The sequence below is a fragment of the Salmo salar genome, chromosome 19 (assembly GCF_965601325.2).
Source record: "Salmo salar chromosome 19, fSalSal1, whole genome shotgun sequence".
Taxonomy (NCBI): domain Eukaryota; kingdom Metazoa; phylum Chordata; class Actinopteri; order Salmoniformes; family Salmonidae; genus Salmo; species Salmo salar.
The window spans coordinates 44213349-44285437 of record NC_138309.1 but is presented as its reverse complement, the minus strand read 5'-3'; the positions used below and the strand labels follow the sequence as shown (position 1 = coordinate 44285437).

Genomic DNA, 72089 nt, shown 5'->3' with positions numbered 1-72089 from the left:
GTAAATTGTTAGTAAATTCCCCGGAAGTTTGCGGGGCGTATGCTAGTTCTGAACGTCACATGCTAATGTAAAAAGCTGGTTTTTGATATAAATATGAACTTGATTGAACAAAACATGCATGTATTGTATAACATAATGTCCTAGGGTTGTCATCTGATGAAGATCATCAAAGGTTAGTGCTACATTTAGCTGTGGTTTGGGTTTATGTGACATTATATGCTAGCTTGAAAAATGGGTGTCTGATTATTTCTGGCTGGGTACTCTGCTGACATAATCTAATGTTTTGCTTTTGTTGTAAAGCCTTTTTGAAATCGGACAGTGTGGTTAGATTAACGAGAGTCTTGTCTTTAAATAGCTGTAAAATAGTCATATGTTTGAGAAATTGAAGTAATAGCATTTCTAAGGTATTTGAAAATCGCGCCACAGGATTCAACTGGCTGTTACGTAGGTGGGACGATTTGGTGCCACCTAGCCCAGAGAGGCTAGAGGTGTTGAGTTCAGCAGTATTCTTCAGTCCCCTAGAGGTGTTGAGTTCAGCAGTATTCTTCAGTCCCCTAGAGGTGTTGAGTTCAGCAGTATTCTTCAGTCCCTAGAGGTGTTGAGTTCAGCAGTATTCTTCAGTCCCCTAGAGGTGTTGAGTTCAGCAGTATTCTTCAGTCCCCTAGAGGTGCTGAGTTCAGCAGTATTATTCAGTCCCCTAGAAGTGTTGAGTTCATCAGTATTCTTCAGTCCCCTAGAGGTGTTGAGTTCAGCAGTATTCTTCAGTCCCCTAGAGGTGTTGAGTTCAGCAGTATTCTTCAGTCCCCTAGAGGTGTTGAGTTCATCAGTATTCTTCAGTCCCCTAGAGGTGTTGACTTCAGCAGTATTCTTCAGTCCCCTAGAGGTGTTGAGTTCACCAGTATTCTTCAGTCCCCTAGAGGTGCTGAGTTCACCAGTATTCTTCAGTCCCCTAGAGGTGTTGAGTTCAGCAGTATTCTTCAGTCCCCTAGAGGTGTTGAGTTCAGCAGTATTCTTCAGTCCCTAGAGGTGTTGAGTTCAGCAGTATTCTTCAGTCCCCTAGAGGTGTTGAGTTCATCAGTATTCTTCAGTCCCCTAGAGGTGTTGAGTTCATCAGTATTCTTCAGTCCCCTAGAGGTGTTGAGTTCAGCAGTATTCTTCAGTCCCCTAGAGGTGTTGAGTTCAGCAGTATTCTTCAGTCCCCTAGAGGTGTTGAGTTCAGCAGTATTCTTCAGTCCCCTAGAGGTGTTGAGTTCATCAGTATTCTTCAGTCCCCTAGAGGTGTTGACTTCAGCAGTATTCTTCAGTCCCCTAGAGGTGTTGAGTTCACCAGTATTCTTCAGTCCCCTAGAGGTGCTGAGTTCACCAGTATTCTTCAGTCCCCTAGAGGTGTTGAGTTCAGCAGTATTCTTCAGTCCCCTAGAGGTGTTGAGTTCAGCAGTATTCTTCAGTCCCTAGAGGTGTTGAGTTCAGCAGTATTCTTCAGTCCCCTAGAGGTGTTGAGTTCATCAGTATTCTTCAGTCCCCTAGAGGTGTTGAGTTCATCAGTATTCTTCAGTCCCCTAGAGGTGTTGAGTTCAGCAGTATTCTTCAGTCCCCTAGAGGTGTTGAGTTCAGCAGTATTCTTCAGTCCCCTAGAGGTGTTGAGTTCAGCAGTATTCTTCAGTCCCTAGAGGTGTTGAGTTCATCAGTATTCTTCAGTCCCCTAGAGGTGTTGAGTTCAGCAGTATTCTTCAGTCCCCTAGAGGTGTTGAGTTCAGCAGTATTCTTCAGTCCCTAGAGGTGTTGAGTTCATCAGTATTCTTCAGTCCCCTAGAGGTGTTGAGTTCAGCAGTATTCTTCAGTCCCCTAGAGGTGTTGAGTTCAGCAGTATTCTTCAGTCCCCTAGAGGTGTTGAGTTCAGCAGTATTCTTCAGTCCCCTAGAGGTGTTGAGTTCAGCAGTATTCTTCAGTCCCTAGAGGTGTTGAGTTCATCAGTATTCTTCAGTCCCCTAGAGGTGTTGAGTTCAGCAGTATTCTTCAGTCCCCTAGAGGTGTTGAGTTCATCAGTATTCTTCAGTCCCCTAGAGGTGTTGAGTTCAGCAGTATTCTTCAGTCCCCTAGAGGTGCTGAGTTCATCAGTATTCTTCAGTCCCCTAGAGGTGTTGAGTTCAGCAGTATTCTTCAGTCCCCTAGAGGTGTTGAGTTCAGCAGTATTCTTCAGTCCCCTAGAGGTGTTGAGTTCACCAGTATTCTTCAGTCCCCTAGAGGTGTTGAGTTCATCATAACACTCCAGATAGCGTTTCTCCCCATCTTCCTCTTCACTTCACACAGGTGCAGCTGTGACTGAGTTATTACCGTACAATATGATGTGTGTCTCCTTCCCCAGGAGCTGAGGAGGCTGTCAGACCAGAGCTGGCCCAGTAGAGACCGCCTGGGGGTGTTCAGTGACGTCTTCAACAATGTCTGTGAAGGCTCGCCAGTATTCAGAGACATCCTCAGGGAAATCAAGGTTTTTCCATTTCCTCTCCTCTCCTTTACCTCTCTCCCTTACCTCTCTCCCTCTCCTCCTTTCCCTTACCTCTCTCCCTCTCCTCCTCTCCCTTACCTCTCTCCCTCTCCTCTCCCTTACCTCTCTCCCTCTCCTCCTCTCCCTTACCTCTCTCCCTCTCCTCTCCCTTACCTCTCTCCCTCTCCTCCTTTCCCTTACCTCTCTCCCTCTCCTCCTCTCCCTTACCTCTCTCCCTCTCCTCTACCTTACCTCTCTCCCTCTCCTCTACCTTACCTCCTTCCCTCTCCTCTCTCCCTCTCCTCTACCTTACCTCTCTCCCTCTCCTCTACCTTACCTCCCTCCCTCTCCTCCTCTACCTTACCTCCCTCCCTCTCCTCTCTCCCTCTCCTCCTCTCCCTCTCCTCTCCCTTACCTCTCTCCCTCTCCTCTCCCTTACCTCTCCTCTCCCTTACATCTCCCTCTCCTCTCCCTTACCTCTCTCGCTCCACGGGAGGCTGGGAGCCTGAGAGACTGACAGTCCCCTGAATTAGAGGATAGGGACTGGAAGCCTGAGAGACTGACAGTCCCCTGAATTAGAGGATAGGGACTGGGAGCCTGAGAGACTGACAGTCCCCTGAATTAGAGGATAGGGACTGGGAGACTGAGAGACTGACAGTCCCCTGAATTAGAGGATAGGGACTGGGAGCCTGAGAGACTGACAGTCCCCTGAATTAGAGGATAGGGACTGGGAGACTGAGAGACTGACAGTCCCCTGAATTAGAGGATAGGGACTGGGAGCCTGAGAGACTGACAGTCCCCTGAATTAGAGAATAGGGACTGGGAGCCTGAGAGACTGACAGTCCCCTGAATTAGAGAATAGGGACTGGGAGCCTGAGAGACTGACAGTCCCCTGAATTAGAGAATAGGGACTGGGAGCCTGAGAGACTGACAGTCCCCTGAATTAGAGAATAGGGACTGGGAGACTGAGAGACTGACAGTCCCCTGAATTAGAGGATAGGGACTGGGAGACTGAGAGACTGACAGTCCCCTGAATTAGAGAATAGGGACTGGGAGACTGAGAGACTGACAGTCTCCTGAATTAGAGGATGGTTTCCCTCTTCCCATGTAAAGCACTTTGAGTACTTCAGTTGGTAGAAAGGCGCTCTAAAAATCCAATCCAAAATTATTATTATTGTTATTATTATTGTTCTTATTCTTGTTATTATTATTATTGTTGTTGTTATTATTATTGATATTGTTATTATTGTTACTATTGTTATTATTATTACTATTGTTATTATTGTTGTTGGTATAATTATTATTGTTATTGTTATTATTGTTATTGTTACTATTGTTATTATTATTATTACTATTATTGTTGTTGTTATTATTGTTATTATTATTATTTTGTTGTTGTTGTTATTGTTATTATTATTCTTCAATCTGTGTTTCTCCCTTCTGCTTTCCAGACAGACTATGATCTGTACCTCAACTCTATTCTGGACTCCCAGACATCTCTCGAGGACTTGGTAAATATTACAAACACATTCAGATTTTTTTCAAGTTTATTTGTAGCCTAATTATATGGAAATCTTACTCAATTATTGTGCTTTCACTGCATATGGAGGTCTGTACTGACACTAATTGAGCTTTTGATTGAGTACTGTAACCCTTATTTAAGTCCTCTATATCCTCAAATTCCAATCTGGACCTCGAAGCCAGTTCCACTGCTTTTTGTCATTCCTCCCCTCTTATCGGGGACTGATTTAGACCTGGGACACCAGGTGGGTGATTCACCTCTAATCAGGGACTGATTTAGACCTGGGACAGCAGGTGGGTACAATTAATTATCCGGTGGAATAGGAAACCAGCAGTGCACTATATTGTACTGATCTTCATTGAGTATTCTATCCCTCCTCCTCTCTGTGGTGTGGTCAGTCTGAGCTGGCTCCGCTGGGTGGTCTGGCCCTCGTAGGGGCAGAGGATCTGGAGGAAGCTGGGAAGGAGGTGTCCCGGCTGGGAGAGGAGGCGCAGAGGGCCCTGGAGGAGAATGACAGGTAGGGATGGGTCTCTGAGGGAATGGATATATATATACTGGAATACATTGTACTAGCGTCTAAATTCAATCCATAGCGCAGAAGATCGTCATTGTAGCACAATTTAAATTTAAAGGGTAGGTAGCATAAACGTAACCACATGTAACATCATGGATTTGCATTAGTATACACATAAAAAGTCCCAATGCAAAGTTACACTTCACATCTCTATTTTTCGAGTTATTGCATAAAACCAATCAGAATGCCAAAGTCATGCCGGAAAATGTCTTTGCGGGGTGTGGCGTAATATGGAGGACCTGCAAAGTCAGCCTATTCCCTATAATGTAAACTCCAACAGAAATAACTTCAAATATACAACTTCAAATTAAACCAAATCTTTGCACTCATGACTACTGGTTTCAATAACATTTTTAGACAATGTACAAGCTAATACTTTATGAATTTATTCTTGCAAATCTGCTTGCAAGGTTGCTAGCCAACTAGCCTGCTAAAGTTAGCCATACCAGCCTGCTAAGGTTAGGTTAGCTCTGCATGAGTCAGCCAGTTGCTATCAACACCTAGCTCACAGCTCAATTAAAGTAAACCAACGTTTTGGAAATACATAACACCATCTAACCAGTTATCAAATAATGTTACTGGTATATGCAGTTATCTTAGCCAGCAAGCCAGCCAGCTAAAGTTAGTAAGTTTAGCCAGCTAGCCAACTAGCCCAGCTAGCCCAGCTAGCCAACCACTACGGTCGACATGGCTAAGTAGTAAGCCAGAGAACAACACCAACTAGTCTAGCACAGGCAGGAACCCACAGAACATAACAACAACACAAAGACAACAGATATAAAGTAGAGAGAGCGGAGACTTACCGATTGACGGCTGAGTTAGCTACCAAAGAAGGGCCAAGGAGAGAGAAGCTTCAGAGGCACCGGCCAGGGGAGAGTAAGCAAATCCAATAGCAATAGAGTAGATATATTCCAGAGGCACATTGGGTCAGGAGATGACGGGAAAGAGTTAACGATAAGACAGAGGGGGTTCAGGGTATAGGAGGAGACGACGGGAAAGAGTTAACAATAAGACAGAGGGGGTTCAGGGTATAGGAGGAGACGAGGAGAAGAGTCAACAATAAGACAGAGGGGGTTCAGGGTATAGGAGGAGACGAGGAGAAGAGTCAACAATAAGAGGGTGATTGGAGGAAGGCTCCAGGCAGATGGAAATGATCACAACGGCACAGTGAGTCAGCTACTGTTGCGCACTAGTGCTGAGACAAGGTTGAAAACTCTGGCAGCCTACTTCATGGAGATCATGCGGCCCCCATGTGTGGGGAATCTGATTGGTTGTTTACGTCATACCTCCTTGTGATTGATAGTTGTAGTTTACCACTGCCAACATTCGGTCTGCATGGCTAGTGGCTAACGTTAGCCAGCTTGAGAAAATTAACGCAGAGTAGATTGTCCATATGACTTTGAGAAATAGTGGATTGTGGGTAGTTTAGACATTTCCGGAAATAAGTTAATAAATATGTAAAAAAACGAAACATACTGTAACTGTTTGTAGTTATAGGTAATCAGATAGTGAATACAACTAAGTTACTAAGTCTTTGACCACACTGTGTTGTTACTTTGGTCAGTAAAAACTAATGCTTCCTACCAATGGTCCTTCTAAACGGCGTGCGCAGGCGTGCAGCTCCCACGGTACTGCCGTGCAGAAGAAATATCAGCCCGTGCAGAGAACCACTAGATTGAACTTCACTCAACTATCAGATTTCCCCTTTTTCCCCAGTCTACTTGAATGCGTGAAAATTGCTTTTAAATATCTATCCCTCTAGAACGCGGATCGTCCGCGCTGTGGATTGAATCTAGCTCCTGTAGTTGATGTTATACAAATACTTTGCTTTTGTTCAAAACATAGAATACAAAAACTTTTATTCCAAAAACTTGTATTGAATTCATAGTTTTGAAATGTATTGATTTCCTTTGTAAAGTATTTAGAGAGCTTGTGTGATAATGCACTTTGACAAAAATTTGACTTGACTTATTTTTGATTTGATTGTATTCTCTGTTTCCTATTCTCTGTTTCCCCAGAGTCAGGAATCAGTTTCAGAACGCACGTGACAGAGTCATGGAAATCCCAGAGGATAAAGGTTGATTGATTGATTGTTTAGTTGATGTATTGCTGTGTTTTTTTGATTGTTGATTGATTGATTGAATGGCTTGCTTGATTAATAATGAATTGGCTTGATTGTTTGATGTATTGGAATTGATTGATTGGTTGATTGATTGATGCCAGGGATCCGTAAGGAGGCCACCCGTAAGGAGGCCACCCTGCCAGGTCTGATGAGGCCAGGTGAAGAGGCTGTCTCCTTTATAGATCGTGTCCAGCCTAAGAGACGTCAGGTATGGAACATAACATACATAACATACATAATATATCTTTTTTTTATTTATATATATATATTTATTAATATATATATACACTGCTCAAAAAAATAAAGGGAACACTAAAATAACACATCCTAGATCTGAATGAATGAAATAATCTTATTAAATACTTTTTTCTTTACATAGTTGAATGTGCTGACAACAAAATCACACAAAAATAATCAATGGAAATCCAATTTATCAACCCATGGAGGTCTGGATTTGGAGTCACACTCAAAATTAAAGTGGAAAACCACACTACAGGCTGATCCAACTTTGATGTAATGTCCTTAAAACAAGTCAAAATGAGGCTCAGTAGTGTGTGTGTGGCCTCCACGTGCCTGTATGACCTCCCTACAACGCCTGGGCATGCTCCTGATGAGGTGGCGGATGGTCTCCTGAGGGATCTCCTCCCAGACCTGGACTAAAGCATCCGCCAACTCCTGGACAGTCTGTGGTGCAACGTGGCGTTGGTGGATGGAGCGAGACATGATGTCCAAGATGTTCTCAATTGGATTCAGGTCTGGGGAACGGGCGGGCCAGTCCATAGCATCAATGCCTTCCTCTTGCAGGAACTGCTGACACACTCCAGCCACATGAGGTCTAGCATTGTCTTGCATTAGGAGGAACCCAGGGCCATCCGCACCAGCATATGGTCTCACGAGGGGTCTGAGGATCTCATCTCGGTACCTAATGGCAGTCAGGCTACCTCTGGCGAGCACATGGAGGGCTGTGCGGCCCCCAAAGAAATGCCACCCCACACCATGACTGACCCACCGCCAAACCGGTCATGCTGGAGGATGTTGCAGGCAGCAGAACGTTCTCCACGGCGTCTCCAGACTCTGTCACGTCTGTCACATCTGCTCAGTGTGAACATGCTTTCATCTGTGAAGAGCACAGGGCGCCAGTGGCGAATTTGCCAATCTTGGTGTTCTCTGGCAAATGCCAAACGTCCTGCACGGTGTTGGGCTGTAAGCACAACCCCCACCTGTGGACGTCGGGCCCTCATACCACCCTCATGGAGTCTGTTTCTGACCGTTTGAGCAGACACATGCACATTTGTGGCCTGCTGGAGGTCATTTTGCAGGGCTCTGGCAGTGCTTCTCCTGCTCCTCCTTGCACAAAGGCGGAGGTAGCGGTCCTGCTGCTGGGTTGTTGCCCTCCTACGGCCTCCTCCACATCTCCTGATGTACTGGCCTGTCTCCTGGTAGTGCCTCCATGCTCTGGACACTACGCTGACAGACACAGCAAACCTTCTTGCCACAGCTCGCATTGATGTGCCATCCTGGATGAGCTGCACTACCTGAGCCACTTGTGTGGGTTGTAGACTCCGTCTCATGCTACCACTAGAGTGAAAGCACCGCCAGCATTCAAAAGTGACCAAAACATCAGCCAGGAAGCATAGGAACAGAGAAGTGGTCTGTGGTCCCCACCACTCCTTTATTGGGGGTGTCTTGCTAATTGCCTATAATTTCCACCTGTTGTCTATTCCATTTGCACAACAGCATGTGAAATTTATTGTCAATCAGTGTTGCTTCCTAAGTGGACAGTTTGATTTCACAGAAGTGTGATTGACTTGGAGTTACATTGTGTTGTTTAAGTGTTCCCTTTATTTTTTTGAGCAGTATATATATATATATATATATATATATATATATATATATATATATATATCTTATTTTTTTAAATACATTTTAAGCTCAATTTTGACAGATAACAAATGGCAGGTGGGGATTCAGAGATGGAGAGACGGTGGGGAGTTGCATGTGTGTTGAGAGTGGGGAGCGTTACCACTAAGCCACGGTTCTGTTAACTATCAGGTCCTCTGTAGCTCAGTCTACACACAGGGCTGTAGTGGTACTCTGTAGCTCAGTCTACACACAGGGCTGTAGTGGTCCTCTGTAGCTCAGTCTACACACAGGGCTGTAGTGGTCCTCTGTAGCTCAGTCTACACACAGGACTGTAGTGGTCCTCTGTAGCTCAGTCTACACACAGGGCTGTAGTGGTACTCTGTAGCTCAGTCTACACACAGGGCTGTAGTGGTCCTCTGTAGCTCAGTCTACACACAGGGCTGTAGTGGTCCTCTGTAGCTCAGTCTACACACAGGGCTGTAGTGGTCCTCTGTAGCTCAGTCTACACACAGGGTTGTAGTGGTCCTCTGTAGCTCAGTCTACACACAGGGCTGTAGTGGTCCTCTGTAGCTCAGTCTACACACAGGGCTGTAGTGGTCCTCTGTAGCTCAGTCTACACACAGGGCTGTAGTGGTCCTCTGCAGCTCAGTCTACACACAGGGTTGTAGTGGTCCTCTGTAGCTCAGTCTACACACAGGGCTGTAGTGGTCCTCTGTAGCTCAGTCTACACACAGGGCTGTAGTGGTCCTCTGTAGCTCAGTCTATACACAGGGCTGTAGTGGTCCTCTGTAGCTCAGTCTACACACAGGGCTGTAGTGGTCCTCTGTAGCTCAGTCTATACACAGGGCTGTAGTGGTCCTCTGTAGCTCAGTCTACACACAGGGCTGTAGTGGTCCTGTCTACACACAGGACTGTAGTGGTCCTCTGTAGCTCAGTCTACACACAGGGCTGTAGTGGGCCTCTGTAGCTCAGTCTACACACAGGGCTGTAGTGGTCCTCTGTAGCTCAGTCTACACACAGGGCTGTAGTGGTCCTCTGTAGCTCAGTCTACACACAGGGCTGTAGTGGTCCTCTGCAGCTCAGTCTACACACAGGGTTGTAGTGGTCCTCTGTAGCTCAGTCTACACACAGGGCTGTAGTGGTCCTCTGTAGCTCAGTCTACACACAGGGCTGTAGTGGTCCTCTGTAGCTCAGTCTATACACAGGGCTGTAGTGGTCCTCTGTAGCTCAGTCTACACACAGGGCTGTAGTGGTCCTCTGTAGCTCAGTCTATACACAGGGCTGTAGTGGTCTCAGGTGTGGATCACTGTATGTACTGTACTTTATGTACTGTACTGTATGTACTGTATTATCAGGTGTGGATCACTGTATGTACTGTACTGTATGTACTGTACTGTATGTACTGTATTATCAGGTGTGGATCACTGTATGTAGTGTACTGTATGTACTGTACTGTATGTACTCTTCTGTATGTACTGTACTGTACTGTACTGTATGTACCGTATTATCAGGTGTGGATCACTGTATGTACTGTACTGTATGTATTGTATTGTATGTACTGTTCTGTATGTACTGTATTATCAGGTGTGGATCACTGTATGTACTGTACTGTATGTACTGTACTGTATGTACTCTTCTGTATGTACTGTTCTGTATGTACTGTATTATCAGGTGTGGATCACTGTATGTACTGTGCTGGCTGTACTGTAGTCGTCAGGGGATCCGTAGCTGTCGATGTAGGCTGTACGTAGCTGCGACTGCTGACTGTACTGTATGTACTGTACTGTATGTACTGTGTGTAGTGTACATACTGTATGTACTGTATGTATGTACTTTGTGTGTACGTACTGTATGTACTGTTCTGTATGTATGTACTGTATGTTCTATGTACTGTAGGTACTGTGCTGTATGTACTAAGTACTGTATGTATGAGAACTTGTTCTCAACTAGCCTACCTGGTTAAATAAAGGTGAAATAAATATATACTGTATGTACTATGTACTGTATGTATGTATTATCAGGTGTGGATCATGTGGGAGGAGGTCCAGCTGCTACAGAAGGAACTCAAGGAGAAGATGGTGTCCATCATCACCACGGGAGCTACAGAGAGATGCATCAGAGACTCTAAGGTACATACACAAATCAGAGACGAGTCTTAAGAGATATGCAGCAAAGTCCAGGCCCAGACCAGGTATTTAACCACAACTCCAATAGGGATATCCTACTGGGGGAGCACCAGATGAGGTATTAACCACAGCTCCAATAGGGATATCCTACTGGGGGAGCACCAGATGAGGTATTAACCACAGCTCCAATAGGGATATCCTACTGGGGGAGCACCAGATGAGGTATTAACCACAGCTCCAATAGGGATATCCTACTGGGGGAGCTCCAGATGAGGTATTAACCACAGCTCCAATAGGGATATCCTACTGGGGGAGCACCAGATGAGGTATTAACCACAGCTCCAATAGGGATATCCTACTGGGGGAGCTCCAGATGAGGTATTAACCACAGCTCCAATAGGGATATCCTACTGGGGGAGCACCAGATGAGGTATTAACCACAGCTCCAATAGGGATATCCTACTGGGGAGCACCTTGTGGCTTAACATAGGCGTATGGCTGTTATAGTTCTATGTTGGATGAAGTGGGTAAAATACTACTGTCAACGTATTTTCAAAGTTATTTAATGTGCCCTTCAGAGATTGACATCTCTTTTCCAGTCAGCCCTCCCTGCCCAGTAAAAGCAGCAGACACGTTTACTCACACAGTAGAATGACATATCTCTATGACTCACATTCACAAACACACACGTTGGATAGACTTATGTCCTGCTTTGCTCTCCACGTATGTTATGACCTGCATGCCCTTTACAAACAGCTTATCATCGGTAATGTACAGACTGACTCCCTTTATCGTAGGGCAGTTCACTGGAGTACTGTGTGTGTGTGTGTGTGTGTGTGTGTGTGTGTGTGTGTGTGTGTGTGTGTGTGTGTGTGTGTGTGTGTGTGTGTGTGTGTGTGGGGGGGGGCTGTTATCTCCTGCAGGGAGAGATCATGAGACTACTGGCCTCAAATGAACGCTTCAGAAACACCAACAAGGCAAGTCATTTAGTACTTTGACCCAGTTGAAATATTATCATATTTTTACATGACTGTATGTACTGTATGTATGTATGTATGTACTGTATGTATGTACTGTGCTGTATGTATGTACTGTGCTGTATGTATGTACTGTATGTGCTGTATGTACTGTGTGTACTGCACTGTATGTGCTGTATGTATGTACTGTTCTGTATGTACTGTACTGTATGTACTGTACTGTATGTATTGTGCTGTATGTATGTACTGTATGTGCTGTATGTACTGTACTGTATATGCTGAATGTACTGTGCTGTGTGTGCTGTATGTACTGTTTTGTATGTACTGTGCTGTATGTATGTAATGTATGTACTGTATGTACTGTAATGAATGTATGTGCTGTATGTACTGTACTGTATGTGATGTATGTGCTGTATGTACTGTACTGTATGTATGTATGTATGTATGTATGTATGTATGTAATGTAATGTACTGTACTGTACTGTATGTACTGTGCTGTGTGTGCTGTATGTACTGTGCTGTATGTGCTGTATGTACTGTGCTGTGTGTGCTGTCTGTACTGTACTGTATGTGCTGAATGTACTGTACTGTTTGTGCTGTATGTACTGTGCTGTGTGTGCTGTACTGTGCTGTGCTGTATGTACTGTGCTGTATGTGTTGTATGTACTGTGCTGTGTGTGCTGTACTGTGCTGTGCTGTATGTACTGTGCTGTATGTGCAGTGTGCTGTGCTGTATGTGCTGTATGTACTGTGCTGTGCTGTATGTACTGTGCTGTATGTGCTGTGCTGTGCTGTACTGTGCTGTATGTGCTGTATGTACTGTGCTGCATGTGCTGTATGTACTGTGCTGTGTGTGCTGTACTGTGCTGTGCTGTATGTACTGTGCTGTATGTTTCAGTGTGCTGTGCTGTATGTGCTGTATGTACTGTGCTGTGCTGTATGTACTGTGCTGTATGTGCTGTGCTGTACTGTGCTGTATGTACTGTGCTGTATGTGCTGTCTGTGCTGTATGTGCTGTCTGTACTCTTTGTAGGTGGACCAATAGTCAGAGATGACACTACAATACACTACAATACACTACACTACACTACACTACAATACACTACACTACAATACACTACACTACACTACAATACACTACAATACACTGCACTACACTACTAACACTACAATACACTGCACTACACTACAATACACTACAATACACTACACTACACTACACTACAATACACTGCACTACAATACACTGCACTACACTACACTACACTACACTACACTACACTACAATACAATACACTACAATACACTACACTACAATACACTACAATACAATATACTACACTACACTACTTCAGGTCTGGTTCCACCCCTTCAGGCCTGGTTCCTCCCCTTCAGGCCTGGTTCCACCCCTTCAGGCCTGGTTCCTCCCCTTCAGGCCTGGTTCCTCCCCTCAGGCCTGGTTCCACCCCTCAGGTCTGGTTCCAACAATTCAGGTCTGGTTCCACCAATTCAGGCCTGGTTCCACCCCTTCAGGCCTGGTTCCACCCCTCAGGCCTGGTTCCACCCCTTCAGGCCTGGTTCCTCCCCTTCAGGCCTGGTTCCACCCCTCAGGCCTGGTTCCACCCCTCAGGCCTGGTTCCTCTTTAGGTTTCTAGGGAGTTGTTCCTAGCCACTGTGCTTCTGCCTCTGCATTGCTTGCTCTTTGGGGTTTGAGGATGGGTATCTGTAAAACTCTTTGGGATTTTAGGATGGGTATCTGTAAAGCTCTTTGGGGTTTGAGGATGGGTATCTGTAAAGCTCTTTGGGATTTTAGGATGGGTATCTGTAAAACTCTTTGAGATTTTAGGATGGGTATCTGTAAAACTCTTTGGGATTTTAGGATGGGTATCTGTAAAACTCTGAGATTTTAGGATGGGTATCTGTAAAGCTCTTTGGGATTTTAGGATGGGTATCTGTAAAACTCTTTGGGATTTTAGGATGGGTATCTGTAAAACTCTTTGGATTTTAGGATGGGTATCTGTAAATAAAATACATTTGATTTACATTTTATTTAATATACAATGCATTTTCTATACTCATTGGTCTCTCTGTGTCTTGAAGGATCTGGAAAGCAACCTCAATATGATCCTGAACAGAGTGAAAGCAAGCAAGGATGTGAAAGCGTACGTATCATCCTCATTTTAAGACTGTAACCAATCTCACTATGTATCTTCTGTGTATATCTGTTGTATGGTTGACAACAACATGTCCCAGTTGGGACAGTTAAGATATTGATTGATTGTTCCTCATCCTCCTCATCATCCCAATTACACATTGATTCAGAAATGTTAATGCGTTGGATTCAGCCTGTAGAAACCTATCCCTTAACCCCTAATCCTTAACCCCTAAACCAGAACCCTAAACCTTAACCTTTAACCCCTAAACCAGAACCCTAAACCTTAACCCCTAAACCAGAACCCTAAACCTTAACCCCTAAACCGGAACCCTAAACCTTAACCCCTAAACCAGAACCCTAAACCTTAACCCCTAAACCAGAACCCTAAACCTTAACCCCTAAACCAGAACCCTAAACCTTAACCCCTAAACCAGAACCCTAAACCTTAACCCTTAACCCCTAAACCAGAACCCTAAACCTTAACCCCTAAACCAGAACCCCTAACCCCTAAACCAGAACCCTAAACCTTAACCCCTAACCCAGAACTCCTAACCCTTAATCCCTAACCCAGAACCCCTAACCCCTAAACCAGAACCCTAAACCTTAACCCCTAAACCAGAACCCCTAAACCTTAATCCCTAACCCAGAACCCCTAACCCAGAACCCCTAACCCGGAACCCCTAACTCAGAACCCCTAACCCAGAACCCCTAAACCTTAACCCCTAACCCAGAACCCCTAACCCAGAACCCCTAAACCTTAACCCCTAACCCAGAACCCCTAAACCAGAACCCCTAACCCAGAACTCCTAACCCTTAATCCCTAACCCTTAACCCAGAACCCCTAACCCTTAACCCCTAACCCAGAACCCCTAAACCTTAACCCCTAAACCTTAACCCCTAACCCAGAACCCTTAAACCTTAACCCCTAAACCTTAACCCCTAACCCTTAGCCGCTAACCCCTAAACCTTAACCCCTAACCCTTAACCCCTAACCCTTAACCCCTAAACCTTAACCCATAACCCTTAACCCCTAAACCTTAACCCTTAGCCCCTAACCCTTAATCCTTAGCCCCTAACCCTTAGCCCCTAACCCCTTACCCTTAACCCCTAACCCCTAACCTTACTGTTAGATCTGCCCTGAATATACAGTACACATACCTGTTGCTGGTTTGGTCCAGGGCTTGTAGCCACAAAGCGTCTCATAGTAGAAGTGCAGATCTAGGATCTGCCCATACAATATTTTTCCATTATGATCTAGAAGTCGAAACTGATGCTAGATCAGCACTCCTAATCGATGATGCGTTGTGGATACGGGCCCTGGTCTCTCTTGGGCAAAATATATGACAAAATACAGGTCAAATAAAAACAAGCTAAATTATTAGCAGAGAAATTCTTTCTCTCACCGTTGGCTCTGTGATCTGGTTCTATTCACAGGGAGGTGTGGGACAAAATATGGACCGCCCTGCTACACGAGGAAGCTACAACGCAACCACTAGTAAATTAGTAGCGTTTGGAACAGTACCTCATTCTGTCCACTAGGGGGTAGTCTTTAACAAGCTGATCTGAAGACCATTACTAGACATTCTGGAAGACGGGATATTTACTCATTCGCCAAGCTTCACATCACTTTTCATAATTGTTATTCAAGCTGACATTAAAATATCTCCGATGGTAACAGAAGTACAATGGCATTAGTTACAACAGCAATGACCACACATTGAAATGGAGTCCTTACCAGAGTCAATGGTGCTGTAATGATGCCATTGAAATATCTTATTTGACTTATCAGACTATTTAATAGTGTTTTAACAATAAAGATATAATTGAGGCTTTTGTTAAATGTGGTGATGATTATAGTAAATATGGCTGTGATGTCATACTAGCAAACCATACAACCGCCGGTCCAAATAAATAGTGACGTGATTTTATTTGACTGTTTATCGTTTTACTATATAAATGTGAGTCCACTCCCTTGGTTCCCACCATAGTCTGTCCTTCCAGTCCAGACCTGTCCACATCATCACAACTATCATCACCTGCAGCCTACTGCTGTACACAAACACACACACAGATCCATCTTCTCCACATAGGCAGTATTTTGACATACTGTTCTGTTGCTAAAGGTCTGCTATCTGATATTCTGTCACAAAAGATTGTAGATTCTAGACCAGGGCACTCCGGCACCTGTCCTGTAGGTTTTAACTCCAACCCTGTTCCTGGAGAGAAACCCTCCTGTAGGTTTTAACTCCAACCCTGTTCCTGGAGAGATACCCTCCTGTAGGTTTTAACTCCAACCCTGTTCCTGGAGAGATACCCTCCTGTAGGTTTTAACTCCAACCCTGTTCCTGGAGAGATACCCTCCTGTAGGTTTTAACTCCAACCCTGTTCCTGGAGAGATACCCTCCTGTAGGTTTTAACTCCAACCCTGTTCCTGGAGAGATACCCTCCTGTAGATTTTAACTCCAACCCTGTTCCTGGAGAGATACCCTCCTGTAGGTTTTAACTCCAACCCTGTTCCTGGAGAGATACCCTCCTGTAGGTTTTAACTCCAACCCTGTTCCTGGAGAGATACCCTCCTGTAGGTTTTAACTCCAACCCTGTTCCTGGAGAGAAACCCTCCTGTAGGTTTTAACTCCAACCCTGTTCCTGGAGAGAAACCCTCCTGTAGGTTTTAACTCCAACCCTGTTCCTGGAGAGATACCCTCCTGTAGGTTTTAACTCCAACCCTGTTCCTGGAGAGATACCCTCCTGTAGGATTTCACTCCATGTCATTTTAACAAAATAATAAAATGTGATGTGATGACGTTGAATCAATGTGGGAAACGTTGTATTTTTTTCACCCAACTTTTGACCTAAATGCAATGACATGGTGAGATTGTTTGTTGATTTCAAATTGAATTCACATTAGATGACAAACTCAAGCAAATGTTTTATCTAAACTAGACGTTGAAGTAACATCTGTGCCCAGTGGGCTTTATCTAGACCAAATGAGGTGCTCGTTGGCAGTGATACTAATGACTACACTCACTCAGAGTAACTCATTATATCCGTATCTCCCTATTCCACAATGAGGTCTGTACTGCAAACAAGGGTGATAGATATAGTGCACTACTTTTCATCGGGGCGCATAGGGCTCTGGTCAAAATTAGTGCACTATGTAGGGAATAGGGTACCCTTTGTTACGCAGCAGAGAGTAGCGGTAATGGGGTGCTGTATCAGCAGGAACATGAGCATAACTCTCAACAAACACCAGAGGGCAGCAGAGAGACATGATCTATCACAATGGTGGAATGGGTTAATATTGGATTTTATAAACATGTTGACAAACTCATTTCAGTCATTTGCTCGTTTGAGATATTGTGTTACATGTCATCAGGGATGGAATGTAAGGATTTTGGGCACTGGACTGCTGGGCTAGTAGACTGTGATTTCTACATTTACATTTCAGTTATTTAGCAGACGCTCTTATCCAGAGCGACTTACAGTAGTGAATGCATACATTTCATTTCATGCATTTAAAAAAAAAAATAATTGTACTGGCCCCCCATGGGAATCAAACCCACAACCCTGGCGTTGCACACACCATGCTGGCGTTGCAAACACCATGCTCTACCAGCTGAGCCACAGGGAAGGCTTACCCAGGCTTCTACTAGCCCGGGTAAAATTCGCCCAAAAAAATCTGTGCCTTGCGATGTTTGAAAAGGGCTATCTTATTTTCCATCCCTGCATATAATATTAATTTCCAATATGAATACAAATAATTGATTGAAATAGTACATATGGAATAAAAGACAACTTTACGGAATGCCTGAAACCAATAAAATATAGAAATACAATCTAATCATTCTACCTCTATGTCTCAAATATAGAAATGTAATCTGTTCATTCTACCTCTATGTCGCAAATATAGAAATGTAATCTAGTCATTCTACCTCTATGTCTGAAATATAGAAATGTAATCTAGTCATTCTACCTCTATGTCTGAAATATAGAAATTTAATCTAGTCATTCTACCTCTATGTCTCAAATATAGAAATATAATCTGTTCATTCTACCTCTGTCTCAAATATAGAAATATAATCTGTTCATTCTACCTCTGTCTCAAATATAGAAATACAATCTAGTCATTCTACCTCTATGTCTCAAAGACGTTATATATGATTGGCTAATAAGGGACGTGATTCTGAGATCACCTTATCACAAATGTGATTTTGTCACTTATAAAGCTACACATTGGAGTCAACGTGATCTTAATTAGTTCACACTGATTAAATGTAAGTGATGAGATGACTTAAAACAAACTATAGGGTAGCATGAACTCAACAGGAGATAACGGGATCAACAAACAAAGGTGATATGCACATCCTAAACTTTCTGGGCAAATAAATATACCGAAGCAAAATAATATAAAGATTTGGGATAACCATGGTAACCAATCACCAACGCTTCTCGTCAGTCCTTTTGGCCAGTCCACTATACCTCAGCACACACACATCATTACACTGTGTGCAACCAGATTTCCATCCTCTGTCTATATTAATTACGAGTGAAATGGCGGTGGAAACGACTTCATGCGCAAATATTGATAAAATAACCTTTATATCCGGGTAAACTTGGAATCAGGCGATGATACGGTGTGTGGTCCTCCCACTACGACTCGGGAAAGCTTTCAGTTAGGCTACAAATTAAATAAATTATGAAAAACTTTACAGGGTGGTGAAAGTGCAAGGGGATGCTACTTTCCAATAGAGATCGAGGGTCATATTCTGGTGACGATGATCGATGCTTGACAAACAAATATTCTCGCTCTTATCCATAATAATGTCATTATGCAGTAGACTAGCCTACCTACACTGTATCTGCAAAGTGTTAGCAAGAGCGCACATGCCAAGACCAGAGTAGGCACATATGTTATTTAACGCAACAGTTTGTGACAAAAACTATCGGTAGAGTTGAAAATGTGATGGAAACACATTGAACATTCGATTTTTATTCGGTACATGAACATCTAATTCTTTAATCGGAAATGTTGAATATTTGCCTGAAAATCTGTCACCAATTGGATGGAAACCAACCTTTTGTTGCCATAGAAGTCATTTAACTTTGGTTGAGATGGAGACATGAATCCAAGTTATCAATTACTATTTTGAAGACAACCTGGATATTTCATTTACATGTTTTTTTTTTTAAACATAGGCAAGTCAGTTAAGAACAAATTCTTATTTACGACGGCCAAACACGGACGACGTTGGGCCAATTGTGCGCTGCCCTATGGGACTCCCAATCACGGCCGGATGTGACACAGCCTGGAATTGAACCAAAGTCTGTAACGACACCTCTAGCACTGAGATGCAGTGCCTTCGACCGCTGCGCCACTCGGGAGCCCCCAATATTGAATTGTGTTTGGTTGTCAACACAACCACATAACTACATTTGAATTAGATGTATCTTCTGCTTGGACAAAATCAAATCAAACTTTAAATGCACTTGAGACGGAGACGTGAAGCCAACATATAAATTATTCATTTGTAGACAAACTGGAATTAAAGCCAGTCAGTGGCACAAAAGATACAGCTCCTTCAAATATTGATATTATGTTGCATTGACAACCAAACACAATTCAATATCACTTTCGCAAGACAGTACATAGACTATTAACTTGTTAACAAATTATATGTTGGATTTATGTCTCCAACTAAACCAAAAAATACAAATTCAAGAATAGGATTAAGCAAGTGGCTCAGATTAAACTATCCAAGTCTTAGATATCCTTGATATTTGGTTGCATTGTAAACCAAACACAATCCAATATTACTTTTGTAAAACAGAAAATAGACTAAAGTTATCTTACAAACGAATGTAATATTATTTATTCAACCTTAAAAATGAGCATCATCTATGACCACATTTTGAGGTTAGCCTATTGTAACTATAAATGTTGTTTTATGTAATCATAGAAAGCGTTCATGTTCAAGATGGCGTGCAAAGGTTGCAGGTCTATGTAAATCTTCACAATTTCTATAATGTAATCTGTACAGAATCTCCAACAGCATTGATCACTTGCACAATGTACATTTAATGTAATCTCAACTGTAATCCAGGTCATTTGGTTCTGCTATTAGATTAAGCACAGTGATAACACATTAAGTTGTTGCATAAGTACAAAATACCTGACATTGTTTTTCCATTGTTATTTGGTTGTGCTTTTAGATGGTTGAAAACATAGTGATTTAGGATTTCAACACACTTCTGGCTGTCTTTTTGACTGGGTGAAAAAAGGTTTCAATCCCATGGATCAACGTCTTCATTAAATATTACCCCATTTTCTACGTTGAAATGACGTGGTGTGCCCAGTGGGAAAGGATTATTGACCTTTGAACCCAGCGTTGATTGTTTATGCCTTGCTGTCTCCCTGACCTAATCAGTGGCCAAAGTCCTCTCTGCCTCTCACACAGACACAGTCAGTACTCTCAGAGTCTGTTTAATTGTGGACGTCTTCCTCTCAGACTAACCTGTGCAGTGACTTTCTCTGTCTACCAGGCCACCATGCTTCCCTGTACCCTATCCTTCCTCCTGCTCTTCATCTGCCTCTCCTCTGGGATGTCTGCTTCTCTGGTCAGGAGGACAAGCCGTGAAGAGGACGGCCCTCCTGTTCCGACCACGTTCAGGGTTAACACCTCTGCTGTTGTAGGTGTTCCGTCGGAAGTTGATACCGTGCCGGCAGGTGGCCCGGTCGTTGATACTGCTGAGGCTGAGGCTGTGGCAGAAGCCCTGGTGACACATGAGCCTGTTGCAGATGCCGCTGTAGCTGACGAGGGTGTAGCCGAGGAGCCGGTTGAGGACACCCCAGTTGCTGATGCTCTGGTAGCAGATGCCCCTGTAGACGCCCTTATCAGAACAGAAGAAGAAAAAGAGGCCCTGATAACAGAAGCAATGATTAAAGAGTTGTCTGCACAGGTGGAGAAGGAAGACCTCGCTGAAGAGACAGAGATTCAAGACGCCATCTTGAAAGAGTTGGCTGACCAGGAGACCCTTGGGAAGGCAGTGGAGCCCACTGAAGAGGCAGCAGACGCAGATGCTCCTGCGGAGGACCCAGGCAGCTCTGTGATACCTGTCTTTGAAGCCCAGGAAGAGGACTCTGGATGGGGTTTGGCTTCCGTCAGAGAGAGCCTCCAGGCAGCCAACGGATACTTTGACTCTCTTGTGGAACTGATGGGGGGACGCAATGGAGTGTGTCAATACAAGTGCAAATACGGTAAGGATGAGACAGTGGTTGTGTGTGTCTATGAGTGATTACAGTAACATCTCAGTCTGCCACCCTGCTGTTGCCATGTCAAGCCTGGCTATATACACCTAGGACGCGATTCAATCCGTATCGCAGATGTTCAGGCGCTATAGCACAATCAAAATTTAAAGGTCATTTCAGATTGAGCCGACATATGCTGTCTTTACCAGCGTTTACCGTGTGAATGCAGTCTCCGCAAATGCGGTAACATTGCCTTTAAACGTCAATTGCGCTATAGCGCTGAACTTCCGCGATGAATTCAAGCCCTGAATGTAACTAAAACCTAGATGCTGAATGTAACGAAATCTTGATGCTGACTGCTATCCTTGATCCAGTATAGAGTCAAACTTGATTTCCTAAATAACAGATCACATTGTAGCCATTCAGGCTATTACAAATAAAGACCGCCGGTTAGGCTTCTCTCTGTCTCCCCTCTGTGTTCATCTGTTTATCATACTTATGGTCAATAGTAATTGATTGAACTGTTTGGCTGTTTACCAACATGAGGCCCATTCGTCAATAGATGTATATTCTTATATTATCTATCTGTGATATTGATGAGAGAGGAATAGTTGAGGTCAGTGTTAACATGTTTACATTACATGTTAACTTTACATGAATAATAGATCACTTCAGTGAGTCTCAGTGATATAGATTGACCAGATGACAGAGGTATAGAACACATCAGACCATAGTTAGTACAGCATGACCTACAGGTTCAATTCCAATATCCACACTAGCCTAATACATTTCTCCATATCCTAAAGTTAAGGCTATTATGGATATCAGTAGAGTAGTACCATAAACTAGTATGGACAATGGAATTGGGATAACTAATAGAACTGTAAAATAGATATTTTGCCGAAGTACTTTTAAAAGGTCCCATCAATAAATGTCACCATAGAGTGCAGAACGTTCAATTTGTGATTATTGATAACAACCTCTCTTAATTAATATTTGAATCATCTGTACAAGGGTTGGATTAAAAGTTGTTTATATTTCCTTATCAGGTAAAACACCTGTGCATCGCTATGGTTACGTGACCCCAGAGCCCAACGGTTGCAGCTCCAACCTCCTAGGATTCCAGGTACCTGATAGTGTGTTTCCTGTCACTAACCACAGGCTGTTTATTATACTGTACTAATACGTAAACTGGAGCCTGCTGTTTATTCATACAATATATATTAGACTTTTAGGGCTGTATATAGAACCCTCTGTGGAAAGGGTTCTACATGGAACCCAAAAGGGTTCTACCTGGAGTCAAAAGGGTTCTCCTATGGTGACAGCTGAAGCCTTTTAAATTCTAGATAGCACTTCCTATGTAGAGTATACATCCCTATATAGTGTGTAAATCCCTATGTAGAGTATACATCCCTATATAGTGTGTAAATCCCTATGTAGAGTATACATCCCTATGTAGAGTATACATCCCTATATAGTGTGTAAATCCCTATGTAGAGTATACATCCCTATATAGTGTGTACATCCCTATGTAGAGTATACATCCCTATGTAGAGTATAAATCCCTATATAGTGTGTAAATCCCTATGTAGAGTATACATCCCTATATAGTGTGTACATCCCTATGTAGAGTATACATCCCTATGTAGAGTATACATCCCTATATAGTGTGTAAATCCCTATGTAGAGTATACATCCCTACATACTGTGTAAATCCCTATGTAGAGTGTATAAATCCCTATGTAGATTATACATCCCTACATAGTGTATAAATCCCTATGTAGAGTATACATCCCTACATAGTGTGTAAATCCCTATGTAGAGTGTATAAATCCCTATGTAGAGTATACATCCCTACATAGTGTGTAAATCCCTATCTAGAGTATAAATTCCTATGTAGAGTATACATCCCTATATAGTGTATAAATCCCTATGTAGAGTATACATCCCTATATAGTGTATAAATCCCTATGTAGAGTATACATCCCTATATAGTGTATACATTCCTATGTAGAGTTTACATCCCTATATAGTGTATAAATGTTTACATCCCTATATAGTGTATAAATCCCTATGTAGAGTATACATCCCTACATAGTGTATACATTCCTATGTAGAGTATACATCCCTACATAGTGTATAAATTCCTATGTAGAGTATACATCCCTATATAGTGTATAAATCCCTAATGTAGAGTATACATTCCTACGTAGTGTATAAATCCCTATGTAGAGTATACATCCCTACATTGTGTGTAAATCCCTATATAGTGTATAAATCCCTATGTAGAGTATACATCCCTTAAATAGTATATAAATCCCTATGTAGAGTATACATCCCTATATAGTGTATAAATCCCTATGTAGAGTATACATCTCTACGTAGTGAATAAATCCCTATGTATAGTGTATAAATCCCTATGTAGTGTAAATCCCTATATAGAGTGTATAAATCCCTATGTAGAGTATACATCCCTATAGAGTATAAATCCCTATGTGTAGTGTATAAATCCCTATGTATGTGTATAAATCCCTATATATAGTGTATAAATCCCTATATATAGTGTATAAATCCCTATGTAGAGTGTATAAATCCCTATGTAGAGTATAAATCCCTATGTAGAGTATACATCCCTATATATAGTGTGTAAATCCTTATGTAGAGTATACATCCCTATCTAGTGTATAAATCCATATGTAGAGTATACGTTCCTATGTCGAGTATACATCCCTACATAGTGTGTAAATCCCTATGTATAGTGTATAAATCCCTATGTAGAGTATACATCCCTATATAGTGTATAAATCCCTATGTAGAGTATACATCCCAATGTAGTGTATAAATCCCTATGTAGTGTATACAGCCCTATATAGTGTATACATCCCTATGTAGTGTAAATCCCTATATAGTGTATACATCCCTATATATAGTGTGTAAATCCCTATATAGAGTGTATAAATCCCTATGTAGAGTATACATCCCTACATAGTGTATAAATCCCTATATAGAATGTATAAATCCCTATGTAGAGTATAAATCCCTATATAGTGTATAAATCCCTATATAGAATGTATAAATCCCTATATACTGTATTAATCCCTATATAGAGTGTATAAATCCCTAACCTCCTTTGTTTTACAGAGACTGGACTCTGTTTATCCTTGCTCTTTATTACAAATGCCAAGTCACTCACCCACCATTGCACATTGTACCAAATGGTAGGTTGGCCCTCACTTTATATGCACAGAAAGATACATTTGTATGTGTTCATCTAGAAAGCCCTTTTGGGTAAACTCTCCTTCACCACCAGCAGTTACCATACCTGGTCTGCTAGGTGGTAGCTACTTAAAGTCCCCAGGACATTCACGGTATTAGGCAAGACTGCCTTCTCTTCTTGTGCACCAGACGCATGGAATAGTCTACAATCCATGCTTCATCTAGATATGTTAGTGCCACTGAATGAATTTAAAATATTGATGGGAGACTGTTACTGAGAAGTGTAAATGCTTTTTTTTAGGCTGGATCATGTTGTATTGTATTGTTGTATGTTATAATTATGTAATGTATTGATTGTTGCTGCCTTCTTGGCCAGGTCTCCCTTGAAAAAGAGACTCTGGGTCTCAATGGGCTTTTCCTGGTTAAATAAAGGTTAAATAAAGTATAGAATGTATAAATCCCTATATAGAATGTATAAACCCCTATATATAGAATGTATAAATCCCTATATAGAATGTATAAATCCCTATATATAGAATGTATAAATCCCTATATAGAAGGTATAAATCCCTATATAGAATGTATAAATCCCTATTTAGAAGGTATAAATCCCTATTTAAAGGTATAAATCCCTATATAGAATGTATAAACCCCTATATATAGAATGTATAAATCCCTATATAGTGTATAAATCCCTATATAGAATGTATAAATCCCTATATAGAAGGTATAAATCCCTATATAGAATGTATAAATCCCTATTTAGAAGGTATAAATCCCTATTTAAAGGTATAAATCCCTATATAGAATGTATAAATCCCTATATAGTGTATAAATCCCTATATAGAATGTATAAATCCCTATATAGAATGTATAAATCTCTATATATAGAATGTATAATCCCTATATAGAATGTATAAATCCCTATATAGAATGTATACATCTCTATTTAAATCCTATGTATTATCCCATACAGTTTGACATTGGCATCCCAGCCATGACTCAGTGCTGTAACCAGCTGGACAGTTGTTACGACACCTGTGGCTCCAACAAGTACCGCTGTGACTCCAAGTACCGCTGGTGTCTCCACGCTATCTGCTCTGACCTAAAGAAGAGCTTGGGGTTCGTGTCAAAGGTCAAAGGTGAGTTACTGTAGCCACAGGAGTATATACTCTCCTTCGCTCACTGACGTACGCACTCACTCACTCTCTTGAGCCGTTCTCTGCCGTTCTGCCCTTGAGCAAGGCAGTTGACCCCCAACAACAAATGCTACCCGGGCGCCGATGACATGGACGTCGATTAAGGCAGCCCCCCGCACCTCTGATTCAGAAGGGTTGGGTTAAATGCAGAAGACACATTTCAGTTGAATTCATTCAGTTGTTCAACCTTCATCCAGAAGGTTTCCCCTACCCCTTCTTCTCCCTCAATCAGCCAGTCAGTCAGTCAGCCAGTCAGTCAGTCAGTCAGTAGGGTTATTCCCCATGAAATATGTTACAGTACATATAACTGATGAAAAAAAATATTTAAACTGTAATCCGTTGTTACCAACAAAAATATTGTAATCAGATTACAGATACTTCTTAAAAACAAAATTATTACTTATAGGATTATTTTCCATTTAGAAAGGATGTTGGCGAAAAATCCTTTATCACGCCTTTCTGTTTTCTTAATGAGATCCAATTCAGGATAAAAAAAAGTGCAAGTTGAAGTTTGTTCCCCCCTAAGTGCAGCCAGGTCACCCATGATACAAGTCAGTATTAAACGTCCATCCATGTCTGTGGACGTCGGGAGATGAGGGGGAAACCGGCCACTAGAGGCAATAGTGAGCGCTGTTACCTTCAAGTAGGTTTGGGTAAGCATCTGCCTCTGGTGCCAAAGGTTGCATGTTCGAATCCAGCGACAGAAAGATGTTTTTGAGAATTTTGTTTTAAGCCCGTCTCAACCCTAACCCGTAACCCCTAACCACTAGCCTAGCCACTTAGCTAATGTTAGCAATAGCCACCTAGCTAATGTTAGCCACAACAAATTGGAATTCGTAACATTTCATACGTTTAGCAAATACGTGACATAATGTACGAATTGCAATTTGTAACATATTGTACAAATTGCAATTCGTAACATATCATATGAATTGTAATTGGTAACATATCATCCGAAATGTATGATGAACAGCCACAAATTAATACATACCATATCATACTAATTGGAGTGTCTCGGAGTTATATTTACTATGTTACGTCTACCCCTGAGTCCAGGTTGTTTCAACTCGAAGCAATGAGCCCAATCAGTCCGTGATAACAAAATCATAAACAGAGTAAGCTAATAAATCCTTATATTTGGGGTTATGTTCAGGTAAAACAGTTTGGCTAATCTATATTTCTAAGTCCTATTCTTGAAGATCAAGGGGTATAAAATATTAGAGTAGAAAGCAATGGAGAAAAACTATTAGGCAACAACAAACTTAATCCCCTCTAGACAACTTCCTGGACAAAGCGTTTCACTGTATTAGTGAAGGTGTAAACTTGGCAGTAGAAAAATTAAACAGTATATTTGACCTCTCAGCTTCTCTATAAAATAAAAAAATGTCAGACAACCTAAGAAAATGAACAACAATGACAAATGGTTTGATGAAGAACGCAAAAACCTAAGAAAGTAATTGAGACCTATCTAACCAGAAACATAGAGACCCAGAAAACCTGAGTCTACACCTTCACTATTGTGAATCACTAAAACAATACAGAAATACACTACAGATAATGAAGGAACAGCACATCAGACATCAGCTCAATGTAATTGAAAAATCCATAGAATCTAACCACTTCTGAGAAAATTGGAAAACACTTAACGAACAACAACACAAAGAGTGATCTATCCAAAATGGAAATATATGGATAAACCACTTCTACAATCTTTTTGGCCCTGTAACAAAGAACAAACAGCAAAAACATAGACATGATCAAATACAAATCTCTCTCTCATCATAACCCCTCTCGCTCGCTCTCAATTCAGTTCAAGGGCTTTATTGGCATTGGAAACGCATGTTAACATTGCCAAAGCAAGTGAAGTAGATAAACAAAAGTGAAATATACAATAACAATTCATAGTAAACATTACACTCACATAAGTTCCAAAAGAATAAAGACATTTCAAATGTCATATTATGTCTATATACAGTGTTGTAACAATGTGCAAATAGTTAAAGTACAAAAGGGAAAATAATCTCTCTCAATCCTAACCTTCTGTATCTCTCCCCCGCCCAGCCTGTGAGACTGTAGCAGATGCTCTGTACAACACAGTGTGGACGCTGGGCTGCAGATCCTTCATGAACAGCCAGAGGGAAGCATGCTACTGTGAGGGTGAGGAGAGGGACGAGCTGTAGAGAAGCCCAGCTGGGACACAACACTACTCAACACGAGAGAAAGCTGGGAGGAGAGGGACGAGCTGTAGAGAACATACAGGACAATATCCTCTTGCATGGATCATCATTGGAAAGGGTGCTTGGAACTCAACATGGATTCATACAGTGGGACTTCACACCGCACAAATGAAAATATGACTTTATTATTAACATAGAAAATATAACACTTTTCTATGACAACATGAAAACAGACAGAGGCTTTACGCTTGATGAGGAAATCCCTAACCAGACTTTACCAACCAGTTAATAGTGGTTATTACTGTATGTAGAATAAAATATGAACATTATGTATCTCCACTTCTACCTATTTCTTTTTCTCAAACTGACAGCGGATAAATACTCATATTTATATTTCAAATATATTTTCAGGAAAAGACTATGACTCCGTTAGCATATTACTGTGTTATTATTTTATTAACATACCTCAAACCAAAAAATCCTGATAGAGAGAAGACCTTTCAGTCAGTATCATATCCCACATAAGAATACAAATGTACCTGCTAATGGGGCAATTTGATGCGCACGTTGCACGAAAACAAGCTGATGTCCACAAACGGCAACCTATTCCCTACAAAGTGCACTACTTTTGACCACGGCCCATGAGGCTCTGGTCGAAAATAGTGCACTATGTGGGGAATAGGGTGTCACACACCCAAAATAACCTAGTCTAACACAACACAAACATCAGTTAGTTGGACCTGTGCTGTTACTGACAGGCTACTTCTACAGCGCTGAAATAAGTGTGTTATGTTTTGATGTATGTTATTATGTGTGTTGCTGTCCATTGACTGTTGGGGTTATCAGGCTTTTTTGTTACTTTTCTATGAATAAATTAATAACTAATTATACAATTTTGATGTGTTAAGTTCACTTAAGGTACTGTAGGTTCAATAGTGGTATAGAGTGGTGGTATACAGTAGTGGTATAGAGTGGTGGTATACTGTAGTGGTATAGAGTAGTGGTATACTGTAGTGGTATAGAGTGGTGGTATACAGTGGTGATATACAGTGGTGGTATACTGTAGTGATATACAGTAGTGGTATACAGTAGTGGTATACTGTAGTGATATATAGTGGTAGTATACAGTAGTGGTATACAGTAGTGGTATAGAGTGGTGATATACTGTAGTGGTATAAAGTGGTGGTATACAGTGGTGTTATACAGTAGTGGTATAGAGTGGTGGTATACAGTATGTGGTATACTGTAGTGGTATAGAGTGGTGGTATACAGTGGTGATATACAGTAGTGGTATACAGTAGTGGTATAGAGTAGTGGTATACAGTAGTGGTATACAGTGGTGATATACAGTAGTGGTATACTGTAGTGATATATAGTGGTAGTATACAGTAGTGGTATAGAGTGGTGGTATACAGTAGTGGTATAGAGTGGTGGTATACTGTAGTGGTATACAGTGGTGGTATACAGTGGTGATATACAGTAGTGGTATACTGTAGTGATATATAGTGGTAGTATACAGTAGTGGTATAGAGTGGTGGTATACAGTGGTGATATACAGTAGTGGTATAGAGTGGTGGTATACTGTAGTGGTATAGAGTGGTGATTTCTAGTCACGATACACTACACATGTTTTCAGTTAATACTCTTCAGGGTTTTTCATTTAGCTCCATGTTCTTTATTAACCTGGGTGCCAGTCATTCTGCTCTCTTTATTAACCTGGGTGCCAGTCATTCTGCTCTCTTTATTAACCTGGGTGCCAGTTCTGCTCTCTTTATTAACCTGGGTGCCAGTTCTGCTCTCTTTATTAACCTGGGTGCCAGTCGTTCTGCTCTCTTTATTAACCTGGGTGCCAGTTCTGCTCTCTTTATTAACCTGGGTGCCAGTCGTTCTGCTCTCTTTATTAACCTGGGTGCCAGTTCTGCTCTCTTTATTAACCTGGGTGCCAGTCGTTCTGCTCTCTTTATTAACCTGGGTGCCAGTTCTGCTCTCTTTATTAACCTGGGTGCCAGTTCTGCTCTCTTTATTAACCTGGGTGCCAGTCGTTCTGCTGTCTTTATTAACCTGGGTGCCAGTTCTGCTCTCTTTATTAACCTGGGTGCCAGTTCTGCTCTCTTTATTAACCTGGGTGCCAGTCGTTCTGCTCTCTTTATTAACCTGGGTGCCAGTCGTTCTGCTCTCTTTATTAACCTGGGTGCCAGTTCTGCTCTCTTTATTAACCCGGGTGCCAGTTCTGCTCTCTTTATTAACCTGGGTGCCAGTTGTTCTGCTCTCTTTATTAACCTGGGTGCCAGTTGTTCTGCTCTCTTTATTAACCTGGGTGCCAGTTCTGCTCTCTTTATTAACCTGGGTGCCAGTCGTTCTGCTCTCTTTATTAACCTGGGTGCCAGTTCTGCTCTCTTTATTAACCTGGGTGCCAGTCGTTCTGCTCTCTTTATTAACCTGGGTGCCAGTTGTTCTGCTCTCTTTATTAACCTGGGTGCCAGTTCTGCTCTCTTTATTAACCTGGGTGCCAGTTCTGCTCTCTTTATTAACCTGGGTGCCAGTCGTTCTGCTCTCTTTATTAACCTGGGTGCCAGTTGTTCTGCTCTCTTTATTAACCTGGGTGCCAGTCGTTCTGCTCTCTTTATTAACCTGGGTGCCAGTTGTTCTGCTGTCTTGTCAAGCCAAACAAGACAACTCTATAAGAAGTTGGCAAGAGAGCATAAACAGACTGGCAGTCAGGCTAGCTCTCCATACATCGGTTATATACTGTAAATTAGACTATGTTTATCTATGGATATTACATATGTTTTTACTACACTTACAGTGCATTCGTAAGGTATTCAGACCCCTTGACTTTTTCCATGTTACAGCCTTATTCTAAAATGGATTCAATTGTTTTTTCCCCCTCATCAATTTATACACAATACCCCATAAAAAAAGCAAAAACAGGTTTAGAATGTATTTTAATTTTATTTTTGTACACAGAAATATCAGATTTACATAAGTATTCAGACCCTTTACTCAGCACTTTGTTGAAGCACCTTTGGCAGTGATTACAGCATCGAGTCTTCTTGGGTATGACGCTACAAGCTTGGCACACCTTTATTTGGGGAGTTTCTACCATTCTTCTCCACAGATCCTCTCAAGCTCTGTCAGGTTGGATGGGGAGCGTCGCTGCACAGCTATTTTCAGATCTCTCCAGAGATGTTCGATCGGGTTCAAGTCCAGGCTCTGGCTGGGCTAATCAAGGACATTCAGAGACTTGTTCCGAAGCCACTCCTGCGTTGTCTTGGCTGTGTGCTTAGGTTCGTTTTTCTGTTGGAAGGTGAACCTTCACCCCAGTCTGAGGTTCTGAGTCCTCTGGAGCAGGTTTTCGTCAAGGATCTCTCTGTACTTTGCTCCGTTCATCTTTCCCTCGATCCTGACTAGTCTCCCAGTCCCTGCCACTGAAAAACATCCCCACAGTATGATGCTGCCATCACCATGCTTCAACGTAGGGATGGTGCCAGGTTTCCTCCAGATGTGACGCTTGGCATTCAGGCCAAAGAGTTCAATCTTGGTTTCATCAGACCAGAGAACCTTGTTTCTCTTCTTCTGAGAGTCTTTAGGTGCCTTTTGGCAAACTTCAAGTGGGCTGTCATGTGCCTTTTACTGAGGAGGGGCTTCCATCTGGCCGCTATCATAAAGGTCTGATTGGTGGAGTACTGCAGTGGAAGATTCTCCCATCTCCACAGAGGAACTCTGGAGCTCTGTCAGAGTGACCATCAGGTTCTTGGTCACCTCCCTGACCAAAGCCCTTCTCCCCCGATTGCTCAGTTTGGCCGGGTGGCCAGCTCTAGGAAGAGTCTTGGTGGTTCCAAACTTTTTACATTTAATAATAATGGAGGCCACTGTGTTCTTGGGGACCTTCAATTCTGCAGAAATGTTTTGGTACCTTTCTCCAACTGTGGGACCTTATATAGACAGGTGTGTGCCTTTCCAAATCATTTACCACAGGTGGACTCCAAGTTGTAGAAAAATCTTAAGGATGATCAATGGAAACAGAATTCACCTGACCTCAATGTCCAGTCTCATAGCAAAGGGTCTGAATATTGATGTAAATTAGTTATTTATGTAAATAAGGTATTTATGAAAATAAGGTATTTCTGTTTTCATTATTAATACATTAGCAAAAATGTCTAAAAACCTGTTTTTGTTTTGTCATTATAGGGTAGATTGATGAAAAAAAGGGGAATTTAATACATTTTAGAATAAGGCTGTAACGTAAACAAAATGTGGAAAAAGTCAAAGACACTGGATAAACCAGTATATTGGCATGAAATAAATCTACATTTTCTAACCTTTATATTTAACTAGGCAAGTCAGGCATCTACATACAGGCATGGCCTGTAAACAAGTCATCAGGCTTGAGAAAGGCATCTTGCAAAACTCACTGACCTAGTTAAGGATCTGTCATCTTGTAGCACGACTGACACATTGCAATACCCCAGCTCCTCAAGCCCTTCAAACGATGTCTTATAGAACTGCCAATCACTTTAATGTGAGGAGATTGTGCTAGAGGGCCAAGTGGCTAAGATATAGGAATGCGTTTCAAATGGCACCTATTCCCCTATGGGCCCTGATCAAATGTAGTGCACTATATAGGAAATAGGGTACGATTTGGAACGTAAGCATACATAAACATGGGTGTACTGTATTTACCAGACTGCAGTGTGACAGGGAGACTGACATAAGAGAGTTAGAGGATACAGTGTATTACTGAGGGATGTGTGGCCTGGCCTACATCAATGACTTGAAAGTCTATACTTGATTTGACTATTTGATTTGGTTTAACCAGGAGAATCTCTGAAAGTTCTCTTGACCTTTTGAGTTGTGTGAGTGGTCATGGTAAATTAGTGACAGAGAGAAAGACTGTGGTGGATGTCATCATGTCCTTTCAGACTGAACCACTAGGCCCCTCAAACTCAACTCTGGACCTAGATGCCAGTTCCACTGCTTTCCCCCATAGTTCCCCTCTAATCAGGGACTGATTTAGACCTGGGACACCAAGTGGGTGAGATGAATGATCAGGTAGAACAGAAAACCAGCAGACTCGGGGGCTGAATGGGTCCTCACACATAGCATTATTGATTCTGCAGTCCTTCACGCTATGGTCTGGTGGTGGTGGTGGCCTGGTGGTGGCCTGGTGGTGGTGGTGGTGGTGGCCTGGCGGTGGTGGTGGTGGCCTGGCGGTGGTGGTGGTGGTGGTGGTGGTGGTCTGGTGGTGGTGGTGGTCTGGTGGTGGTGGTGGTCTGGTGGTGGTGGTGGTCTGGTGGTGGTGGTGGCCTGGTGGTGGTGGTGGTCTGGTGGTGGTGGTGGTCTGGTGGTGGTGGTGGCCTGGTGGTGGTGGTGGTCTGGTGGTGGTGGTGGTCTGGTGGTGGTGGTGGTGGTCTGGTGGTGGCCTGGTGGTGGTGGTGGCCTGGTGGTGGTGGTGGTGGTGGTGGCCTGGTGGTGGTGGTCTGGTGGTGGCCTGGTGGTGGTGGTGGTGGTGGTGGTGGTGGTGGTGGCCTGGTGGTGGTGTTCTGGTGGTGGCCTGGTGGTGGTGTTCTGGTGGTGGCCTGGTGGTGGTGGTGGTCTGATGTCTCAGTCTGGCAGAATGTGTATGGGTCCTCCACTCAGGAGACAATGCTGGTCATGCTCCTACAATATCTATTGTATCTATCTCTATATCTATTGTATCCATCTCTATATCTATTGTATCTATATCTATTGTATCTATTTCTATGTTTGCAGTGGTGCAGCGGTGAGATGGCCTGAAGGTGGTATGGGGGTGCCATGGTGGTCTAATGTCTCAGTCTGGCATGATGCGTATGGGTCCTCCACTCAGCACGTGATGCTGGTCCCAGTCCTCCTGTTCCTCCTCAGTCCTCCACAGTTCCCGACGCAGACGCCCTCTACAGCCCTGAGAACAACGGGAGTCTCCTGCCCCACACACCAACACACGACAGTGCAGGAACACCTCCTGTTGACACACACACAGATAGACACATGGATACACACGTAGATGCGAACATAGATACGCACACACATCAGACACACACACATACTGAACTGGCCAGCTGGCTCCCAGGGTGTCTGTTCTAACTGACCTTGTTGTCCTTGCCTACAAACTTGAAGACAGGAACCTGGAAGTGTTTGGATAGCTGGTCCTTAGCAGAGTACTGACGCACCATTTCATCTGAGATACACCTAAACACACATTATAGGAGGAGAGAGGAGGAAATAGGGGAGAGAGGGGAGGAGGGAGAGAGGAGGGGAAGTGGGGAGAGAATAGGAGAAGGGGGGAGGGAGAGGAGAAGGGGAGGAGGGAGAGAGCAGGGGAAGGGGAGGAGGGAAAGAGGAGGAGAAGGGGAGGAGGGAGAGAGGAAGGGGAGGGGAGGAGAAGGGGAGGATGGGAGGAGGGAAAGGAGAAGGGGAGGAGAAGGGGAGGAGGGAGAGAGGAGGGGAGGAGGGAGAGAGGAGAGGAGAAGGGGAGGAGGGAGAGGAGAAGGGGAAGGGGAGGAGGGAGAGGAGAAGGGGAGGAGGGAGAGAGGAGGGGAAGGGGAGGAGGGAGAGGAGAAGGGGAGGAGGGAGAGAGGAGGGGAAGGGGAGAAGGGGAGGAGGGAGAGAGAAGAGGAGAAGGGGAAGGGGAGGAGGGAGAGGAGAAGGGGAGGAGGGAGAGAGGAGGGAGGAGGGAGAGAGGAGGGGAAGGGGAGGAGGAGGGGAAGGGGAGGAGGAGGGGAAGGGGAGGGGAGGAGGGAGAGAAGAGGAGAAGAGAAGGGGAGGAGGGATAGGAGGGGGGAGAAGAGGAGGAGGGGATGAGGAGGGGAGGTGAGAAGAGGAGGTGGTGAGGAGGGAGAGAGGAGGGGAGGAGGGAGAGGAGAAGAGAGGAGGGAGAGGAGAAGAGAGGAGGGAGAGAGGAGGGGAAGGGGAGGAGGGAGGGGAGAAGAGGAGGAGGGAGAGGAGAAGGGGAGGAGGGGGAGAGGAGGGTAAGGGGAGGAGGGGGAGAGGAGGTGAGAGAAGAGGGGAAGGGGAGGAGGGAGAGAGGAGGGGAGAAGGGGAGGAGGGATAGGAGAGGGGAGAAGAGGAGGAGGAGGGGATGAGGGAGAGGAGGGGAGGAGGAAGAAGGAGGGGAAGTGGGGAGAGAATAGGAGAAGGGGAGGAGGGAGAGAGGAGGAGAGGGGCACAATGAGGGCAGGATATTATAGGAGGAGATGATAGTTATGCTGACAACCCATACACTGTTTTAACAAGCTACTCCATCTTAACACAATACCCACTGATCCATACACTGTTTTAACAAGCTACTCCATCTTAACACAATACCCACTGATCCATACACTGTTTTAACAAGCTACTCCATCTTAACACAATACCCACTGATCCATACACTGTTTTAACAAGCTACTCCATCTTAACACAATACCCACTGATCCATACACTGTTTTAACAAGCTACTCCATCACTGTTAGCTATAGCTGCCTTTAGGCTTTAGGCTCCCAAATGGCACCCTATTCCCTATGGGCCCTGGTCAATAGTAGTGCACTATAGAAGGAATAGGAAGCCATTTGGGATGCTAGTGAGTGACCTCACTTTGTCAGCCAATCATGATCTTCTCTTAACAGCCCAAATGGCACCCTATTCCCTATGGGCCCTAGTCTAAAGTAGTGCACTATATAGGGAATAGGGTGCCATTTGGGATGCAGACTTGTCTCTGTAAAGTATGGAGGAGAAGTGTTTTGTTGGAAACATTTTATAGATAGTCCTGATAGAGCAGGGTGTCTGTCTGTCTGTCTGTCTGTCTGTCTGTCTGTCTGTCTGTCTGTCTGTCTGTCTGTCTGTCTGTCTGTCTGTCTGTCTGTCTGTCTGTCTGTCTGTCTGTCTGTCTGTCTGTCTGTCTGTCTGTCTGTCTGTCTGTCTGTCTTTGGAGTAAACACCACTGTCCCCACTCTCATCCTCCCGTCATACTGATAGAGTATATAATGTAAATGGAGGTCTAGTACCCACCCATCTTTGATGAGGTAGTATTTGAGAGCCTGGTCTGCCTTGGCGCTGGGGGTAGCAAAGCAGCTCTCCACCAGAGCTGACAAACCCTCCACCTATAGCAAGTCAAGTACAAGTCAAATGTGTAAAGTGAGTAAACTTAAAGTAAAGTACAAGTCAAATTTGTAGTGAGTAAACTTAAAGTAAAGTACTACATACAAATTTGTAAAGTGAGTAAACTTAAAGTAAAGTACAACATACAAATTTGTAAAGTGAGCAACCTAAAGTAAAGTACAACATACAAATTTGTAAAGTGAGTAAACTTAAAGTAAAGTACAACATACAAATTTGTAAAGTGAGTAAACGTAAAGTAAAGTACAACATACAAATTTGTAAAGTGAGTAAACTTAAAGTAGAGTACAACGTACAAATTTGTAAAGTGAGTAAACTTAAAGTAAAGTACAACGCACAAATGTGACACATAAAATAGCTTATCAAAAGCCTCACCCGAATGGAAATCTTAAATTGTCAAATAAAAGTATCAGTCAATAAAGTATGATCCACAAGTTAACTAGACTAACAAAAACAGAAGATCTTTATTGATCCGTGATATGGAGACAACAGAGATGTGGTCACACTGGTTGTGTCCCAAATGGCACCCTATTCCCTACATAGTGCACTACTTTAAACCAGGGCACTATGGTACCCTATTCCCTGTATAGTGCACTATATACACTCTTAGAAGAAAAAAAACAATTTCCAAAAGGGGTCCTAAAGGCTCCAACATGGAACCCAAAAGGGTTCTATCTGGAATCAAAAATGGGGACATCCGATGAACCCTTTTAGGTTCTAGATAGAACCTATTTTTCTAAGAGTGTATGCTTTGGTTAACAGTAGGGCACTATATAGGGAATAGGGTGCCATTTGGGATTCAGTACAGTACCTTCTCCCTGGGTTCCACCCCGAAGAACAGTGAGTCATGTAGGCGTAGTTGGGGTGGAGCTCGGTAGGGCTCAGAGAATTCAGCACTCTTAAACAGCTCCAGAGAGAAGGGGAACAGGCCCTGGGAGTGGCCTGCTAGCTCTAGGGCGGAGCTACGGAGACTGGCCTGGGATGAGAGAGAGAGAGAAATTAAATTACACCAACTTATTTTAAAAATGCAATTTAAAGTCGCTCAAGCAACCTTTATAAAAAAAAAACAGAACGAAATAGATAAAATCAAACAAATAAAAGAAATAAAACGTATAATCAAAAAGGGATAATGATAATAAAATCGCTGATTAAAATAGCAAGCTAAAAGGTGGGTTTCCAAACATTATTTACATTTTGGGCTGAAGGAAAACCAATTGTTTTATTCCATAGCATTTTGTATGTTGGACTTTTATTTTGAATGTTGGACTTTTATTTTGAAATAAATGAGTAAAAGAGGAAGTGCTAAAAAGAAGCATTCAATCACCCTCTTACCTGGTAACCGTCGGAGACCTCGTAGTGTCGTGGGAATTCACAGGTGACAGGTAACAGCAGTTTGGAGGTTCTGACAATCATATCCCAGTTACTACCGGACCATGGTCCTGGGCTGGACTTAGGAAGACCTGTCACTAAATTGGTACCCACTATCTTGTCATCTGTCACCTGGGATGGGAATCAATCAATCAACCAATCATTTACTCCTGAGGAGGTGAACTATTGCACCCTATACATGTATAACCAATGTGATTACTAATTTGACCCTGCTATTCATCTATGAACGTTTGAAAGTCTTGAAGAATGATCTGGCCTTAGATGGCCAAGTGCTGGTCATCTATGAACATTTGAACATTTTGAAGAACGATCTGGCCTAAATGCCTGTACTCTTAATTTCCACCGGCACAGCCAGAAGAGGACTGGCCATCCCTCAGAGCCTGGCTCCTCTCCAAGTTTCTTCCTAGGTTCCCTGCCTTTCTAGGGAGTTTTTCCTAGCCACCGTGCTTCTACATCTGCATTGCTTGCTCCCTGGTGTTTTAGGCTGGGTTTCTGTAAAGCACTTTGTGACAACTGTTGATGTAAAAAGGGCTTTATAAAATACATGTGATGGAATCAATGGGATGGAATCAACATCCAACATTTTAAGGCCGTAAATCAATTCCGGATTTACCCCTCTTACTGCTTGTATTTCACTTCAGTAGTGTTGTTTCCCAATTACACTACATGATGTCATGAAAACAATAAAAGTAACTCTGTCTGTGGTCCATTGGTTCCAGTCCCCTGTCAGCCCTGAAATTCGACTGCCAACCTCCGGGTACTGGCCTGTGGAATCAGTCAAGACTAATTCATCCAGAGTCGAAGGTGACACAAAGAAGGTAGGTTCTCCACTAGAGTGCCGCAGGTCCTGAGGCTGAAGCTGAACCTGTGTAAGGGATAGGGTCTGGTCTAGTGTGTAAGGGCTAGGGTCTGGTCTAGTGTGTAAGGGCTAGGGTCTGGTCTAGTGTGTAAGGGCTAGGGTCTGGTCTAGTGTGTAAGGGCTAGGGTCTGGTCTAGTGTGTAAGGGCTAGGGTCTGGTCTAGTGTGTAAGGGCTAGGGTCTGGTCTAGTGTGTAAGGGCTAGGGTCTGGTCTAGTGTGTAAGGGCTAGGGTCTGGTCTAGTGTGTAAGGGCTAGGGTCTGGTCTGGTGTGTAAGGGCTAGGGTCTGGTCTGGTGTGTAAGGGCTAGGGTGTAGGATGTAAGGTCTAGGGGCTAGGGCCTAGGCATGGGGCTAGGGTGTAGGGGCTAGGGCTAGTGTCTAAGCTAGGGTGAAGGGGCTAGGGTATAAGGTCTAGGTTAGGGTGTAGGGGCTAGGGTCAAGGCTAGGATGTAAGGGCTAGGGTCTAGGCAAGGGTGTAAGGACTAGGGTGTAAGCTAGTGGTGTAAGGGCTAGGGTATAAGGGCTAGGGTCTAGACTAGGCTGTAGGGGCTAAGGTGTAAGGGATAGGGGCTAGGCTAGGGTGTAGGGGCTAGGGTGTAAGGGATAGGGTGTAGGGACTAGGGTCAAGGCTAGGGTGTAAGGGCTAGGGTCTAGGCTAAGGTGTATGGGCTAGGGTGTATAGGCTAGGGGCTAGGGTGTAAGGACTAGGGTCTAGGCAAGGGTGTAAAGACTAGGGTCTAAGCTAGGGTGTAAGGTCTAGGGTCTAAGTTGGGTGTAAAGGCTAGGGGCTAGGGTGTAAGGACTAGGGGCTAGGCTAGGGTCTAGGCTAGGGTGTATTGGCTAGGGTCTAAGCTAGGGTGTAAGGGCTAGGGTCTGAGCTAGGGTGTAAGGGCTAGGGTGTAGTGGTTAGGGTCTAAGCTAGGGTGTAAAGGCTAGGGGCTAGGGTGTAAGGACTAGGGGCTAGGCTAGGGTGTATGGGCTAGGGTCTGAGCTAGGGTGTAGCGGTTAGGGTCTAAGGGCTAGGGTATTGAGGCTAAGGTGTAAGTGCTAGGTTCTAAGATAGGGGTTAGGGTGTAGACAAGGCTGTAGGGGCTAGGATATAGGATAGGGTGTAGGGGCTAGGGTATTGAGGCTAAGGTGTAAGGGCTAGGGTGTAGACTAGGCTGTAGGATAGGGTATAAGGGCTAGGGTGTAGGGGCTAGGGTCTAGGCTAGGGTGTAGACTAGGCTGTAGGGACTAAGGTGTAGGGTCTAGGCAATGGTGTAGATTAGGCTGTAGGGGCTAGGGTGTAATGCCTAGGGGGTAGGGTCTAGGCTACGGTGTAGTGCTAGTATCTAGGCTAGGGTTTAGGGGCTAGGGTGTAAGGGATAGGGGCTAGGCTATTGTGTAGGGGCTAGGGTGTAAAGGCTAGGGGCTAGAGGCTAGGGTGTAGGGGCTAGGGTCTAGTTTAGTGTATAGAGGCTAGTGTGTAGGGGCTAGGGTCTAGGCTAGGGTTTAGGGACTAGGGTGTAAGGATTAGGGGCTAGGGACCAGGGTCTAGGAAAGGGTGTAGGGGCTAGGGTGTAAGGGATCGGGTGTAAGGGATAGGGTGTAAGGGATAGGGTGTAGGGACTAGGGTCAAGGCTAGGGTCTATGTTCTGAAAGAGCTGCAAAACCTGGACCCGTACAAATCAGCTGGGCTAGAAAATCTGGACCCTCTCTTTCTAAAATTATCCACCGCCATTGTTGCAACCCCTATTACCAGTCTGTTCAACCTCTCTCTCATTTCATCCGAGATCCCTAAAGATTGGAAAGCTGCCGCGGTCATGCCCCTCTTCAAAGGGGGTGACACTCTAGACCCAAACTGTTACAGACCTATATCCATCCTGCCCTGCCTTTCTAAAGTCTTTGAAAGCCAAGTTAAACAGATCACTGACCATTTCGAATCCCACCGTACCTTCTCCACTGTGCACTCTGGTTTCCGAGCTGGTCATGGTTGCACCTCAGCCACGCTCAAGGTACTAAACGATATCATAACCGCCATCGATAAAAGACAGTACTGTGCAGCCGTATTCATCGACCTGGCCAAGGTTTTCGACTCTGTCAATCACCGTATTCTTAGCGGCAGACTCAGTAGCCTTGGTTTCTCAAATGACTGCCTCGCCTGGTTCACCAACTACATCTCAGAGTTCAGTGTGTAAAATCGGAGGGCCTGTTGTCTGGATCTCTGGCAGTCTCTATGGGGGTACCACAGGGTTCAATTCTCGGGCCGACTCTTTTCTTTGAATATATCAACGATGTCGCTTTTGCTGCGGGTGATTCCCTGATCCACCTCTACGCAGATGACACCATTCTGTATACATCTGGCCCTTCTTTGGACACTGTGTTAACTTGTTATGGATAGGGGGCAGTATTTTCACGGCCGGATAAAAAACGTACCCGATTTAATCTGGTTATTACTCCTGCCCAGAAACTAGAATATGCATATAATTAGTAGCTTTGGATAGAAAACACTCCAAAGTTTCTAAAACTGTTTGAATGGTGTCTGTGAGTTTAACAGAACTCAAATGGCAGGCCAAAACCTGAGAAGATTCTGTACAGGAAGTACCCTGTCTGACCATTTCTTGGCCTTCTTTGTCATCTCTATCCAAAACAAAGGATCTCTGCTGTAACTTGACATTTTCTAAGGCTCCCATAGGCTCTCAGAAGGCGCCAGAACGTTGAATGATGTCTTTGCAGCCCGTGGCTGAAAAACAGTAGCGCATTTGGTAAGTGGTCGATCTGAGAACAATGAGACGGGCGCACGCGTGCACGTGAAGAGTCCATTTTAGATTTTGAGTCTTTGAACGAAAACAACTTCTCCCGGTCGGAATATTATCGCTATTTTACGAGAAAAATTGCATAAAAATTGATTTTAAACAGCGTTTGACATGCTTCGAAGTACGGTAATGGAATATTTTGAACTTTTTTGTCACGATACGCGTCCGCGCGTCACCCTTCGTTGCCCTTCGGATAGTGTCTTGAACGCACGAACAAAACGCCGCTATTTGGATATAACTATGGATTATTTGGAACCAAACCAACATTTGTTGTTGAAGTAGAAGTCCTGGGAGTGCATTCTGACGAAGAACAGCAAAGGTAATCCAATTTTTCTTATAGTAAATCTGAGTTTGGTGAGTACCAAACTTGGTGGGTGTCAAAATAGCTAGCCCGTGATGGCGAGCTATCTACTCAGAATATTGCAAAATGTGCTTTCACCGAAAAGCTATTTTAAAATCGGACACCGCGATTGCATAAAGGAGTTCTGTATCTATAATTCTTAAAATAATTGTTATGTTTTTTGTGAACGTTTATCGTGAGTAATTTAGTAAATTCACCGGAAGTGTTCGGTGGGAATGCTAGTTCTGAACGTCACATGCTAATGTAAAAAGCTGGTTTTTGATATAAATATGAACTTGATTGAACAAAACATGCATGTATTGTATAACATAATGTCCTAGGAGTGTCATCTGATGAAGATCATCAAAGGTTAGTGCTGCATTTAGCTGTGGTTTTGGTTTTTGTGACATTATATGCTAGCTTGAAAAATGGGTGTCTGATTATTTCTGGCTGGGTACTCTGCTGACATAATCTAATGTTTTGCTTTCATTGTAAAGCCTTTTTGAAATCGGACAGTGTGGTTAGATAAAGGAGAGTCTTGTCTTTAAAATGGTGTAAAATAGTCATATGTTTGAAAAATTGAAGTTTTCGGATTTTCGAGGAGTTTGTATTTTGCGCTATGCCCAATCAGTGGATATTGGAGTGGTGTTCCGCTAGCGGAACGTCTGTTAACTAATCTCCAAACAAGCTTCAATGGCATACAACACTCCTTCTGTGACCTCCAACTGCTCTTAAACGCTAGCAAAACCAAATGCATGCTTTTCAACCGTTCACTGCCCGCACCCGCCCGCCCGACTAGCATCACTACTCTGGACGGTTCTGACCTAGAATACGTGGATAACTACAAATACCTAGGTGTCTGGCTAGACTGTAAACTCTCCTTCCAGACTCATATCAAACATCTCCAATCCAAAATCAAATCTAGAATCGACTTTCTATTTCGCAACAAAGCCTCCTTCAATCATGCCGCCAAACTACCCTAGTAAAACTGACTATCCTACCAATCCTCGACTTCGGCAATGTCATCTACTGTAACGCCCTGGCCATAGAGAGGGGTTTTTTGTTCTTTATTTTGGTTAGGCCAGGGTGTTACATTGGGTGGGCATTCTATGTTCCTTTCTCTATGTTTTTGTATTTCTTTGTTTTGGGCCGTGTGTGGCTCCCAATCAGGCACAGCTGAAGCTCGTTGTTTCTGATTGGGAGTCACACATAAGGAGCATGTTTTTCCTTTGGGTTTTGTGGGTAATTGTTTCTGTTTAGTGTTTGCACCTGACAGGACTGTTTGGCTGTCGGTTTTCTTGTTTTGTTTTGTATAGTGTTCTTTCTATTATTAAATATTTCAATGATGAACACTAACTCCGCTGCACCTTGGTCTTCTTCCGACGACAGCAGTTACATCTACAAAATAGCTTCCAATACTCTACTCAGCAAATTGGATGTAGTCTATCACAGTGCCATCCGTTTTGTTACCAAAGCGCCTTATATCACCCACCACTGCGACCTGTATGCTCTCGTTGACTGGCCCTCGCTATATATTCGTCGCCAGACCCACTGGCTCCAGGTCATCTATAAGTCTATGCTAGGTAAAGCTCCGCCTTATCTCAGCTCACTGGTCACGATAACAACACCCACCCGTAGCACGCGCTCCAGCAGGTATATCTCACTGGTCATCCCCAAAGCCAACACCTCCTTTGGCCGCCTTTCCTTCCAGTTCTTTGCTGCCAGTGACTGGAACGAATTGCAAAAATCGCTGAAGCTGGAGACTTACATTTCCCTCACTAACTTTAAACATCAGCTATCTGAGCAGCTAACCGATCGCTGCAGCTGTACATAGTCCATCTGTAAATAGCCCACCCAATCTACCTACCTCATCCCCATATTGTTCTTATTTACTTTGCTGCTCTTTTGCACACCAGTATCACTACTTACACACCATCATCTATTCATCATCATCTGCTCATCTATCACTCCAGTGTTAATCTGCTAAATTGTAATTACTTTGCTACTATGGCCTATTTATTGCCATACCTCCTCATTCCATTTGCACACACTGTATATAGACTTTATTTTTTTTCTATTGTATTATTGACTGTACGCTTGTTTTCCATGTGTAGCTCTGTGTTGTTGTTTCTGTCTCACTGCTTTGCTTTATCTTGGCCAGGTCGCAGTTGTAAATGAGAACTTGTTCTCAACTAGCCTACCTGGTTAAATAAAGGTGAAATAAATAAATATGGGCTAGGGTGTATGGGCTAGGGGCTACGGTGTAGGGTCTAGGGTGTAGGGTCTAGGGTCTATGGTGTAGGGTCTAGGGGCTATGGTGTAGGGTCTAGGGGCTAGTGTCAAGGCTAGGGTAAGGGCTAGATTCTAGGGTCTAGTCCTACCTCCACTACTGTTCCACAGGTCTTGAGGCTGAAGCTGAGATTGATGTGTGTTCCATTGGAGACGCCGCGACATGATGAGTTGGACAGGGAGAGTTCCAGGCCCCCCACCAGGTCCCTTAGAACCGACACCCTAATGGAGCTGCTGCTACACTGCACCGGGACTGGACACACACACACACACACACACACACACACACACACACACACACACACACACACACACACACACACACACACACACACACACACACACACACACACACACACACACAGTGGAAGGGGTTAAACATGGGTTGGACAGGATGAGTTCCAGGTCCCTTACTAGGTCCTAGGTGAAGAGTTTCATGATACAGTTAACTGCACAGGGACTGGAGGATACGACCAAACACACACACACCCTGCCACATCACACACACACACTCTCTGGTCTCACCCTGGCATGTGCGTTTGTCGTCCCCCAGCTCCAGTCCTCGGGGACAGTGACAGTGATAGGAGTCCTGTAGTACAGAGCAGCCATGGCTACAGCCTCCGTTGTTGTTATAGCACCCTGCTATCTCTACAGAAAGAGGAGAGGAGAGGAGGCAGAGGAGGGAGAGGAGGAAAGGGAGAGGAGGAGGAGAGGGAAGAATAAGGGGAGGGGAGAAAGAGGAGAAAGGAGGGGGAAGAAGAGGGAGAGGAAGTGGGGGAAGAGGAGGGGAGAAGGAGGTATAAAGGATAGGAAGGGGGGAGGGGGGATAACACTTTGGACGGAGTTTGCACTTTTGGAACTATTCCATTGGTTCCATTGTGTCAGGCAATCTCAATATAGTGAAAGATAACAAATGCTATTTGAACCCAAGTCTGACACCCAGTTACTGTGTTCCAGATATTACACACAGAGCATTATGGGTACTGTAGTACATTATGCTACTGTAACTTTACACCCCCACGGTGGTCTGACTCTACCTTTGCAGTTGCGTCCATCCTCCTCCAGTACCCTGCCTGGTCCACACTCACACTGTCTGGACCCCTTGGTGTTCACACATACCTCCTTACAACCCCCGTTCCCCTGCTCACACTCATTCACATCTGGAGAGGAGTCAGTGAGCAGACACACACAGACAGACACAGCAGTGAGGAGAGGTCACATAAAATAAAGGAGGAGATTTGATAGGGGAGGTGGAAAGATCAATTGAGAAGAGGAGCGAGAGGAGAGAGATCATTTCTCAGTGTAGTAGAGAGAGTGATTTGGTTGATAGGTGGATTCGAATGATAATAACAGTTCTCAAGCTTTCAGGGTTTTCATAGCACGCTTGTCACCCACCATTAGACTAGGTTGTAGTGAAGGCTCCTTCCCTCCCTCCCTCCCTCCCTCCACCCACCCATCTCTGGCTGGCTGGCACACGTCTCCTCCTCTCCTCGTGAATTAATGACTCAACACATTCAGTCAATCTCTCTCCCCCACCCATCTACCCCTCTCTCTCTCCCCCACCACACCTCTCTCTCTCCCCCCTCCCCCCACCCATCTACCCCTCTTTCTCTCCCCCCACCACCCCACTCTCTCTCCCCCCCACCACACCTCTCTCTCTCCCCCCCTCCCCCCCTCCCCCCACCCATCTACCCCTCTCTCTCTCCCCCATCCCCCCTCTCTCTCTCCCCCCACCACACCTCTCTCCCCACTCCCCCCACCCACCTACCCCTCTCTCTCCCTCCCACCCATCTACCCCTCTCTCTCCCCCACCCACCACCCCTCTCTCTCTCTCTCACTCTTCCCCCTCTCCCCCCCACCCACCTACCCCCCTCTCTCCCCCCCACCCACCCACCCACCTACCCCTCTCTCCCCCCCACCCACCTACCCCGCTCTCTCTCTTCCCCCTCTCTCCCGCTCTCACCGAGACATGTCTGTCTATCTGGTCCCAGGGTCGTTCCAGTAGCACAGCGACAGTCCGACTCTGGACACTGAGGTCCACTGCACTCCACCTCATCACATATGTCATAGAAATCTACAGGACATACAGAACATGTAAAGGTAGGTAAGGTCTACCACATCTACACAGAGAAACAAGTAAACATGGTTGGCTACTTCCATTCCCTTCATGGGAACTTTATACCACATTCATAAACCATACATTTCATACCACATTCATAAACCATACATTTCATACCACATTCATAAACCATACATTTCATACCACATTCATAAACCATACATTTCATACCACATTCATAAACCATACATTTCATACCACATTCATAAACCATACATTTCATACCACATTTATAAACCATACATTTCATACCACATTCATAATTAATCACACAGACAGACAGACAGACAGACAGACAGACAGACAGACAGACAGACAGACAGACAGACAGACAGACAGACAGACAGACAGACAGACAGACAGACAGACAGACAGACAGACCAGACCAGACCAGACCAGACCAGACCAGACCAGACCAGACCAGACAGACAGACGTACGTCCGCAGTAGACATGGAAGCAGACAGAAGGTCTGGGCAGACGGTAGACGTAGTATCCTCCTGTACAGGCCTTCACATCAACACTGGCATTCCACTGGCAACAGTTATTATTGAAGCTGGCACACACAGGAAGGGTCATGATACCATCCTGGGGCTAGGGGAGAGGGGAATACGTTACTGTTCATTTGGTTGGAACTTCCTTGCACGTGGAGCAACTAGATCAAGAGAACATAAAGTGCCACAACGGCAGGTAGGCTGGCAGTTTAGTTTCCCATTTTTCTGTATCGTCCGGCACACAGGGTTTGAACCAGCAACCTTCTGGCTGCTGGTCCGCCTCTCTAACCTCTAGTCTACTAACCTGTGGGTGGCTCCCATTGAGCCAGATGGGGGCGTGGGTTCCACAGTGGTTCTCTTCGATGCAGAAAGTAGGCATGGCGTCTCCAGCCATCCCTGTGAAGCGGTACCACTCCCCTGACACACGGCTGTCACACAGGGGCACACTGCCAGATGAGTGGTTTACATGGTACTCTGTATTACGCCAAGGCTCATTCAGAGAGATGTAGGCAGAACACGGGTCCAGAGCTGGAGGAGAAAGGGGGGAGAGGAGAGAAGGGGAGAGGAGAGAAGAGGAGAGGGGAGAGAGGAGAGGGGAGAGAGGAGAGGGGAGAGAGGAGAGGAGATGGGGAGAGAGGAGAGGAGAGAGGGGAGAGAAGAGGAGAGGGGGCAAAAAGAGGAGAGAAGAGGAGAGGGGGGAGAGAGGAGAGAAGAGGAGATGGGGAGAGAAGAGGAGAGGGGGCGAAAAGAGGAGAGGGGGGAGAGAGGAGAGAGAGAGGAGGAGGGAGAGAGGAGAGAAGAGGAGGGGGGAGAGAGGAGAGAAGAGGAGAGGGGGGATAGAGGAGAGGGAGGGAGAGAGGAGAGAAGAGGAGGGGGAGAGAGAAGAGGAGAGGAGCGGGGGAGGAGAGAAGAGGAGAGGAGAGAAGGGGAGAGGGGGATAGAGGAGAGAACAGGAGAAGGAGGAGGAGAGAAGAGGAGAGAGGAGGAGAGGGGGAATAGAGGAGAGAAGAGGAGAGGGGGATAGAGGAGAGAACAGGAGAGGGACGGAGAGAGGAGAGAAGAGGGGGCGAGAGGAGAGAAGAGGAGAGGGCATAGAGAGGAGGGGGGAAGAGAGGCGAGAAGAAGAGGGGGGAGAAGAAGAGAGAGGAAGAGGGGAGAAGGAGGGGAGAAGGGGAGAGAAGAGAGGAGAGAAGAGGAGAGTGGTTTAGACAGAGGAGTGTTTCAGATGGTACTCTGTATTACACCAGGGTTCATTCAGAGAGATGTAGGTTGAGCACGGGTCCAGAGCTGGGGAGGGGGGAGTGAGAGGGAGAAGGGTCTGTCTGTTAACAACACGATCGGTCAATGTTGGACCTTTTCACTTCGGCATGTTGTGCAGAATCAGGAGAAACAACATGAGTCCCACATGTCAGCTTATCTCTATGGGGACAGGCCAAAGGGCTCTGGTCAAGAGTAGTCACCATATAGATAGATAGATAGATAGATAGATAGATAGATAGATAGATAGATAGATAGATAGATAGATAGATAGATAGATAGATAGATAGATAGATAGATAGATAGATAGATAGATAGATAGATAGATAGATAGATAGATAGATAGATAGATAGATAGATAGATAGATAGATAGATTAAGAGCGAGAGAGAGAGAGAACAAGTTAATCAATGGCTGTCCACAGGGGAACAAACGACTGTAGAGTAATTCCCTTCAGCTGTAAACCACCTCTATTGGCAGCATAGAGAGACAGAGAGAAACAACACGACCAGGAGCCAGCTGGGATGTATAAGAGCTAGGAGTTAGGATGTACAGTCATGGCCAAAAGTTTTGAGAATGACACAAATATTCATTTTCACAAAGTCTGCTGCCTCAGTTTGTATGATGGCAATTTGCATATACTCCAGAATGTTATGAAGAGTGATCAGATGAATTGTAATTAATTGCAAAGTCCCTCTTTGCCATGCAAATGAACTGAATCCCCAAAAAACACTTCCACTGCATTTCAGCCCTGCCACAAAAGGACCAGCTGACATCATGTCAGTGATTATCTCGTTAACACAGGTGTGAGTGTTAACGAGGACAAGGCTGGAGATCACTCTGTCATGCTGATTGAGTTCGGATAACAGACTGGAAGCTTCAAAAGGTGGGTGGTGCTTGGAATCATTGTTCTTCCTCTGTCAACCATGGTTACCTGCAAGGAAACACGTGCCATCATCATTGCTTTGCACAAAAAGGGCTTCACAGGCAAGGATATTGGTGCCTGTAAGATTGCACCTAAATCAATAATTTATTGGATCATCAAGAACATCAAGGAGAGCGGTTCAATTGTTGTGAAGAAGGCTTCAGGGCTCCCAAGAAAGTCCAGCAAGCGCCAGGGCCGTCTCCTAAAGTTGATTCAGCTGCGGGATCGGGGCACCACCAGTACAGAGCTTGCTCAGGAATGGCAGCAGGCAGGTGTGAGTGCATCTGCATGCACAGTGAGGCGAAGACCTTTGGAGGATGACCTGGTGTCAAGAAGGGCAGCAAAGAAGCCACTTCTCTCCAGGAAAAACATCAGGGACAGACTGATATTCTGCAAAAGTTACAGGGATTGGACTGCTGAGGACTGGGGTAAAGTCCTTTTCTCTGATGAATCCCCTTTCCGATTATTTGGGGCATCTGGAAAAAAAGCTTGTCCGGAGAAGACAAGGTGAGCGCTACCATCAGTCCTGAATCATGCCAACAGTAAAGCATCCTGAGACCATTCATGTGTGGGGTTGCTTCTCAGCCAAGGGAGTGGGCTCACTCACAATTTTGCCTAAGAACACAGCCATGAATAAAGAATGGTACCAACACATCCTCCGAGAGCAACTTTCCCAACCATCCAGGAACAGTTTGGTGACGAACAATGCCTTTTCCAGCATGATGGAGAACCTTGCCATAAGGCATAAGTGATAACTAAGTGGCTCAGGAACAAAACATTGATATTTTGGGTCCATGGCCAGGAAACTCCCCAGACCTTAATCCCATTGAGAACCTGTGGTCAATCCTCAAGAGGCGTGTGGACAAACCCACAAATTCTGACAAACTCCAAGCATTGATTATGCAAGAATGGGCTGCCATCAGTCAGGATGTGGCCCAGAAGTTAATTGACAGCATGCCAGGGCGGATTGCAGAGGTCTTGAAAAAGAAGGCTCAACACTGCAAATATTGACTCTGCATCAACTTCATGTAATTGTCAATAAAAGCCTTTGACACTTATGAAATGCTTGTAATTATACTTCAGTATTCCATAGTAACATCTAACAAAAATATCTAAAGACACTGAGGCAGCAGACTTTGTGAAAATGTATATTTGTGTCATTCTCAAAACTTTTGTATAAGAGTTAGGGACTACAGTGGTTCTTACTTTAAAAGTGTTGAGCTCTGGCAACAATGGTTGACACTTAAATAACGTGCCATAGAATTCTGCAGCGCCCTACAAGCTCTGCTGCAGTACGTCGCAACTTTTAAAGGAAGAACCACTGTAGGAGCGAGGATGTATAGGAGTTAGGAGCTAGGAACTAGGGGATAGGAGCTAGGAACTATGAGCTAGGGAATAGGAGGTAGGGGATAGGATATAGGATATAAAGGAGATGGGAGCTAGGAACTAGAAACTATGAACAAGGGGATAGGCGCTAGGAACTATGAGCTAGAGAATAGGAGCTAGGGGACAGGAGATCCGATATAAAGGTGACAGGAGCTAGGGGATAGGAGCTAAGAACTAGGAGCTAGAAAATAGGATCTAGGAGCTAGAAACTATGAGCAAGTGGATAGGAGCAAGGAACTATGAGCTAGGGAATAAGAGCTAGGGGATAGGATATAGGATATAAAGGAGATAGGAGCTAAGGGATAGGAGCTAGGAACTAGGGGATAGGAGCTAGGAACTATGAGCAAGGGGACAGGAGCTAGGAACTATGAGCAAGGGGACAGGAGCTAGGAACTATGAGCAAGGGGATAGGAGCTAGGAACTATGAACTAGGGAATAGGAGCTAGGAACTATGAGCTAGGGAATAGGAGCTAGGAACTATGAGCTAGGGAATAAGAGCTAGGCGATAGGATATAGGATATAAAGGAGATAGGAACTAGGAGCTAGAAAATAGGAGCTAGCAAATAGGAGCTAGGGGATAGGAGACAGGATATAAAGGAGCTAGGGGATAGGAGCTAGAAACTATGAGCAAGGGGATAGGAGCTAGGGGATAGGATACAGGATATGAAGGAGATAGGAGATAGGGGATAGGAACAAGGAGCTAGAGAATAGGATATAGGAGCTAGGAGCAAGTGGATAGGAGCTAGGATCTAGGAACTATAATGTATGGGAGCTAGGGGACAGGAGCTAGACAAACTCAACTCTGGACCTAGATGCCAGTTCCACTGCTTTCCCCCATAGTTCTCCTCTGATCAGGGACTGATTTAGACCTGGGACACCAAGTGGGTGAAATGAATGATCAGGTAGAACAGAAAACCAGCAGACTCCAGACCTCGTAGGGTCAGGTCCCTGGTTCGAACCCAGTGAGAGACAGGGATGGAAGCAACGAGGAGATAGGATCTAGGAGCTAAGGGCTAGGAGATAGAAGAACAGTTAACTCCTTCACACAGGAATGATTGATGTCAAAACAGACAAACAGGAAGAACTGGAGGCCACAGCTGGCTGGAAGTAGAGGACCAAGTCAAGGATACCAACATGAAAGTACACACACACACACACACACACACACACACACACACACACACACACACACACACACACACACACACACACACACACACACACACACACACACACACACACACACACACACACACACACACACACACAGCCCCCCACTTCACACACACACACAACCCCCCACTCCACACACACACAGCCCCCCACTCCACACACACACACACACACACACACACAGCCCCCCACTCCACACACAGCCCCCCATTCCACACACACAGCCCCCCATTCCACACACACAGCCCCCCACTCCACACACACACACACAGCCCCCCACTCCACACACACACAGCCCCCCACTCCACACACACACAGCCCTCCATTCCACACACACAGCCCCCCACTCCACACACACACACACACACACACACACACACACACACACACACACACACACACACACACACACACACACAGCCCCCCACTCCACACTTATTTAAGTTAACTTCCTGAATTAACTGCCCTCAATTCAATTTGACTCCAGCCCTGCTGTATACAGAGTATATACAGACACACGTCCATCACTCTTTCTCGTCCGTCTTTACTGAACTGGACCACATCCTGGGATCACCTTGCTCCATGGTGGAGGAGGAGGTGTGATGGTTATAGGAGGCGTTCACGAGGGGTGGAAACTCAGGATACTAGACAACGAGGACTCCGAGTCAGCTAATATAAATCTCTATAAGTCTGGAACAGTATTGGTACAGGGCAAACCCAAACAGTTTCAGCTGGACTTTCACCTAATCAAAGAATTAGCCCTGCAGGAGAAGCTCTCCTGTGAGAAAGATACCCCCACCCCGAGTGGGTCAGACCAGACCTCTTCATTATATAACCCCACAGACGAGCAACCCCCAGCGGAAAGTCAACCTCCCAGCACAGAGTACTACCCTCTCATTGAAATGAAGGATACTTTTACCCAGCTGGAGGTAAGGCAGGGGGAGCTGGAACAGCAGGAGATTACACTCCAGTCAGCACAGACCCAGACAACAGTCCAGCACAACAACACCCCCTTAACCAGACCCGGAGAGCTGGAGGTGGAGAGAGACATATCTGCACTCTGGACTGTAGTGAGACAACATCAACAGGAGAAAGAGCAAGAGAAAAACAGAGCACTAGAGGAGAGGATCAGACTGCTGGAGGAGAGGGTGAGGGGGATGGAGGAGAGGATCAGACTGCTGGAGGAGAGGGTGAGGGGGATGGAGGAGAGGATCAGACTGCTGGAGGAGAGGGTGAGGGGATGGAGGAGAGGATCAGACTGCTGGAGGAGAGGGTGAGGGGGATGGAGGAGAGGATCAGACTGCTGGAGGAGAGGGTGAGGGGGATGGAGGAGAGGATCAGACTGCTGGAGGAGAGGGTGAGGGGGATGGAGGAGAGGATCAGACTGCTGGAGGAGAGGGTGAGGGGGATGGAAGAGAGGATCAGACTGCTGGAGGAGAGGTTGAGGGGGATGGAGGAGAGGATCAGACTGCTGGAGGAGAGGGTGAGGGGGATGGAGGAGAGGATCAGACTGCTGGAGGAGAGGGTGAGGGGGATGGAGGAGAGGATCAGACTGCTGGAGGAGAGGGTGAGGGGGATGGAAGGAGAGGTTCAGACTCCTGGAGGAGGGTGAGGGGGATGGAAGGAGAGGTTCAGACTCCTGGAGGAGGGTGAGGGGGATGGAAGGAGAGGTTCAGACTCCTGGAGGAGGGTGAGGGGGATGGCGTGTGACAGAGAACAACCTACTAGAGAGGTGGCCACCCCTGCAGAGAAGCCAGCAGAACAGCCCACCTCAGCTCCCGACAAAAGTCTCAACACCACAGCAGAGCAGTCCACCCCAGACCGTAGCGTCAAAATCACAGCGGGACAGACAAATGAAGAATCCCAAGCAGAGGATCCCACACACTCTGAGCCCCCCCCTATCAGCCAACCTGATAGCCCTCCTGACCCCCCCCCCCCCCCCCCCCCACACACACACACACACACACACACCCACCCACCCACCCACCCACCCACCCACCCACTGAGTACATACACAAGACACAGATTGTACTCCTTATGGACTCAAACGGGAATATATACAAGAAGAAAAACATGTTCCCAAAGACATAGTGTCTAAACTCTGGTGTCAAAACACCCAGCATGCACTAGACCTGCTGTCTGAGGACCAACTAGGTTCACCCAGCCACATAATAATACACACAGGCACAAACGACCTGAGAACACAGCAGGAAAGGGTGACTACAGCACTCAAGGGAGTGATTGAAAAAGCTAGTTCCACTTTCCCCAACGCACAAGTGGTGATCTCCACCCTGCTACCACGAAAAGACGTCCACCCTGCTACCATACAGCGGGTAAACGCAATTATTTCCCGTAACTGTGCCTCAAAACCAAATGTTTTCCTGGCCCACCACTCCACCCTGGACTTGAACATCTTCTATGACCAGGTCCACCTCTACAAGGCAGCAGTGCCCACCTTCGCCCGGACTCTAAATGACATCGCTCTCAAACGTAGCCCCAACACTTCACCCAGGAGCAACAGATCAACAGACCCCCCCCCCCCCCCCCCCCACGGACCGACACATAGAGGACCTACATCCAGACCGCAACACCGCCATCCACATCCACACCCCCACCCAAACCAATCAACATCCCCCCAAGTCAACCATGCCCACACCCCATTTAGGCCCCCCTCAGATTAGACCTATGCCCCTCCTGCCCACCCCATGCCCCCCACTCCTGCAAAGAGGGCCTCAGCATGGAAGTCACACATAAGCCCAGGTCGTGAGCGGGCAAACAGGCCCAACTCCCACGCTTACACTAGCCCAAGCCAATGGCAGGTACCAGATGCTCAGCAGGCTCTGCTCACACTTACTGGCCTGAGGCCAAACCACACGACCAACAACATTGGACACTTTACGGAACACAAAGCATTCACTATCTCATCCTGGAATATCCAAGGCCTGAGGTCATCTGCCTTTGGCCGAAAGAGCAGGAACCTGGAAATACAGAAACTGTCATCCTATAAGAAACCTGGTATAGAGGAGACAGGTTGCACTGGTTGCCCTCTAGGTTACAGAGAGCTGGTCCCATCCACCAAACTACAGGGAAGGGACTCAGGGGGTATGCTATCTTGGTAAAGAGTAGACCTAACTCTATTAAATTAATCAAAACACAAACATTTTACATTTGACTAGAAATTCATAAGGAAATGATCTTAACAGAGAAAAATGTCCTCCTGTGTGCTACCTAAACCCCCAACTAGAATCCTCATATTTTCATGAATACAGCTTCTCCATCCTGGAGGGGGAAATCAATCATTTCCAGGCCCAGGGATATGTACTAGTCTGTGGCGACCTAAATGCCAGAACCGGACAAGAACCTGACATCCTCAGCACACAGTGGGGCAAACACCTACCTGGAGGTGACAGCATTCCCTCCCCCATATGCCCCCTAGGCACAGCTACGACAACATAACCAACAGAAACGGGTCACAACTGCTGCAGCTCTGTCGCACGCTGGGTATGTACATAGTCAATGTTAGGCTTTGAGGGGACTCCTATGGTAGGTACACCTATAGCTCATCTCTTGGCAGTAGTACTATAGACTACTTTATCACTGACCTCAACCCAGAGTCTCTCAGAGCATTCACAGTCAGCCCACTGACACCCCTATCAGATCACAGCAAAATCACAGTCTACTTGAACAGAGCAATACTCAATCATGAGGCATCATAGCCAAAGGAACTGAATAATATTAAGAAATGCTATAGATGGAAGGAAAGTAGTGTGGAAACCAACCAAAAAACTAATAGGCAACAACAAATTAAATCCCTTTTAGACAACTTCCTGGACAAAATGTTCCACTGTAATAGCGAAGGTGTAAACTTGGCAGGAGAAAATCTTAACAGTATATTTGACCTCTCAGCTTCCCTATCAAATCTAAAAATGTCAAACAGAAAACCAAAGAAAATGAACAACAATGACAAATGATTTGATGAAGAATGCAAAAACCTAAGAAAGAAATTGAGAAACCTGTCCAACCAAAAACATAGAGACCCAGAAAACCTGAGTCTACGCCTTCACAGTGGTGAATCACTAAAACAATACAGAAATACACTACGGAAAAAGAAGGAACAGCACGTCAGAAATCAGCTCAATGTAATTGAAAAATCCATAGAATCTAACCACTTATGGGAAAATTGGAAAACACTAAACAAACAACAACACAAAGAACTATCTATCCAAAATGGAGATGTATGGATAAACCATTTCTCCAATCTTTTTGGCCCTGTAACAAAAAAAACAAATAGCAAAAGCATATACATGATCAAATACATATCTTAGAATCAACTATTAAAGACTACCAGAACCCACTGGATTCTCCAATTACATTGAATGAACTACAGGACAAAATAAAAACTCTCCAACCCAAAAAGGCCTGTGGTGTTGATGGTATCCTCAATGAAATGATAAAATATACAGGCAACAAATTCCAATTGGCTATACTTAAACTCTTTAACATCATCCTTAGCTCTGGCATCTTCCCCATTATTTGGAACAAAAGGACTGATCACCCCAATCCACAAAAGTGGAGACAAATTTGACCCCAATAACTACCGTGGGATATGCGTCAACAGCAACCTTGGGAAAATCCTCTGCATTATCATTAACAGCAGACTTGTACATTTCCTCAGTGATAACAATGTACTGAGCAAATGTCAAATCGGCTTTTTACCAAATTATCGTACGACAGACCACGTATTCACCCTGCACACCCTAATTGATAAACAAACAAACCAAAACAAAGGCAAAGTCTTCTCATGCTTTGTTGATTTCAAAAAAGCCTTCGACTCAATTTGGCATGAGGGTTTGCTATACAAATTGATGGAAAGTGGTGTTGGGGGAAAACAAACAACATTATGAAATCCATGTACACAAACAACAAGTGTGCGGTTAAAATTGGCAAAAACACCCACAAATTTCTCCCACAGGGCCGTGGGGTGAGACAGGGATGGAGCTTAAGCCCCACCCTCTTCAACATATATATAATCGAATTGGCGAGGGCACTAGAACAGTCTGCAGCACCCGGCCTCACCTTACTAGAATCTGAAGTCAAATGTCTACTGTTTGCTGATGATCTGGTGCTTCTGTCACCAACCAAGGAGGGCCTACAGCAGCACCTAGATCTTCTGCACAGATTCTGCCAGACCTGGTCCCTGACAGTAAATCTCAGTAAGACCAAAATAATGGTGTTCCAAAAAAGGTCCAGTCGCCAGGACCACAAATACAAATTCCATCTAGACACTGTTGCCCTAGATCACACAAAAAAACGACACATACCTCGGTCTAAACATCAGCGCCACAGTTAACTTCCACAAAGCTGTGAACGATCTTAGAGACGAGGCAAGAAGGGCCTTCTGTGCCATCAAAAGGAACATAAAATTTGACATACCAATTAGGATCTGGCTAAAGATACTTGAATCAGTTATAGAACCCATTGCCCTTTGTAGTTGTGAGGTCTGGGGTCCGCTCACCAACAAAGAATTCACAAAATGGGACAAACACCAAATTGAGACTGCATGCAGAACTCTGCAAAAATATCCTCAATGTAAAACTCCAAATAATGCATGCAGAGCAGAATTAGGCCGATACCCACTAATTATCAAAGTCCAGAAAAGAGCCGTTAAATTCTACAACCACCTAAAAGTAAGAAATTCCCAAACCTTCCATAACAAAGCCATCGCCTACAGAGAGATGAACCTGGAAAAGAGTCCCCTAAGCAAGCTGGTCCAGGGGCTTTGTTCACAAACACAAACAGACCCCACAGAGCCCCAGGACAGCAACACAATTAGACCCAACCAAATCATGAGAAAACAAAAAGATAATTACTTGACACATTGGAAGGAATTACCAAAAAAAAACAGAGCAAACTAGAATGCTATTTGGCCCTAAACAGAGAGTACACAGTGGCAGAATACCTGACCACTGTGACTGACCCAAACTTAAGGAAAGCTTTGACTATGCACAGACTCAGAGAGCATAGCCTTGCTATTGAGAAAGTCCACTGTAGGCAGACCTGGCTCTCAAGAGAAGACAGGCTATGTGCACACTGCCCACAAAATGAGGTGGAAACGGAGCTGCACTTCCTAACCTCCTGCCAAATGTATGACCATATTAGAGACACATATTTCCCTCAGATTACACAGACCCACAAAGAATTAGAAAACAAACCCAATTTTTATAAACTCCCAAATCTACTGGGTAAAATACCACAGTGTGCCATCACAGCAACAAGATTTGTGACCTGTTGCCGCAAGAAAAGGTCAACCAGTGAAGAACAAACACCATTGTAAATACAACCCATATTTATGTTTATTTATTTTCCCTGTTGTACTTTAACCATTTGCACATCGTTACAACACTGTAAATATACATAAAGACATCTGTTACGTTTTTATTATTTTGGAGCTTCTATGAGTGTAATGTTAACTGTTCATTTTTACTGTCTATTTCACTTTTGTATATTGTCTACTTCACCTGCTTTGGCAATGTTAACATATGTTTCCTATGCCAAAAAAGCCCTTAAATTGAACTGGTTAGAGGAGGTGTGATGGTTATAGTAGGAGGTGTGATGGTTACAGGAGGTGTGATGGGTTGTAGTAGGAGGTGTGATGGGTTATAGGAGGAGGTGTGAAGGGTTATAGGAGGAGGTGTGATGGTTATAGTAGGAGGAGGTGTGATGGTTATAGTAGGAGGAGGTGTGATGGTTATTGTAGGAGGAGGTGTGATGGTTATTGTAGGAGGAGGTGTGATGCTTATAGGAGGAGGTGTGATGTTATAGGAGGAGGTGTGATGGTTATAGTAGGAGGTGTGATGGTTATAGGAGGAGGTGTGATGGTTATAGGATGAGGTGTGATGGTTATAGGAGGAGGTGTGATAGTTATAGGAGTAGGTGTGATGGTTATAGGAGGAGGAGGCGTGATGGTTATAGGAGGAGGTGGCGTGATGGTTATAGGAGGAGGTGTGATGGTTATAGTAGGAGGAGTGATGGTTATAGTAGGAGGAGGAGTGATGGTTATAGTAGGAGGAGGTGTGATGGTTATAGTAGGAGGAGTGATGGTTATAGTAGGAGGAGGTGTGATGGTTATAGTAGGAGGAGGTGTGATGGTTATAGTAGGAGGTGTGATGGTTATAGTAGGAGGAGGTGTGATGGTTATAGTAGGAGGAGTGATGGTTATAGGAGGAGGTGTGATGGTTATAGTAGGAGGAGGTGTGATGGTTATAGTAGGAGGGGTGATGGTTATAGGAGGAGGTGTGATGGTTATAGTAGGAGGAGGTGTGATGGTTATAGTAGGAGGAGGTGTGATGGTTATAGGAGGAGGTGTGATGGTTATAGTAGGAGGTGTGATGGTTATAGTAGGAGGTGGTGTGATGGTTATAGTAGGAGGTGTGATGGTTATAGTAGGAGGTGTGATGGTTATAGTAGGAGGTGTGATGGGTTATAGTAGGAGGAGGAGTGATGGGTTATAGTAGTAGGAGGTGTGATGGTTATAGTAGGAGGAGGAGTGATGGGTTATAGTAGGAGGAGGTGTGATGGTTATAGTAGGAGGAGGTGTGATGGTTATAGGAGGAGGTGTGATGGTTATAGGAGGAGGTGTGAAGGTTATAGTAGGAGGTGTGATGGTTATAGTAGGAGGTGTGATGGTTATAGTAGGAGGGGGAGTGATGGTTATATGAGGAGGTGTGATGGTTATAGTAGGAGGAGGAGTGATGGGTTATAGTAGGAGGAGGTGTGATGGTTATAGTAGGAGGAGGAGTGATGGGTTATAGTAGGAGGAGGTGTGATGGTTATAGTAGGAGGTGTGATGGTTATAGTAGGAGGAGGTGTGATGGTTATAGGAGGAGGAGGTGTGATGGTTATAGTAGGAGGTGTGATGGTTATAGTAGGAGGAGGTGTGATGGTTATAGGAGGAGATGTGAGGGGTTATAGTTTATTTTTATTTTTACAGGGACAGTGCACATTAATCAACCTTTCAGTAGAAGTGCCAGTTTTAGCCAGCCGACTAATTTTCAACCGCAGTCCTTGGGCAGGTTATTAAAAACAATTACAATACAGACAATCAATGAGCAGTGAGCACACGCAGAGAAACATAGGACTAGCAAGACATAGCATGCAGACAGAGAACATGGGACTAGCAAGACATAGCATGCAGACAGAGAAATATGGGACTAGCAAGACATAGCATGCAGACAGAGAAACATGGGACTAGCAAGACGTAGCATGCAGACAGAGAAACATGGGACTAGCAAGACGTAGCATGCAGACAGAGAAACATGGGACTAGCAAGACGTAGCATGCAGACAGAGAAACATAGGACAAAAAGCTACAGATAACAGACAACATGGAAAGCGGCAATACACAGCTAGGGATTATGTTCACAAGTCTGATTGGCCTGTAGCCATGTCTTCATGGTGTGATAGGTGGTGCAGTCGTGTGTGTCTGATGGCAGTGTATTCCAGACATTGGAAGCTCTCACAGAGAAAGCAGATTGACGAAAGGTGCTTTTCCTTAAGGGAACTATACAGTCACCTCTCATGGCAGACCTTGTGGATCTGCTGCCATCGGTTTGGGTTTTCTGTTTAACAAAAGTACTGAGTGGAGGGGGAGCCAGGCCATTCAAGACATGCGTCGGTGTATTGCACAAGATTTTCCAACTCAGGAGCTCATGCTTTCTGAGGATGTAACAGTGATGATGGCTATTGGGCTTCCTATCAAGCACTTTGAGAGCCTGTTTGTAGACAGACTGAATGGGTTTTAATGTTGTACAGCAAGCTGGAGGAGGTGTGAATGGATAGTTTAAGATCCAACACTACTGAGCGCCAGACAGTGACCAGAGAAGAGCCAAGGGCTCAGGTGGCTGGCTCAGGTGGCTGTACAAGAAAATGTGCAAAGTAGATCCATACAGGGTGTTTTGGGTTTGTCTCCATAGGAGAACCATTTTTGGTGCTGGGTAGAACCGTTTGCCTTTCAAAGAACCCTTGTTTTCCCCATAATATTATTTTGATGAAAACGGTTCTTGGTAGAACCCTATCCCCCTCCGCAAAAAACCCTTTTGGAACCCTTTTTTCAAAGTGCGTATTCTAATAGCAGCTTTAGAGTGAAAGACTCTTAAATGACTGTGGGTCCTGGCTCCAGAACAGAGCTGAGTTAATGACTATGGTCATTAAAGAACCGTGGGTCCTGGCTGCAGAACAGAAGCGTACTAAATCTGAGCAGTACCAATCTCTCACAGCCTAATGGTCTGTGGACTAAGGTTCATGGTCTAAAGTAGTGCACTATATAGGGAATAGGGTGCCATTTGTGACATAGCCTTGATTACCCAGGTTATGCGCACTCATCCAAACATGCTCACAGAGAGAGACAGGGAGAAAGTGTTTTAGACCTAAGATCCATCGTCAGCAGAAAAATAATAAAATGACTGTCAAGACAAATTAGTGTTATGTTTAACAACAAGTCTTGATATGCAAAAGTTTTCTAGTGTGAGTCATGCACACGTTTCTAAAGCAAAAAACACACACAGTCTACACTTCATCAGTCTTACTATACAGTACACACAACATCTATGTTACAGAGGAAGACCGATGGAGGACCGACTAGGTTCCGAGCCATATAGAACTGCCTGTCCACTGTTGTCCTGCAATTATTCTACTGAAAGAACGGGAAGTAACAGAAGTATTTTACAATGTCACCATAGTATGCTGTAACAGTGACACGTTGATTCCCCGCTGTCTGTGTTATGGCCGCGTAAAGGAAACCTCGAGACGGTATATGTGGTGGTACTCACCGATGGCTTCTGCAGTGGCTGTGTGCTGTAGTAGCACGGTCAACAGTAACACTATCATTACGACGAACACTTTCCCCAGTTACCAACTCCTCAGGTAATCTCAGCACCTAGAATCAGACTGTTAAACGAGACTATGCCTCAGATAATAGGAATCCAAGCTCAGTCTGTGTATGTCTGCCTCTGTGTGTCCGTCTGTGTATCGGTCTCTGAGTGTGTGAGGTTTCTTGAAAAACAAAACAGGGCCTTTAATAGACAGCTTATCTGTGTATCTACGTACATAAATGGGGGCTTGGCCAGGGGGTACGAGTTTGGTGTGTGTCAGAGTACATTACTCTCACCTTGACCTGATGGGTTCAGTGACAGCACCATCCTCCCATTGTTCCACAGGCTCATCTTATCCACAGAACCAGCCCAGCCCTAGATTACACACACACACACACACACACACACACCCTCTTTTCCATCACTCATCCTCCCTCCATCTCACCTCTCAACCCTTCTTCATTCTCTCGCTCTCTCTCGTCAGGACTTCTTCTTGTCCTCGCTCCTTCATTTCTTCTCTCTCTCCACAAGAAATACAGTTCATGTGCTGTTGAAATGGAACCAGAATACTCTGTCTATCTCTGATGACAGAACATTGCCTGATTAGGTTCTGGCTGACCAATTTACTGTCTACCTGCCTTCATAATGTGGAATTATCAATGATTATACTCTCTCTCATCCCTATCATTCTCCTAGCAATCATTTATTTTCCTTGAAGTCCTTCCATTCTTATCCTTCCATTTTTAGAAAAGTCCGGAAAGACAGAACAATGACGTAATCAGTAACAGCAATACGTGAGACAGTGTGATGTATCTGTCTCTGAACCATGTCTTTCTCTTCCCATTGGACAAACAGACAGACAGACCAGAGCAGGCTGATCCTACATATTACAGTAGGCCTATTAAAGGGTCCCAATCCTCTACCCTACTACCCTAGAAGTGTGCATTTGACTCCCTCGCATGGAATGGACAGGTGTAAGAAACATGGGGAGAGAGCAAGGGCACACTTGAGGGAAAAAGGTAGGGAGTACCTCTACCCCCAGTCCATTGTCCTTTACGCCCAGTCCATTGTCCTTTACGCCCAGTCCAATGTCCTTTACGCCCAGTCCATTGTCCTTTACCCCCAGTCCATTGTCCTTTACGCCCAGTCCATTGTCCTTTACGCCCAGTCCATTGTCCTTACCTCCAGTCCATTGTGCCTTACCCCCAATCCAATGTGCTTTACCCCCAATCCAATGTGCTTTACCCCCAGTCCAATGTGCTTTACCTCCAGTCCGTTGTCCTTTACCTCCAGTCCGTTGTCCTTTACCTCCAGTCCGTTGTCCTTTACCTCCAGTCCGTTGTCCTTTACCCCCAGTCCGTTGTCCTTTACCCCCAGTCCGTTGTCCTTTACCCCCAGTCCGTTGTCCTTTACCCCCAGTCCGTTGTCCTTTACCCCCAGTCCGTTGTCCTTTACCCCCAGTCCGTTGTCCTTACCTCCAGTCCGTTGTCCTTACCCCAGTCCGTTGTCCTTTACGCCCAGTCCATTGTCCTTTACGACCAGTCCATTGTCCTTTACGACCAGTCCATTGTCCTTTACGCCCAGTCCATTGTCCTTTACGCCCAGTCCATTGTCCTTTTACGACCAGTCCATTGTCCTTTTACGTCCAGTCCACTGTCCTTTACGTCCAGTCCACTGTCCTTTACGACCAGTCCACTGTCCTTTACGACCAGTCCACTGTCCTTTACGACCAGTCCACTGTCCTTTTACGACCAGTCCACTGTCCTTTACGCCCAGTCCATTGTCCTTACCTCCAGTCCATTGTCCTTACCTCCAGTCCATTGTCCTTACCTCCAGTCCATTGTCCTTACCTCCAGTCCATTGTCCTTACCTCCAGTCCATTGTACTTACCCCCAATCCAGTCACCCCCAGTCCGTGTACTTTACCCCCAATCCAATGTACTTTACCCCCAGTCCGTTGTACTTTACCCCCAGTCCGTTGTACTTTACCCCCAGTCCGTTGTACTTTACCCCCAGTCCGTTGTACTTTACCCCCAGTCCGTTGTACTTTACCCCCAGTCCGTTGTACTTTACCCCCAGTCCGTTGTACTTTACCCCCAGTCCGTTGTACTTTACCCCCAGTCCGTTGTACTTTACCCCCAGTCCGTTGTACTTTACCCCCAGTCCGTTGTCCTTTACCCCCAGTCCGTTGTCCTTTACCCCCAGTCCGTTGTCCTTTACCCCCAGTCCGTTGTCCTTTACCCCCAGTCCGTTGTCCTTTACCCCCAGTCCGTTGTCCTTTACCCCCAGTCCGTTGTCCTTTACCCCCAGTCCGTTGTCCTTTACCCCCAGTCCGTTGTCCTTTACCCCCAGTCCGTTGTCCTTTACCCCCAGTCCGTTGTCCTTTACCTCCAGTCCGTTGTCCTTTACCTCCAGTCCGTTGTCCTTTACCCCCAGTCCGTTGTCCTTTACCCCCAGTCCGTTGTCCTTTACCCCCAGTCCGTTGTCCTTTACCCCCAGTCCGTTGTCCTTTACCCCCAGTCCGTTGTCCTTTACCCCCAGTCCGTTGTCCTTACCCCAGTCCATTGTCCTTACCCCAGTCCATTGTCCTTACCCCAGTCCATTGTCCTTACCCCAGTCCATTCCCTTAAATCCATGAGTGTAGAAGCGATACAGAGGGTGGAGAATAAGACCCCAGGTTACAGGGTGTTAACTAAAGTGAGCATGTCTTCCTCTGAATCTATGTTTGGGCACAAATCTCTGACTGCACTCACCTATAAAACCTAATGGTCTTTGCAGTGTCAGAGGAGAAGGTGGTCCAAGCTGTCCTGACTCAGGAAGAGTCTGCTTTTTCTCTAATTAAATTACTGGGTTCTTTAATCAATGAGCTGTTAGGAGAAATTAAATTGAACGTTATAAAATGTGTCTGTCAGCCTTCTGATGTCATTACTTTTTCTGGATGGACACACCTCCGTCCTCCATCTATCTTTCTCTCTACTGTATCCTTCTCTCTTTCTATCCCCTCTCTATCCTGCTCTCTCTGGAGTGGTCAATGAAACCCCCATTACAATAGGTGTGGAACCCAGACTGCCATCATAATACAGTATTCTACAGAGGCACACAACTTTCATTGACACATACAAAGGTCAACAGAGGGATCAATCCCAAAATGGGTTACTGGGAGTGTAAATGGTCTTTTCCAGGAGGCAGACAGGGAGATGTCAGGACTATCTGAGTAGGATACAGGAAGAACTGGGGGTCAGAGAGAACCGGAGGAACGGGTCAAGGACTTGTTGTAAACATGTATGAGAGGCCTAGTTCACATCCATCACTACACTACATAACAAACTATCACTACCAACATTACACTACACAACAAACCATCACTACAAACCACGACTACACTACACAACAAACCATCACTACACTACATAACAAACCATCACTACCATCACTACACTACAAACCATCACTATCTTCACTACACAATAAACCATCCCTACCAACATTACACAACAAACCATCACTACACAACAAACCAGCACTACACTACACAACAAACCATCACTACGCAACAAACCATCACTACGCAACAAACCATCACTACCATCACTACACTACAAACCATCACTAAATCACTACGCAACAAACCATCACTACACTACACAACAAACCATCACTACACAACAAACCATCACTACACTACATAACAAACCATCACTACACTACACAACAAACCATCACTACACAACAAACCATCACTACGCAACAAACCATCACTACGCAACAAACCATCACTACGCAACAAACCATCACTACCATCACTACACTACAAACCATCACTAAATCACTACACAACAAACCATCACTACACAACAAACCATCACTACACTACATAACAAACCATCACTACACTACACAACAAACCATCACTACGCTACACTACATAACAAACCATCACTACACTACCCAACAAACCATCACTACACTACTTAACAAACAAATCACTTCTATCACTACCATTTATTACATTTTTTATTTTATTTAACTGGGCAAGTAAGTTAAGAACAAATTCTTATTTACAATGACGGCCTACCAAAAGGCAAAAGGCCTCCTGCCGGGGCGGGGGCTTGGGATTAAAATTAAAATAAATGTAACAAAAATATAGGACAAAACACACATAATGACAAGAGAGACAACACCACATAAAGAGAGACCTAATACAACAACATAGCAAAGCAGCAACACATGACAACACAGCATGGTAACAACACAACATGACAACAACATGGTAGCAACACAACATGGCAGCAGCACAACATGGTAACAGCAGAAAACATGGTACAAACATTATTGGGCACAGACAACAGCACAAAGGGCAAGAAGGTAGAGACAACAATACATCACGCAGAGCAGCCACAACTGTCAGTAAGTGTCTTTGAATGAAGAGATTGAGATAAAGTTGTCCAGTTTGAGTGTTTGTTGAAGCTTGTTCCTGTTGCTAGCTGCAGCGAACTGAAAAGAGGAGCGACCCAGGGATGCGTGTGCTTTGGGGACGAAGATGAGGGCTGTGACCTTAAAGAAGAAAGGATCTAAACAATCTGACCCAGATGTTTTTTTGGGGGTCAAGTTTAAGGAGCTCCTTTAGCACCTCAGACTCAGTTACCACCTGCAGGGAGAAACTTTGTAGAGGGGAAGGAGAAAAAGAGTGAGGAGCATCGGGGCTAGTTGCAATAGAAGGGGTGGGAGATGAGTAAATGTTGGACGGGCAAGGAGGTATGGCTGAGTCAAATAGGAATCCTGACTTAATGAAGTGATGAATAAAGAGCTCAGACTTGCGCTTCTTGTCATTAACAACCACATCATCAACATTAAGGGACATGGGCAGCTGTGAGGAGGAGGGTTTATTCTCCAGGTCTTTAACCGTTTTCCAGAACTTCTTGGCGTTAGACCCACAGAGAGAGAACTGCTCCTTAAAGTAACTAACTTTGGCCTTCCGGATAGCCTGAGTGCACTTATTTCTCATTTGCCTGAACGAGAGCCAGTCATTTACGTCATTTTTACAGTCAGACCGAGTATCCGTGTGCCGGAGCCTTTCGCCAAATGCAATTGTTGAGGTGGAGTAACACTGCAAGATCACTGTCTAACCAGGGGCTGAACCTGTTTTTAATTCTCATTTTCTTTATGGGGGCGTGTTTGTTAATACCACTGAAAATATCTAAAAAGAAGGTCCAGGCGTCTTCGACAGAGGGGATCAAGCTGATTCTATACCATTTTACAGAGGCAGGTTCATGAAGGAAGGTTTGCTCATTAAAGTTTTTTACCAAGCGTCTATTACAAATCAGGACAGTTCATTTCACTGAGCTGCCATTACAAACACAGACTGTAAAACAGTGATCACTAAGGTCATTACAGAAAACACCAGACGGATACCTATCAGGATTATTTGTGAGGAAAACAGGAGAGGAGAGCAGCATTTTCTGAGTGTTTGGAGTCACCCAATAATCTGAGAAAGATTTAGGGAGTCCCATTGCTTTAGGACTTGGTCAGGTGGTTTAAGCATGTCCAAGTTTAGGTCACTGTCGTAGCGATGACTATCATTAAATGGGAAGACTGTGTATTATCAAATACATTCTCTATGTGTAATTATTCCGTAATTCAACAAATCACGGAATAGTAATAAACTAGGAAGTCGGGGCAGCACGGAAACATGTTGTTTACAGAGTGTCAATTTCCTGAATATAACTCTTCAGATATTTTCGTATCTTATTGATTACCATCAGTCAATAATTAATGTATTATTAGCCATTCAGTCATATTCTGAATGTCGCAAACCCTTGGATATCTGCACGAACCCGAGCCTAGATCATGAATCAGCGATATCCAATTGGCTTAATTATTTATTTACTAACTTAATCAATCACAGAATTACATAAACACACACACACAAATAGGTCATACATTGGTTACTGACATGATAGAAAAGTCCCTAGTCCGTAGGGCTAAGCCGACATGACGGCTTGGTAGACAAAGGAAATTTGTGGGGACAGTTCAAGAGCGGGTAACTCAGAGAGGATTCACTGTAATACAGTTGATAACTACACTCATGAAATGCTAATAATATTAACATGAACAGCTGCTCATTTGAAAAGAAATTGCAATTTACATATTTACGAGTGTATGCCTTTGTTGTCCCTCTCTGCTATCGCCGGTCCGCCTGCTGGATAATAGTTATTCAGATTGTCTCTGGTTGCTTTCCCCAGAAGTACCAAGTTCTTTCATCGTGGTAGTTCTTATAACGGATACATCAGAGTACCATTCGGGAAATGTTCTTAAATCGGATGTGTTTATCAGACTAAAGTATTTAAACAGCTGCAGCTTGAATAATTGTTGTTTAGTTTGTAGATTTCTTAGCCATTTCAACATGGGGACCCCGTCCATGCGTTTTTGACTCTTGTAGAGTTGCCAACCATTTCAACATGTAGCTACCGCTTCATGTTCTCTGATCTAATGTAAATTTTGTCAGGAGTCCTTTATAAGCACTCGCCTCGGAGGGCGGCTCCATGACGCCTGACATAATGTCTGGGCTCACGGGGGGGCGTGGCCACTGACTAGTTCAAATTTTATATCTAAACAAGTATCTTGTTTAGAAGGCCAACATCACATTACATCTTCCCACAAATAGTTTCATATTTAATCATATACGTTCCACAACATGTAGATGTACATCTGATAATTACATTGTGAAAGCTCTTAAAGTAACAATGTTTCCATTATAACATCTTTAATGAAAGTCGCCACACAGTAAATGTTGGACATGATTATTATTTAAATACCCACGGACCATTCCAACTGGTTGGAATACAGAAATATTGTTACAATAGAAAACCTTTTGAGGTTACCATACTGCAATGTCTTTGTCTGTGGTAACAAAGGGATTCTCAACTTTCATCTTGGCAGCGTGGGGAAAGCAGTTTCGGTATTTACGACCATCATAAAACAGCCAACCTCCCGCTCCTCCCCTCTACGAAAGAGGAGAACGCACTGTAACCTGATTCCTTCAGATCGCAGGATGTACATGCACATTTCCAGATATCATCAGCAGTAATACAATCAAGGCACGGCAGAGGACAGGGAGAGCTCTGCAGTGTTGATTTATGACATTTGAATGTGCATTAGATGGCAACAAGATCATATTATACGGCAATATCATCAGGTAACATGAATACAAAGCCGGCGAGAGGTGGTTAGAATAGGATGGGAGGCTAAGAGTCTGTGAAACCAATAGAGAGTCAGAGTCCCAAGTGTGGGAACAAACATAGTCCTGTCCCACGGTTGGGTAAAGAAAGTTCGTAGTCAACAAAGCATGCAGGAGTCATGAGGCAAATAGCAAAATGCACAAGAAAAAAATATAACAACGAGTCACTCGCCCCAACAGTGCGTTTGTGCTGGAGGCGAGCGAAAACTCGGGAGAGAGGGGGGAGTGTGTGGGGGGGCACGCCATGGCAGACGGTGAACAGATCGCCAGGTGGAATCCAAGCAGCAGTGCAGCAGGCGACAGGAGTAAGTGTCACACCCACTTGGGAGAAGCTCTAATTTCTGAAAGCATATTTCCTGTAGAAAATGCAAGTGGAAGGTCTCTGAACAGTGGGAGAGGACTTGTGAGACTCCTGCCATTTGTTGGGCTCAAAGGCTTCGACACCTCTCACTTCACACCTCACTTAGGTTGTTGGTCAGTTTCTTTCTTGGTACTTTGTAGAATTATTCATTAAGCTTTATATAACACAATTCCCTAGATATTATTGTCTTTTACTTTTTGCATCACTACACAACAAACAATCACTACACAACAAACCATCACTACGTTACATAACAAACCATCACTACACTACATAACAAACCATCACTACACAACAAACCATAACTACACAACAAACCATAACTACACTACATAAAGCCATCACTACACTACACAACAAACCATCACTACACTACATAACAAACCATTACTACACTACATAACAAACCATAACTACACAACAAACCATCACTACACTACACAACAAACCATCACTACACTACATAAATCCATCACTACACTACATAACAAACCATCACTACACTACATAACAAACCATCACTATTCTACAGAAGAAACCATCACTACATTACAAACCATCACTACACTACAAACCGTCCGTCACTTTATATAACAAAATTCCCTAGATTCCCTAGACTGTCCCTGTATATAGCTACTGACAGTTCCAGGGTCAGTAGTTATATACAGGGAAAGTTCCAGGGTCAGTAGCTATATACAGGGTCAGTTCCAGGGTCAGTAGTTATATACAGGGAAAGTTCCAGGGTCAGTAGCTATATACAGGGAGAGTTCCAGGGTCAGTAGCTATATACAGGGAGAGTTCCAGGGTCAGTAGCTATGTACAGGACAGTTCCAGGGTCAGTAGCTATATACAGGGAGAGTTCCAGGGTCAGTAGCTATATACAGGGAGAGTTCCAGGGTCAGTAGCTATATACAGGACAGTTCCAGGGTCAGTAGCTATATACAGGGTCAATTCCAGTGTCAGTAGCTATATACAGGGTCAGTTCCAGGGTCAGAAGCTATATACAGGGTCAGTTCCAGGGTCAGAAGCTATATACAGGGTCAGTAGCTATATACAGGGTCAGTTCCAGGGTCAGTAGCAATATACAGGGTCAGTTCCAGGGTCAGAAGCTATATACAGGGTCAGTTCCAGGGTCAGAAGCTATATACAGGGTCAGTTCCAGGGTCAGAAGCTATATACAGGGTCAGTAGCTATATACAGGGTCAGTTCCAGGGTCAGTAGCAATATACAGGGTCAGTTCCAGGGTCAGAAGCTATATACAGGGACAGTTTCAGGGTCAGTAGCTATATACAGGGACAGTTCCAGGGTCAGTAGCTATATACAGGACAGTTCCAGGGTCAGTAGCTATATACAGGGTCAGTTGTGAGACTCCTGCCATTTGTTGGGCTCAAAGGCTTCGACACCTCTCACTTCACACCTCACTTAGGTTGTTGGTCAGTTTCTTTCTTGGTACTTTGTAGAATTATTCATTAAGCTTTATATAACACAATTCCCTAGATATTATTGTCTTTTACTTTTTGCATCACTACACTACACAACAAACCATCACTACACAACAAACCATCACTACACTACACAACAAACCATCACTACACAACAAACCATCACTACACTACATAACAAACCAGCCCTACACTACATAACAAACCATCACTACGTTACATAACAAACCATCACTACACTACATAACAAACCATCACTACACTACATAACAAACCATCACTACACAACAAACCATCACTACACAACAAACCATCACTACACTACATAACAAACCATCACTACACTACATAACAAACCATCACTACACTACATAACAAACCATCACTACACAACAAACCATCACTACACTACATAACAAACCATCACTACACTACATAACAAACCATCACTACACTACATAACAAACCATCACTACACAACAAACCATCACTACACTACATAACAAACCATCACTACACTACATAACAAACCATGACTACACTACATAACAAACCATCACTACACTACATAACAAACCATCCCTACGTTACATAACAAACCATCACTACACTACATAACAAACCATCACTACACTACATAACAAACCATCACTACACTACACAACAAACCATCACTACACTACACAACAAACCATCACTACACTACATAACAAACCATCACTACACAACAAACCATCACTACACTACAAACCATCCCTACGTTACATAACAAACCATCACTCCACAACAAACCATCACTACACTACATAACAAACCATCACTACACTACATAACAAACCATCACTACACAACCAACCATCACTACACTACATAACAAACCATCACTACACAACAAACCATCACTACACTACATAAAACCTTCACTACACTACATAACAAACCACCACTACACTACATAACAAACCATCACTATTCTACAGAAGAAACCATCAGTACACTACATTACAAACCATCACCATCACTACACAACAAACCATCACTACACAACAAACCATAACTACCATCACTACATTACAAACCATCACTACCATCACACAATAAACCATCACTACACTACACAACAAACCATCACTACCATCACTACACTACATTACAAACCATCACTACCATCACTACACAACAAACAATCACTACAAACCAAGTTAAGTTTTAATGTCACGAGCACCAGTACAGTGAAATGCCATTCTTCCACCTCTAACCCCAGCAATGCAGTGATCAATAACAAAGTAATAGTAAAAAATAACAAGGTAGAACAAAAACACAAGATATAAAAACAAGAAATAAGAGGAAGAAGATCAAGTAAGTCAGCATCCTATATACAGGGACAGATCCAGGGTCAGTAGCTATATACAGGGTCACTTCCAGGGTCAGTAGCTATATACAGGGCCAGTAGCTATATACAGGGACAGTTCCAGGTTCAGTAGCTATATACAGGGACAGTTCCAGGGTCAGTAGCTAAATACAGGGTCAGTTCCAGGGTCAGTAGTTATATACAGGGTCAGTAGCTATATACAGGGACAGTTCCAGGGTCAGTAGCTAAATACAGGGTCAGTTCCAGGGTCAGTAGTTATATACAGGGTCAGTAGCTATATACAGGGACAGTTCCAGGGTCAGTAGTTATATACAGGGTCAGTAGCTAAATACAGGGACAGTTCCACGGTCAGTCGCTATATACAGGGTCAGTAGCTATATACAGGGTCAGTAGCTATATACAGGGACAGTTCCAGGGTCAGTCGCTATATACAGGGACAGTTACAGGGTCAGTAGCTATATACAGGGACAGTTCCAGGGTCAGTAGCTATATACAGGGACAGTTCCAGGGTCAGTAGTTATATACAGGGTCAGTAGCTAAATACAGGGACAGTTCCACGGTCAGTCGCTATATACAGGGTCAGTAGCTATATACAAAGTCAGTTCCAGGGTCAGTAGCTATATACAGGGACAGTTCCAGGATCAGTAGCTATATACAGGGACAGTTCCAGGGTCAGTAGCTATATACAGGGACAGTTCCAGGGTCAGTAGCTATATACAGGGACAGTTCCAGGGTCAGTAGCTATATACAGGGTCAGTAGCTATATACAGGACAGTTCCAGGGTCAGTCTCTATATACAGGGTCAGTAGCTATATACAGGACAGTTCCAGGGTCAGTAGCTATATACAGGGTCAGTAGCTATATACAGGACAGTTCCAGGGTCAGTCTCTATATACAGGGTCAGTAGCTATATACAGGACAGTTCCAGGGTCAGTAGCTATATACAGGGTCAGTTGCTATATACAGGGACAGTTCCAGGGTCAGTAGCTATATACAGGGTCAGTAGCT

At 44.4% G+C, this 72089-nt stretch overlaps 3 protein-coding genes across 5 annotated transcripts in view; 2 read left to right on the top strand and 1 right to left on the bottom strand.

The window, feature by feature from the left end:
• LOC106578798 (uncharacterized protein C6orf118) overlaps positions 1-16634 on the top strand; it is a 26138-nt gene extending 9504 nt beyond the window's left edge. Inside the window, exons 5-13 of the mRNA XM_014157960.3 lie at positions 2366-2488; positions 3937-3996; positions 4406-4524; positions 6600-6658; positions 6805-6911; positions 10588-10695; positions 11616-11669; positions 13770-13831; positions 15259-16634. Of these exons, the coding sequence (XP_014013435.1) occupies positions 2366-2488; positions 3937-3996; positions 4406-4524; positions 6600-6658; positions 6805-6911; positions 10588-10695; positions 11616-11669; positions 13770-13831; positions 15259-15328 (762 nt within the window). The 3' untranslated portion in view covers positions 15329-16634. The remainder of the gene's footprint in view (positions 1-2365; positions 2489-3936; positions 3997-4405; positions 4525-6599; positions 6659-6804; positions 6912-10587; positions 10696-11615; positions 11670-13769; positions 13832-15258) is intronic.
• Positions 16635-20242: 3608 nt separating this feature from the next.
• pla2g12b (phospholipase A2, group XIIB) lies at positions 20243-27991 on the top strand. The gene is made up of 4 exons (XM_014157957.3): positions 20243-21079; positions 22120-22196; positions 25263-25428; positions 27547-27991. Exons 1-4 carry the CDS (start codon positions 20371-20373, stop codon positions 27663-27665), a joined length of 1071 nt encoding a protein of 356 aa, XP_014013432.1. The 5' UTR covers positions 20243-20370; the 3' UTR covers positions 27666-27991.
• A 108-nt stretch (positions 27992-28099) lies between these two features.
• oit3 (oncoprotein induced transcript 3) lies at positions 28100-60855 on the bottom strand. Of its 3 annotated transcripts, none has more exons than XR_014381616.1 (13): positions 60629-60855; positions 46367-46590; positions 46009-46162; positions 45415-45525; positions 44489-44611; positions 43977-44099; positions 43544-43704; positions 37110-37277; positions 36589-36753; positions 35670-35761; positions 33773-33872; positions 29568-33645; positions 28100-29534 (listed from the first exon to the last, which is right to left on the bottom strand). XR_014381616.1 is itself a non-coding variant. In XM_045702321.2 (12 exons), the coding sequence occupies exons 1-12, from the start codon at positions 60684-60686 to the stop codon at positions 33475-33477; spliced, it is 1650 nt and encodes a 549-aa protein (XP_045558277.1). In that variant the 5' UTR covers positions 60687-60855; the 3' UTR covers positions 28100-33474. The 3 variants fall into 3 exon arrangements, 1 of the variants encoding a protein (XP_045558277.1); XR_014381617.1 differs by having other exon boundaries at positions 28100-30005; positions 30039-33645; XM_045702321.2 differs by having other exon boundaries at positions 28100-33645.
• Between the last annotated feature and the right edge of the window lie 11234 nt (positions 60856-72089).

Excerpts from the sequence above, each read along its gene's own strand:
- pla2g12b (XM_014157957.3), top strand. The coding sequence starts at position 20,371 with ATGCTTCCCTGTACCCTATCCTTCCTCCTGCTCTTCATCTGCCTCTCC. Across the intron at positions 21,080-22,119 it reads TCAATACAAGTGCAAATACG|GTAAAACACCTGTGCATCGC; the intron begins GTAAGGATGAGA and ends TTTCCTTATCAG. Across the intron at positions 22,197-25,262 it reads CCAACCTCCTAGGATTCCAG|TTTGACATTGGCATCCCAGC; the intron begins GTACCTGATAGT and ends TATCCCATACAG.
- oit3 (XM_045702321.2), bottom strand. The coding sequence starts at position 60,686 with ATGATAGTGTTACTGTTGACCGTGCTACTACAGCACACAGCCACTGCA. Across the intron at positions 46,163-46,366 it reads TCAATGGGAGCCACCCACAG|CCCCAGGATGGTATCATGAC; the intron begins GTTAGTAGACTA and ends CCTCTCCCCTAG. Across the intron at positions 36,754-37,109 it reads AGGTCTCCGACGGTTACCAG|GCCAGTCTCCGTAGCTCCGC; the intron begins GTAAGAGGGTGA and ends CTCTCATCCCAG.